Source organism: Gopherus flavomarginatus, chromosome 4 (genome assembly GCF_025201925.1).
Source record: "Gopherus flavomarginatus isolate rGopFla2 chromosome 4, rGopFla2.mat.asm, whole genome shotgun sequence".
Classification (NCBI taxonomy): Eukaryota; Metazoa; Chordata; order Testudines; family Testudinidae; genus Gopherus; species Gopherus flavomarginatus.
In genome coordinates, this window is record NC_066620.1 from 135,702,376 (window position 1) to 135,774,464 (window position 72,089).

The following is a 72,089-nucleotide window of genomic DNA, read 5'->3' on the forward strand; positions in this document are numbered from 1 at the left end:
CTGCGATTGGCCGAACCTGCCGAGGTGGCAGGTGAACAAACAGGCCCAGCCCGCCAGGGTGCTTACCTTGCCGAGCTGTGTGCAGCCGACCCCTGCTATATTGATGATGATGATAATAATATATTGAGATTGTGACAAAGTTCTTCTTCTACCTTGGTGGGTCCTGCGCTTAGTGGCAGATTTGCTCACTTCAGTGATCTTCCCTGCAATCTGGATCAACTCCTCCTGTGTCTGATCAGGAGTTGGGAGGTTTGGAGGGAACCCAGGCCAGCCCTCTACTCTGGGTTCCAGCCCAGGGCCCTGTGGTTTGCAGCTGTCTATAGTGCCTCCTGTAACAGCTGCATGACAGCTACAACTCCCTGGGCTACTTCCCTGTGGCCTCCTCCAAACACCTTCTTTATCCTCACCACAGGACCTTCCTCCTGGTGTCTGATAACGCTTGTACTCCTTAGCCCTCCAGCAGCACACCCTCTCACTCTCAGCTCCTTACACACACTTCTTCTCCTCTGGCTCTTCCTCGCCTGACTAGAGTGAGCGCCTTTTTAAACCCAGGTGCCCTGATTAGCCTGCCTTGATTGGCTGCAGGTGTTCAAATTACTCTAGTGCAGCCCCTGCTCTGGTCACTCAGGGAACAGAAAACTACTCATCCGGTGACCAGTGTATTTGCCCTCTACTAGACTCCTGTACCCCACTGGTTTGGGTCTGTCACAAGATATATACACCTATTTTTTATTATTTCATAGAGCTGGAAGAGACCCCAAAAGGTCATCAAGTCCAGCCCCTTGCCTTCACTAGCAGGACCAAGTACTGACTTTTGCCCAGATCCCTAAGTGGCTCCCTCAAGGATTGAGCTCATAACCCTGGGTTTAGCAGGCTAATGCTCAAACCGCTGAGCTATCCCTCCACCATTCACCTGTTTCTAGGGTACTCAATTTCCTGGGTATTTAGGACCTTCTAGAGCAGTGGTTCTCAAAGCCAGTCCACTGCTTGTTCAGGGAAAGCCCCTGGTGGGCCGGGCCAATTTGTTTACCTGCTGCAGCTGCAGATTTGGCTGAATGCAGTTCCCACTGGCCACGGTTCGCTGTTCCAGGCCAATGGGGGCTGTGGGAAGCTGTGTGGCCAGTGGGAACCTCAATCAGCCGAACCTGTGGACGTAGCGGTAAACAAAGCAGCCTGGCCCACCAAGGGCTTTCCCTGAACAAGCGGCGGACCGGCTTTGAGAATCACTGAGCTAGAGTTCCTCACAGCCTTCAGTTAGAACCGTGTTATTGCTGTATATTGCTACTTAGCAATTCACCGATCTTGCAAGTTGTAAAATATTGAACCTCACCCCTCCCTTCTTTCCACATTGAGAATTAGCCAATCATTCTTTATATTTTCCCCATCTCCTAATCATTTTAAGAGCCATCACTAGACCTTATCACAGCACAGTTGTATTTCCCTCATTGTCTCATGTGCTTTGTATTATAAAATTCTTTTGCCATTCTAAATAAATCATACCAATGTATTGTCCTTGCGCCATGATTATGTTTTCACTTTTGGTTAATCGTACTCAGTACTGAGCTGAGTGTTTCATGGCTAACAAGAATTAGATAGTTTTATAGACATTAAAAAAAATATTTTCCACTTTAATGCCTCTGAATGCCAAGTCTTAGGCCCCAATCCCAGAATGAGCACTGTGCCAGCGGACCTCTCCCATCTGCATGGTGGCTCACTGACTTCAAACTAGTTATCTGCGCCTGAAAGGCTTTATAGCCTAATGAGAACTCATGGGGTCACTCTTTCCTTTTCTCTAGTTCAGCATTGCCAGCAGTAGAGGATGAATTGATTTCTGTCCAAGAGTCTAGCCATAAGCTACAAGTCTCTACAATTCAGTAGTGATGGAAAATACTTTTTAAGGCTTTATTTAGATTGATCTTAGATGTAGTTTGATCTTGTGTCAAGCATTATGGAGTTAGGTGCCTAAATCTAACATTTAGGCATATCTGAGACCCATAAAATCACTGTTCAACTGCTAGCTAACTGTAGGTCTCTGAAGCACCTTGGGATCTAAATTTTTGCCATCAGGGTCTGTAAGCACCTATGTTTTAGTGGCTGCATATGGCACAGCTGCCTCAGTCCTGCTTCTACCCAGCAACTCAGTGCCTGCCTTATTGCTTAGCCCCAGCAGCCCCTCCAACTACCTTGCCTACAGGGCATGATCTAGTGGGTGTGCTCAGAGCAAGCTTAACTCCATACACAGGAGAAGGTGGCTTTAACCCAGTAGCTTGGTTAATTACCTCAGATGTGAGAGACCATGGGTTTCCCTGCTCCCAGGTTGCAATGCCTTTTTTCTTTGGTGGTGTTAACCCAAGAGCAGCTGGCAAAACCATTGGAAATCAGAGATTTTTCCTCTAGAATATTTAAAATTGAATTTCAAATTAAGCCTTCTGTAAGGACTTTAACTGAGAATGCATAGTAAACAAGCCTCCCACTTCTTAAGTGGGAGTTGTAGGTACTTAGCATTTTGCTAGGAAGCACCAAATACCTCACACGATTGGGTCCCTATGAAGCAAGAGGAAGGAAAAATGTCTGTCTGTTACCTGCACTTTGTTTCTTACACTGTTAATACTTTCCCCCTTTTTTTTTTAAAGCCCGCTGTATTCTGGTCACACTAGGCTCTCTTTAATGCCTGCTAACTAGCTTCAGTTTCACCAAAACCAAATGCAACAGCTGCTGACTTCAGGCTAATGAGGCTGCGAGGTATAATGTGCATTGTCTTTTTATGTAATGTGGTTTATTAAACATCTTCTAAAGCTTACCAGTGTCCCCAGGACATAACTCTCCCGCACAAAGCAATGCCTTGCCAAGTAATGAACTATGATTTATGGTGGTAATGGTTATCCTACTTTAAAAAAAATATTACAGCAATTGCTCTGTAGAATAAAAGAGTATAACATGCACCATTTGGCACATTTATGACAACAGTGTTCTGGTTTTCTTAACTCCACAGTTTGCTGTTGGCAATATTTCAAATTCTTGAGACAGATGTTTAAATGACAGTGAAATACTTTTAAAAACATCATATAGTGTTGAGTGTAAGGAACATTATTTCTTTAACATTCAGGTAAGAAAGGGCGCCACATGGCCTATTCTGTTTTAGATCTAGTAGTGGATGATGGAAGTAGCAAACATGGAATTAACTTTGTGAAGGATCTCCATGCTGTTATTCAGTTTTGGCTGAGCGAACTCAATTCTAGAATTAGCTCATAAGAGCATCTATTTTGTGAGATCCGCATTTGTTTTGAATGTAGTTCCCACCATGTTAATACAGGATTAAGTGGTCTCATGCTAACATTATGATTGTCTCATTGTGGTCCCAGTGGTTACAGTTTCAGGCCAGAAATGATAAGCATTTGGAAAAAAATGTAATATTAAAACCCTGGTCATGTCTCCAAAAGGCAGATATTGTAAAAATGCTTTTATCATAACTTGTGACATTCTAAAGAAAAGAAAGAAAGTGTTATAGGCTAAAAACCAAGAGAGTAATTTAGTCAAGAAAATACTGTACTCAACCCTAGCATTGTTATATGTTACATTTGAATTATAGAAAGAAAAACTCTCACAAAAGGCAGAAGTCAGTATTATTCATGACATGATAGTTGTCAGTATGCAATATGTTTGTGGCTAAGGGTGGGAATGTAGTCTGAAAATCAGTTGCGTGTGCAGACAGTGTAAGACATCGAACACAAGTGAAGCATTAATAAAGCAATGAATATTTATATTTAATTTACATTTTGACAATTCGCACATAAATAACGATGTAAACCAGTACGTAAACATAAGATAGTTTGTTGTTCTAGTAAAGTAAAAAGCTTGTTAACTTTGGTCAGAGTCTTTCTTAAAAGAGAAAAAAAAACACTGTTGATTGTTGCTACATTCACATGTAAAAGTTTAAGGGAAGTGGAAAAAAAACAGTAAAGAGGAGTAACAATTCTTAAAGCTGATGCATATAAATCTTTGTAAAATTTGTAACAAATACAAAGAAAGCACTACAGGCAAATAAAAGGAGAAGTGTGTGCCCAGTGACAGTAGTGATACTTTGGTTTATCCTACAGTTAAGTACTATTTTTGAGAACCATTGCTACATTAAAAGATGTCTGCCTCACGATTTACAGGAACAGAAATGTAATGAACGTACAACTGTAATCCTTCAAAAGCTATATTTAGAGACTTCCTTGGATTTTCTTAGGTTTGGGGTTTATTTATTTATTAGTAGAAGGCATTAGAATGACTTTTTTTAAAAAATCCCTAAACCCTGGCTTTATGAAGTGGTCTATTTAAATCTATAATTTATAAGAATAGTAGATAGAATGTATACAGTGGTATAGGGTGTAATAATGCTATTTATTTTTCTGCAAGTTGCATGTGACCATATCACTCTTATGGGGCAGTGAAAAATGAGACGTTAGGGTCATCCTAAATAACCCAAATTACTTTAAATAGTTCATTCCACTCTTCACCATTGTGTATTATATTTATACTATACATGGTTTATTTTCAGGGTTTTTTTTTTTTCCCAGTTAAGTTTTTCTTGTTGTCTGGTTATTCAAAAAACCAACAATCCAACAAAGATATGAGGCGATCCAAGACCCAGTCCTGCAAACACTATGAAGTGTATAATCCCACTGAATTCCGTGAGACTGCACATCAGTAAAGTTACTAATGTAAGTGTTTGGCAAGATCAGACCCCAAATGAACAACTGTGCACGTGTACTAGCAAGTGATAAATGCCTTAACGCAGCATTCTGATGTTGGGGTCATCAGATCATATGCAAAGCTGGATAACATTTGATCTTCACACTTAGATGAAAAATAGGTTTTATTACATGGTTTGGCTCACAACTTAAGTGGTATAAATATATATCTATATACATATATGGTATAGTGACATAAATATATCTATAAATATACATGTGTTCTTTGCTTCACCTCCAATGCCAACATGATATCTTTGGGCTTAGCAAAACAAAAAGATAAGAGAATGTGCATTCTATCTTTTCTGTGAACATTTGGTTTCTTCTCTAAAGTAGCAAAGCATTAGATAAAACAGCATTTTCTGCACCACTGGACACACGCAATGAGGTAATTGTTGTTCAACAACTTTGCCAATGCCCTTTTCATCTTCAATTAAATTAACCACAAAATGTACAAACACAAATACTGAAGAAACTCTGAATCGTACAGGAAACAAAACAAAAAAAAAAGGTGCCAGGAAAGGGACTTCATTATCTCCTTCTGCCCAAGGAAAGTGGGAGGGAAATAAAAAACAAAAAAACCTTATTTCTCAAGGAATCTGACCATCTTTTGATCCCCAGAAGACTCTGGCAATAAAATCTCAGCCAAATGCTCCTTGTAGGCAGCACATTTGGGATATCTATATGTTTGACTTTTAAACTGCTTTTGCAAAAAGTTTAATAGTCATTTTTTAAAACAGCCACTTTTTCACATTCATGCATTGCTTTGGGTTACAAAGTCACAGAATGTAACATGTCTGCTATTGTTTTATAGAAGCCTGTCTGTTGTATTATTTATGTGAGGCTGGGTATTTGTTATTCCACATCTGTTTTGGGTAGTGCTGCAGGTAGAAGAATCTCTCTCCAACTCACAGATAGGCAGGTATGGTATTCTTTCCCCTGTTTACTGCTAGTCACATTTTGGGGTGGGGGGAGAAGGAGGGGATGATTTTGCACATCTGGCCATGGCTACACTGGCGCTTTACAGCGCTGCAACTTTCACGCTCAGGGGTGTGAAAAAAACACACCCCTGAGCGCTGCAAGATACAGCGCTGTAAAGCCTCAGTGTAAACAGTGCCGCAGCGCTGGGAGCACAGCTCCCAGCACTGCAAGCTACACCCGTAGAGGAAGTGGAGTACGTGCAGTGCTGGGAGAGCTCTCTCCCAGCGCTGGCGCTGTGACCACACTCGAAACTTCAAAGCGCTGCCGTGGCAGCGCTTTGAAGTGCAAGTGTAGCCATACCCCTACCTGCTCCATGAAAGTACACAGCACTTTTCAAACCATGCAACATGTCAAATACCCACCTTTGGCAATAAAAAAACCTCATTTTCAAAAACACTGGTACATAGACACATTTACTGAAGTAATGTTTTCCCCTCTAATCTTAGGTTTTTAAAACAGATGTGCAGAGAAAAAAAAATTATCTACAAAGAATGGCCACAAGACAAAAATATAAAGATTTATATTCAAAATTACAACGAATTTTCTGGTCATTGTAAACGTTTGCTAATTATTGCTTTTAGAATGGCAAATTGCATAATAAATTATTAAGTACTGTCATTGAAAAGGTAATTATGGATTGATAATCGTCTTTTAGTAAGTGGGAGGCAATACATAGTCCTTGCCTCTTTTCATGCCCTGAGAATACAGTTTAACTTTGGAGTTCCTTCTTTCAACTGGAGGATGAGGGAAACTACTGTAAGCCAAGATTGCTTTGCAGCATAGAAACTATGTACAAGCAATTGCTACAGGCACCCTGACTCACCAAGTCATAAATAAAAATCACTTTTTGGCGGGGAGGGGATGGGGGGGCAGGGAGTCTTAAGAGTCCATTGGTTCAACTGTTTCTTTCTTGACCTTTATAGGTAACAGAGGTAGTGGATGACCATGAGGCAACTTCATAATTGACATGTCTGAAGATTCGTAAAGGTTACATCCTGAGGAGATAAGTCCATTTCCCATGTTCCTCTGCAAAGATACTTTAAGACTTGCTCCTTCTATCTCTCTTCTGAGCATGGCCAGTATTTCTTTTTCGACAACAGATGCCATATCGATATTGTCCTCCACATCTTCCAACCTGTCAGCACTGTCACTGATGTCGAACTTCTCAATCTCTTCATTGATACGATTCAGGTCCTCCACTGAGAGGCCAGAGGCAGGGGCTACAGGGCAATTGCCTTTCAGATGGACTTTGAGGCTGCAGAGGTGAATATAGCTCTTGTGGCAGTGGACACACTTGTGTGGCCGTTCCCTAGTATGGAGACGCTTGTGCAGCTTCAGGTGCACAAACTGGGTGAATTTAGCAGGGCACAGCTTGCACTGATAAGGCTTTTCTCCAGAGTGGAGTCGCAGATGGGTCTTTAGATTGCTAGTGCTGCTGAATCGTTTATGGCAAACCTAATTTTGGAGGCAACAGGAAAGAAACCAACAGTGAGTGAGTGGGAGGGTTGTTTTTGTTTGTTTGTAATTGCAGATAAATAGGAAAGCCTGGTGTGTTGAAAAAGCCGCTTCCCACCACTGCATCTTTAGAGACTTTCACATTTAAAATAAACACCCCCAAATTAACTTTTTAATCTTGTTGAGTAGCATTTGGCCGACAGCTTGTCTGGCAGATGCTGTAGCAGGCAAAAAGTGAAGCTGATGATCTCGCCGTGCATGGAACACTACATACCTGACACTCATGAGGCTTTTCTCCTGTGTGTACCAGATAGTGCTTCTGGAGATGAGCCAGCTGGGTGAACCCTTTATTGCAAGTCTGACATTTGAATGGTCTCTCTCCACTATGTACTCTGAGGTGGACCTAATGAGAAACAAAACATTTACTGTAGTTTCCAGTAACTACAAACATAGTACTTCATAAAAAAAAAACCCGCAAACATTTGCAGAGTTACTAGCGGCATCCCACAGGCAGAACACATTGCATGGAAATCATCAAGTTATTTTTTTTAGGACACTTCAATGTTAAAAAAATAAATATATTTAAACAAAAATGAAAACCATCACGTTTACTACCATGATGATAAGTATAGCATGAAACCTAGATGAATTGGTTGTCTCTTAAAAGGAGGAAAGCAGGGGTGCTAGGTAAGTTACAGGTAAAAAAAATATAAGCTTTCCAACCATTATGAAAATGTAATATATTTTGTTAAAGATGGGAATGTTTTCATTATACACCTCTACCCCCATATAACGCAACCCAATATAACATGAATTTGGATATAATATAATATAATGTGGTAAAGCAGCGCTCCAGGGGGGGCGGGGCAGGAGCGTGGCTGCGCACTCTGGTGGATCAAAGCAAGTTCGATATAACGCAGTTTCACCTAAACACGGTAAGATTTTTTGGCTCCCAAGGACAGCGTTATATTGGGGTAGAAGTGTAATTAGGCTGTTGCCTTAATGCCTACCTTCAGATTGGAGAGCTGGCCAAAGGTCTTGGAGCAAACATTGCATTCATACTTGATCTTCCCATTCTGCTTCTTCAGTGGATATGGAAGGGTTTTGTAACCAGTCACATTCCTCTTACTTTTAATGAGATTCATGGCTTCTTCACTGGTGGCAGCCAATACTGCTGAGGTAGGCTTAGGTTGCATTATGTGTTCTGAAGTGGCTGCTGTGCCAGCTGTGGGGGACCCACTAGTGGGGCTGCATGGTTTGTCTTTCATGCTGACAGCAGCGCTTGTGATGGAAAAGGCACTGTTAGGTGCTGGTATGAGGAAATCTCTTGGATGATCGGGTTGTGGCAATGAACTTGGTAGAGGAGCTGGGTTCAGCATGTGATGGGAAAGGCTTCCTCCATTGAGTAGGTTGCTATAGAGAGGATACATCCTTGGGAACAGATTGAAATTGTTGATGCCATTGATATTGTTCAAAGCGCTCAGATTATTACAGCTCATACTGTACGGCGATAACAGGAATTTTTGAAAGTGGGAATTATAAGAGGACAAAAATGGTGAGAGATGGCTAGGGGGTGCATATCCAGGATAAGACCCCAATCCTTCTAAACCATAGGGTCCATTCAAATATGGGTGAGATTCTCTATGTTCTTGAGAAGTAGGTGCCAGAGGTGAAACTGTAACTCCCGGACTGCTGTGAGGGCTTGAGCTTTTTAAGCTTTGGTTTGGGCTGCTCCTTGCTGAAGGACTTGGTGTGGTAGAAGACTGGATGGGTGAGTGAGTAATGTAGCTAGGTCTTTCCATCCCATAAACTAGGGAAGTTTTCAAATAATTTTCTGGAATGTGAGGTCGGATTGGATAGACAACACGAGGAAAGACAGACCTTTCCGGGCTATAGTTTTTTCTCAAGTCATCGATGTGTTTTTCTGGAGTAATTGGTGAAATGTTAGTCTGGAATAAGTCCTTTCCTTTTGAATGGTTGGATTCAGTTTTCAGAATTTCTTTCACACTATGCTCTCTCTTTGGGATACTTTTCTGATAAAGCTCATTTTTATCAGTGCTTTGCTGCTTTGGATTAACGTGGCTTTGTGCTGAAAGACAAAGACAAGGCAATGATTATTTAACAAGTCATTATGGAACAACACTCCTCATTTTTAAGTAACAATCTACCTCTACAAGCTTAATCAGAAGGTCAGAAGAACAGATGAATCTTGTCAGTACAATCTTTTAACTCATCCAAAAAGTTAGCTTCTGTGCAAAGGAGGACTACTTTGGGATGTAAAGAGTTAACAAAAAGCAGGACAGATATACACTGTTAATATAAGGCATATCCACAAGTATACACATAGCTAGAGCAATCTGATGATGATTTGTTCTGAACGTGGCAGTTGTCAATGTCCAAACTGATTTATCCTCCCTCCGCATGAATTTTAGTAGATTCACTATAAATTCGTACAATAGATTTCTAATAACTGGGATGAACAAGCATTTGTTATTACAGATTTAACAGAAAGCCTTTGGAGAGCTTGAGCTCTCAGAAACGCTTCCCCTTGGAATAGCAAGACATGGCAAATCAACCTTCGGCAAACCACAACAGCCACTTCACCAGCCAGTTCAATTACTTACAGTACCAAAAAATATGGGACTGGCTAGGATGAAAGAAGGTACTCTACATCAGTAAACAGACCATTAGTCATTCAATATACTGCCTAGTAACATCTACAACACAGCAGGCTATTTACTGCAGATTTTCTATGGCATTCAGTGTGTGCAAAACTCCTTGACTTCCAGCTGTACTTTATAAAGACTACACCAAAGTAGAGCAAAGGAAAGCAAGATTCATGGCTCCAGCCTAAGTCAATTTTTTTTCCTCTTGAAATCTATATTTTGAAACAAAATACTTGCTAGTGTCCATTTAAATCTGTTCGGAACAGCCATTTTAGGTTATCTAGTCTCAGAATCATTTTATACCTTTCCAGACATATGATATATAAAAATTACCATAAAAGATATCTTTAGCTAAAACCAAATTCTTTCTACTAATCTCCTAAAGTTAGTAGTTAAATAACCATACAGTGATTGTTGTAAGAAGTTTTATTACAGGATAAACCATAAGAGAAGCTTTATACAATCATGACTAAAGCTACTAGGTACCATGGTAATACAAATAATAATGAGAATATATTCACAACTGTTTGTGTCTATGTTTTTGCATATCTAATAGTAAACTGCTATCAATTGACACTAGGAAGCAGTGCTATTTGATAGTATTGCAAAGTTTCTACTTATTAACTTTTTTCTTCACTGATCTAGTCAGTTAAAAAAAACTTTACTTATTTTTGGTGGATCAGCTAAAACCAATAGGCAATATACTAAGAGTCAGTAAGCACTGCCCCTTGTCATAGGTTTGTTGTCTGAACACTGAGCATCATTCAGTGAACCTGTAATTTGCAGTATTGCACTTTCAGGCAAAAAATGATCCTTTACTTAAAAATACTGGGGTTAAAAAAGGACCTTTCAAAGTCTTATTGCACTTAGAACAATTAACTCTCAAAGCTGAATCTTCCTCAAGAGGCTAGCATCAGGCATATATGTGGTTTTCAATGTGGGTTTCAATGACAAGTCAAAAATATGAGCAGCTTTTATACCTTAAAAATTTATTGAAAGTATAGAGATGTCCATATGCTTAAGCATCAAATGCTTTAAATTGGAATACTATCTAGAAAACACAAACAGAAGTGCAGAGAGTACTTTACGATCAACCTACTTCCCAATTGCCTTTCTAGATACCAGTATAATTATTCAAGGTCTCAACTTCCTTAATAACAAATAATAATATAATAAACAAGGAACTCTCAACACTTCACTCTTTAAAGGTGTACCTTGCAGTTGTGAGAGTTAGTGGATCTTTGATGAGACCCTTAAAAAAAAAAAAAAAAAAAGGGAGGCCTTATCTATTATGTGAGGACTTTTAACAGCCCAGGCCACGTTTCATAACAGCATGAATTTTCCTTTTTCTCCTTGGCCAACAAATGCCTCAGGCAACTAAGAGCCTGGTTTATCCCTGTAAAATATCAGTCATCCAATTAAAAGAGGAGAAAGAAAATAAATGATCTAGAGACAGCTTTATTTATTTTTAAAGTCACAAAATCCGTTTTACTTGAACTGTTGTCTGTCTTGGTGAGCTAGTAATCATTATATAACCTCCCCCGGGCCCCACCAGAATGTTGTCTTCATATCAATGTATTAGTTTGCTGGTTTCAAGAGCTCCCATGTCTCCCTAGTGGAGTTCTAGGAGATGTTATCTCTGTCTTATTATCAGTTGCTCCTTGCTGAGCCAGCAGCACAGAGCAAACATTCAGAGTGACACTATCAGAAAAGATACTGATCAGGGGTTATTGAAAGCTGGTAAAGGAGAAGGGCTTGTGAAGGCACTAGACAAAAAATAAATATCAGCTTATCAGGCCCATATCAGTAAGGCCTGTCAAGCAGGAAGTTAAAATTGTCACTTCTATTTTTTAAAGAAAAAAGGTAGAGGAAGAAGAAGAAGAGACAGCCCTGCTGGAAAAATGACATAGGAACCCAGACTGTCTCAGCTGAAGGAATGAATCTTCCTGTGTGATGAGATTAAACAATTAGGGTGTGTAAGGTACATTTGTTATGTGTAGGAGTGAGCTACAAGAAGGACTATTCAGGGAATGTAATTTTCTTTGCACAATAGTCCAACATTGTCACTTGACAGATTGAATTTAATTGCCATTTCCCTTCAGGGATCTCAATAATACTTTCCCTCCTACTATTTTCAGTGTGTAGACAGAAGCCTCAACTATTTAAGGAGTATTTTTAAGTATAATCATGCCAGACCTCTTGAATTTGCATGTTGTCTTTCTCTCAAATTCTTATTTGCCTTTTCTCCTTGTATATGCTAATCTCACCTGAACATACCTCTGCAGTGGGAGATATCAGACAGATAACACACATAAATAAGTATATGAGTAGAGTGTAAAACGAGTGTAATGTAGGGAACTACATAAAAATGGCCATACAGAATCACACTAATGGTCCATCTAACCCATTCAGACAGTGGCCAGTGCCAGGTGATTCAGAGGGAATTAACAAAACTGGTAATTGTCAAGTGATCCACTCCCTGTCACCCATTCCCAGCTTCTGGCAAACTGAGGCTAGGGACACTTCAGAGCATGGCTTTGCATCTCTGCCCTTCCTGGCTACTAGCCATTGATGGACCTATCCTCCATGAATTTATCTAGTTCTTTTTTGAACCCTGTTAAAGTCTTCTCCTTCACAACAAGTTCCATGGGTTGACTGTGTGTTGTGTGAAAATATACTTCCTTTTGTTTGTTTTAAAGCTGCTGCCTATTAATTTCATTTGGTGACCCCTAGTTCTTGTGTTATGAGAAGGAGTAAATAACACTTCCTTATGTACTTTCTCCACACCAGTCACGATTTTATAGACCTCTATCATATCTCCCCTTAGTCATCTCTCTTCCAAGCTGAAAAGTCCCAGTCTTACTAATCTCGTCATATGGCAGCTATTCCATACCCCTAATCATTTTTGTTGTCCTTTTCTGTACCTTTTCCAATTCCAGTGTGTATATATATATATATATATATAAATTTTTTTTTTTTTTGAGATGGGGTGACCACATCTGCATGCACTATTCAAGAGTGGGTGTACCATGGATTTATATAGAGGCAATATGATATTTTCTGTCTTATTATCTAACCCTTTCTTGATGATTCCCAACATTCTGTTAGAGTTTTTTTGACCATCGCTGCACATTGAGTGGATGTTTTCAGAGAACTGTCCACAATGACTCCAAGATCTCACTCTTGAGGGGTTTTAATTAGCTGTTACCACATCATTTTATATGTATAGTTGGGATTATGTTTTCCAATGTGCATTACTTTGCATTTATCAACACTGAATTTCATCTGCTATTTTGTTGTCCCATCACCCAGTTTTGTGAGATTGTAGTTAAATCCAAAGCAGACTGTGAAGAGTAACAATCTTGAGAAGTTTTGTATCATCTGCAAATTTTGCCACCTCACTTTTTACTCCTTTTTCCAGATCATTTGTGAATATGTTGAACAGTACTGGTCCCAGTACAGACCCCTGAGAGACACCACTATTTACCGCTCTCCATTCTGAAAACTGAACATTTATTCCTACTCTTTGTTTCCTATCTTTTAACCAGTTACTGATCCAAGTGGACCTTCACTCTTATCCCATGACAGCCTACTTTACTTAAGAATTCTAATAGATTGATGAGGCATGAATTCCCTTCACAAAAACCATGTTGACTCTTCCGCAACAAATCACGTTCATCTATGTGTCAGATAATTCTGTTCTATACTACAGTTTCAAGCAATTTTCCTGATACTGATGTTAGGCTTAATTGCCGAGATCACCGAGATCACCTCTGGAATCTTTTTTTAAAATTGTCATCATGTTAGGTATCCTCTAGTCATCTGGTACAGAAGCTGATTTAAATGATAGTTATATTCCACAGTTAGTAGCTCTACAATTTCAAATTTGAGTTCCTTCAGAACTCTTGGGTAAATACCAGCTGGTCCTGGTAATTTATTACTATTTAACTTATCAGTTTGTTCCAAAATCTTCTCTAATGACACCTCAATCTGGGACAGTTCCAGAGATTTGTCACCTAAAAAAAGAAAAAAAGCTAAGGTTTGGGAATCTCCCTCACATCCTCTGCTGTGAAGACCGATGCAAAGAATTCATTTAGTTTCTCTGCAATAGCCTTATTGTCCTTCAGTGGTCCTATAGCATCTCTATTGTCTGGGGGCCACACTGGTTGTTTACCAGTTTTCCTGCTTCTGATTTACTCCAAACAAAATTTTTGCTGTTACTTTTTGAGTCTTTAGCTAGCTGTTCTTCAAATTCTTTTTTGGCCTTCCTAATTATATTTTTACATGTCACTTGCCAGAGTTCATGTGCTCCTTTTTATTTTCCCAATAGGATTTAACTTCCACTTTTTAAAGATGCTTTTTTGCCTGTAATTGCTTCTTTTACTTTATTGTTTAGCCATGGTGGCGGTTTCTTGGTCCTCTTACTAGGTTTTTTAATTTGAGGTATACATTTAAATCGAGTCTCTATTAAGATATCTTTAAAAAGTTTCCATTCAGCTTGCAGGGATTTCACTTTTGGCGCTGTACCTCTTAATTTCTGTTTAACTAACTTCCTCTTTCTTGTGTAGTTGCCCTTCTGAAATTAAATGGTACTGTGCTGAGCTGCTTTGGTGTGTTTCCTCTCCCCCCCCCCAATGTTAAATTTTATTCTGTTATGGTCACTATTACCAAGCAGTTCAGCTATATTCACCTCTTGGGCCAGATCCTGTGCATTACTTAGGACTAAATCAAGAATTGCCTCTCCTCTTGTAGGTTCCAGGACTAACTGCTCCAAGAAGCAGTAATTTAACATGTCAATAAACTTGATCTCTGCATCCTGTCCTGAGGCGATGTGTACCCAGTCAATAGGGGGATAGTTGAAATCCTCCATTATTATTGATTTATAGCCTCTCTAATCTCCCTGAGTATTTCACAGTTGCTATCACCAGCCTGGTCAGGTGGTTGGTTGTATTCCCCTACAGAAAGGGCTCCTATGTCATGCTGGGCAAGCTGGATTGAAAGTTCATTTGGAGGTTTGTAATTTTTATTCTTGAAAGTACCCGTAAATTGAATTATTCTTTACCAGGGGGGTTTTTTCCTTTAAGCATTGGTGATAACACCTATTGTACACATACATTATCACACATCTATCCAGAGCTCTGTCTGAGACAAAATAGCTGATAGGATTGTGACAAACAGGAACCCTAGGACTGCATCATTAAGTTACTGAACTGATAAAAAGATTCTCCTCTCACAGGGGCCTGAGCTAGCTCCCACTGAAGTCAGTGGAAAGACTCCAACCGACTTCAATGGATATTGGATCAGGCCTTAGAATAGTATGAGACAGAGGCAAAACTCTCGTTCCTCAAAAGTTTTAATACAATGTTTAAGAAAGGCTATGTCTAAAGCCCCTCAGTCCCCTCCAGTTTGTGTGTTTGGGAGCCTATTTTCACAACTAGCTGAATAGCTGTCAGGTTTTTTTTGTTCTCATTTATGCCTCTCCTAGCTGTAGCTTCAGATAGATTTAATAAAAACAAAAGATCTGTTTTTTCTAAAAACTTGAAAAACCGTTGTAGGCGGGTAGAGTCATTTCAAGAGTAAAAAGCTACTCAACACTTCGAGTGGTGAAGTTTAATTATGCCGATTCACATTTTCGATCTAAATTAAGAACCTCCTTTGCTAGTAGAAAGAGAACCTAGAAGTTCTGAAGTAGGCAAAACAAAGAACGTTTCTACTCAAACCGAGAATGGAGACCAACATTTACAAGTATATAATTTGATCATCTGTTTTCTAAATGGGTCCAAGACTGTGTGACTTGATTTTTTAAAAAATGTTTTGCATAAGGAAGGTCTTTGAACAAAGCCTTAACTTAATTCTCAACATTTTAAAGTGGCACTATAAAGTCAAATTTAGCCCAAAATTTAGGTCTCTCACAAAACCTAAAACCTATATAAAATCTTACCATGACCTTTTTAAGATTCCATTTTGTTAACTATTTCCTGCCAACCCAAACATTGTAGCATTGTCCTAGTATGTTAAAACCAGAAAGTGAAACTGACCATAAACAAATGGGAAAATAACTAGCCCATTTTAACTGTTTTAGGCAAAGAGAAGTACAAAATGTAAGAGCCAGGATAAAGAATGAAAATGAGATTAGATTTTTAAAAAACGTTTTGTTCCAAAGTTAATATAGCACAGGTATGGATTTCTTTTTAACTCAGCCAGTGTCCTTTTAACATTCCTTTCTCTGTTATAAAGGTAAATTATATCCCCAAACCTTTCAGACAGGTGTATCAAAATAGGGTGCCACCTTCCTGTGTTTGTCTGATGGGACAAACCTGTCAGGACAGCAGGCTGTTGTATCATCTTATGATGCAATGAAGGACATTGAATCAGGACATGACTGTGATACACTGTGATTCTATTTTGGGAGAAGTCATCAACAACAGCAGCAGCAAGACCCACAAACAACCTCAACAACTCTAACATTGAGATGCTCCACAGAATCTATGCCAGTTATATTAAAGCACGACAGGCTTTAGACTATTAGTGACTGTCAGGATTCATTTGGAATCATTATTTAGTAAGTACAGTAGGTTTGATGAAATAGTGGAAATTCATTTTCTTGGTCCACAGAAAGTAGAAAATCATGTGTTACTACACCTAAAACATGTATTGCACAATGGGTAATAAAGGCACTATTTGAAGGTGATTTTCTTTGTTATTACTCATATCTTGATTCAAAACGATGTCAATAAACTAGGAAAAAAGGAAGACGGAAATATGTAAATGGTAAGATTATACTTCCTCCCCCTAAGACAAATCAGGGCCCTAATCCTACGAACACCTCCTATCTTCTTGCAAACACTTATGCATATGATCAACTTTACTACAATGAGTAGACCCATTGTGCATAAATGTTTGCAGAACGGGGCCCTCAGGCTTGATTCAGGAAAGCACTAAAGCACATAGTCAAGCATGTGCTTAAATGCTATCCTGAATACCTATGCTTTCCTAAATTGGAGCCTAAATGAACTAACTTGAGAGGTTATATTTAAAATTAAAAATTTGTCCTCATGGAGGCAAATGGGTGTGTCTATGTTTGTGTGTTCTATGTGGTGGTTCTGATAACTTCCTTCAATTAAGTTAAACTAGAGGAAATTCTTTGATTATTTTATCACTGGAGATGCTGAAAGTCTAAAATCTAGAGCTTGTGCAGGGTCCAAACAGTCCAGGACAAGGCCTTCTAGATTTTTTCCTAGCTTGGAGACTGACACTGAAGTGTCTCTGGAAGGCTGGAGAAATTGGTGGGTCTCTGCTAATTTTAACTTGCAAGAGCTGGCAGCTGAGGAAGGGGAAGAGGAAAGCTAAAGCACCTGTTAGAATTAGGTGAGTTTCAAGATACTACTATACCAGCACTATTTCTAATATTAAATCTGGAGAAATATCAGTGCTGGAACTAGGGGTGCTGCCACACCCTCTGGTTTGAAGTAGTAACAACAACCCAAATACATGGTTTCTGCCTTCAGCACCCCCACTACAAAAATCGTTCCAGCAACCACTGTATCATTTGCAATGCTACATTATACCTTCAATGAACAGACCACAAACATCTATGGTCCAATGGAATTTTTTTAAGAGTTTGTGAGAAAAGTTGTTGAAGCTTCCAATGACAGCTCTATACCTATTGTGCAGGTTTTATTGCCTAAGTGTAGGCCTCCATGCCCAAACATACTTGTCACAGGGATGGGGGAAGAGTGTGGAGGAAGGGAAGGAGAAGAGTGTGGACAAGATTTGATTCAACAGGGGAGGGCGAGTGCTAACAGTGGAAGGAAGCCAATTAAAAAAACTAAAAGACTTGTGCTCATTTCTCTGTATTGCGAAACTGTAGATGTGCAAAGCAAGGAAAATATCTAATTTAAATATAATTAATAAAAATGATAGAGAGTTTATAAGAATGTCAAAAATTGGAAGTCTCTATGTCCATCCACAAGCCAATATAGGATTGTTCTCTGTAGTCTATTTTCAAGTACACAGAACTGTTAGGCAACAGTACGCTTCCTGACTCAGCCAGTGCCTTCCAATCCAGGTCTGAAACCTACTTTTACAGAATAGTTTCATAAAGATGCAGATGCTGAATGCTTCCAGACACACACACACACAGAGTGATCTGGTCAATAGTCAACAGAGTATCTGTCGGCACTTTACAAATATCTTGCTGTATCAGTGGGGAGTACATGTAACATAAAAAGCCAGCAGAGATGGAAAAAAATGGATGCAGAGATAAATTCTGAAATGTGACTAATTACATGTTTGCAAACTACGTGTACATGTGAACCAATGAACCTCTAATGTTGTTGACATGTCCCACTCATGTCACATGGATAGGCCTGCACAGTTCAGCATAACAGGAGGCCAAATTGCATGGTAACTAATTAAATGACATTTGAGATAAGGCTATAGCGAGCAAATTAATGTGGTTTGAGTAAGGAATATAGGAACTTCAGATCCTTAGTACCTAAATAAACATTTCTAGTGTTTCAAAAGAGTAAATATGTTTTGTAATCACTAAGGGGTTAGGAAGAAATTAATGAAAGTACAAAGGACGAGAAATGTGTATTGGAAATTTCTGACCAGTCTGTGCTGTATACAAAGATGGGGACTGCATTTTTATCTTGATCTCCCCTAAACTGACATTTTATAACTCATTCTCCATCACCAGATAGCAGTGATTCCCATTTCATATAAAAATAATTGCATTCCAATTTTTGTTTCTAACTCCTACATAGACATAGGCATATTATGTAGGTTAACAGAAAATTAAATCTACTAAGGGTCTGATTAAAGCCATTTGGCGTCTTTCTGATGCTTTCAGTTAACTCTGGATGAGACCCTAATAGTGTACCAAATCTAGGGGTAAAAGACTAAAGTTGGAGATGGTCAGAAACCATGTCAGAACACACAGCTTTTAACATAAAATAAAATTGAATGCATCTTCACACCATTAGCAATTTTGACACACAAGGGAAGAAATTTAAAAAAAAAAATCTTTCTAGCATTAAATGTTAAGAATTACACTATAACCGATTCAAGACAGAATTGAGTTTTGTTGTTATCAGAAATGAAGTCAGACACAAAGGTTAGAAAAAACTATCAGTTCAACATAGAGTTTGGAAGATATGCACATAGCCTGATCCAGTTCCTTGCACAATGAGGACAGTCCATTTGGAACTCAAATATACATCCCTTTGTATACATTTTCACAGCAGAATTTTTTTTAAATAGACCCATGAAACCTGGAATCTCTAAAGTCTCAGCATGCAGCAATGTCAATTATTATTTGCAGGGAGGGGGGAAGAAGAAGAATTGTCTATGTAGGATTTCAGATAATTCTCAGTTTATAAACCAATAACTTTAAAATGTTTAATAATCTATTTGTATTGAAACAGCACAAGAAACTGTTTTTAAATTCCTTCTTTCAAACCACCTACTGTGACACAACAGATGATTCAGCTATATAATTAAACAACATATTATTAGATCACATAGGCAGAAGAGACATTACTAACATTCTTTGTTTATACTGTAATCCACTTACTGAGATTCATCATCAGCTCTCTGGAGGAAGGATAGTGCAGTCTCTCTGCAAAGTCCGGACAATACCACACAAGTAGCTCTTGGTTGGCAGGGATGGGCTTGATAGTGTAGAAATAGATGTTCATTCCATTCTGACAAGCTGCCAAATTCTGTTCCTGAACAGAATGGGCTGGGTTCACATAGCGCATCCAATTGCTCTTGTCCTCATTAAATCCATCAATGAAGTGGTGAAGTTCACCACTGGAATAGATCTAGATGAGAGCAGAATATTATGAATATATATCTATAGTGTATACACATACACAGAGTACATATGGTAAATAAGAGGGTTTTTTTAAAAAAACAAGAACAAAAAAACACACACCATGATCAACCAAACAAACAACCAAATAAAGAGAGAAATGGGTGTTCCCTTTCCAAGTAAGACATTCTCGGCATTAAGAGTAATAAAGCTCACTCTAGATTAGGTACGCTCTCCCAGTTACCTTTTCCATTTATGTTTAGTCAATGTGTTGCTCTATTAATATGCACACATGAAAGCCACAAAACATGAAGAGTTGTCTGAAGTAAGTCTACCTTAGAGGTCTTTTTCTGCTGCTATGATCCAACAAGTGTGTGATACTGTTGACTTCAGGTTTGACTGGGTGCTTGCATTAATGCTTTGAGTCACCTGTGTATAAGACTGACTAGCTAGGCTACGTCAAACACAGTCTCTTTCTCCGTTTTTTTCTATGGCCTCTGTACTTGCAGTTTCCTACCACCTCCGCCCAAAGGTTTAAACTATGCAAACATCCTCCTCCCCACCCTTCCCCCCTGCAACAGTCCTAAAGTAACACTTGCTCACACTTGGAATGTAGCCCTTTTCTGGAAAAGCTGGGTGGGGCTAAGGTGAACTTCACCTGCCATAACTGAAGACCTGGCAAGAGGCCAGCATTTGACAGTCTATGAAAGTCACTTTTCCTCGCAATAGACATGTTTAGACATGTACTTTTAAAAAAAATTACATATAAAACTGCTTGGTAACGTGCACAAGGAAAAAACTCAATTCAATGAGTGAAGATGTCATTTGTCAAAGTTATGAGAGAATATGAAAATTAACTGAAAAATCTAATGAACTCAACAAATATGTCCTTTAGAATTAAGATCGCTTATTTGTGGAAATAATTATTTCAGTCACTACTTGATGAAAATAAGCCATTTAAGAACTCCTGAGTTTCACAATAAGTTATCGGGTAAAAGTTAGTCTTAGACTGTGAGCTATTTGGATTTTTGATTGGAATCTCTGAGGCAGGAACTTTCTCTTTCTAAAGAACAGACCTAATATATTTGATCTCTTCAGTGAAATACACCTCTCTGTCTCTATGTTCATACTACTTTCTTTTTCATTTGAACAGAACTGCAAGAGTGAACTGAGGAAAAAAAAAGAAAAAAAAGGAAAAAAAAGACAGGCTGGCCCTTTAATGCAGGCAGTAAACACCAGAATCACTTTCTTTTAAGAGTAACTTCCTGTAAAATGAGAAGGGGGAAATACATGTGGCTTCATCAAAGAAGCTAGTGAGAGATTTTGCGGTGTGTTTGTTATGAGAAAATGGAACAGAGCCGGGTGAATTCTGCTATCAAGAGGAGTTTTCAAGTTTCTTTGTTTACTCCGATTTGCAAACTTCCAGGAACTTGGGGTTCCATTGCTGTGCACTTCTACTAGAGACGGAAGCTGCTTTCTAAAGCTACACTGAAGGTCTTCCAGTTACCCTTCCATAGATAGTACAATTTACTGTACTTCTTTTAAAAAAAGAAATATCAGTATTGTGAGGTCACATACACACCCCCACAAAACCTTATTCTGCCATCTCACCAGATTTCCATATATTATCAAGAAGATTAAAAATGTGCTGACTCATAGTACAGTTACAAGAAATGATGTCACTCTGAGGTTTGCACAGCCCTCACGTCCCCCTTCTCCTATCTGTGTGTGTAATTTGCATGGAACATTTATGTTCACACAGAGCAGATGTTCCTGTTCCTGCCAGCAAAATCAGGATGCCTTTTATAGTATGTGGGAAGTTATCTCTCACAGCTTCCTTTGCATGTGCAAGACTAGTTCAGTCCCTGAGGAAGGAATTCATTTGAGTTACGGCAGTGTGTCTGTACTGAATCAAGAGATTATAATAGTAAGTGTAATGACCCTTAGAAGACTCCTATATTATTTCCAAGAAGCTTTACATTAAAGCAAAGTAACATCACAAAAATGAGGTCATCTTTCTTACAGCAATATGACTAAAATCCTGGAAAATAGTTAGACCTTTCTGAATATTTGCTGAATTATTCCTCATGGGTAATGTTACACAAGTTATTATTCCTTTCTCCTGATGTTGGACTTAGCCCCACAAAGGCATCTAAGTCCAACACTTAGATCCTCAAATCACCCAGTCAGCTACCATGTAAACCTATAGGCACCCAAATTCCTCATGTGCCTGACTTTCTGCTGGCAATGTCTCATGGCACCTAAGTTCCTGCTGCTGTAAAATTGCTTAAAGCCTGATACTGCTGAGCTGCTTGGCACCCTACCTCATGGCTAAGTCAAAAAACTAGGCACTTCCCCATATGTGGGGCCACATAGGCATTTTCAGACCAGCAGCCAGCAGTGACCAGATGGGGAACTTTTGTGGCTAGCTGGAGTGCGGGTGTCCTAGAATGCCCAATAGTTTGATGGTTAGAGTACTTACCTGGGATGTGGGAGACCTGTTTTCAAATTCTCATGCTGCCCAGTTTGAGTAGAGACTTGACTCCAGGTATCCCATATTCCAGTGTGTACCCTGACCACCAGACTGTTGGCTCTTCTGGAGTAAGGGGTGCTCAATCTCTCTCCTCTTGAAGCTGTTCCACTTGGTATAAAATAATTAAATGTTCAGTTCAGAAAGAGAGCAAATTTACTCCATAGGCCAGTGTTCAAGTCCCTGCTTCAAACCAGGCACAGCAGGTATCTGCAAACAGGCCCATGGCCCAAGTGAGTGCTCTAACCATTGGACTATTGGCTATAATGGGATAGGGTAGTTACTGTCTCTATTTCTATTTTTTTCGTGAGAAAGGTCTTACCTGGCTTAGGTGTCCAACTCCAGAAGAAGCCTGAGTGGAGATAGCCACCTAAAACACCTTCCCTCTCCTCGGCATTTCCTATGGGCTAGTTTAGGCAACTCTTCATTCAACTTATTTGCATCTGTGAAACCACTGTTTTAGCATCTAACTCTTCCCATGGATTGCACAAGGAGCCTGGCCACCTTACTCAGGGTTGAGAGGATTCTACTCAGCAGCAGGGCATCTAAAAGTTAGCTGCTGCAACACTTAGCATTGCTACACCTAAGTCCCTTCCGGGACCTAGACTCTGGAAAGTAAGTACAAGATCTTGGTCTCACAAGTGTAAAAACACTCCTGAACCTTGTGTAAACGTTAATGTTAATTATTATCCATGTGCCAATGAGTAAAATTGTGTGGGAGAAAGCATAAGAAAACCCAAATAGGAAAAATTAAGTTAAGTAATTACCCTAAGAGGTCTCAAAAAGAGCTATGGAAAAGCTCACTAAGGCTATGTCTACATGTAGAGTATGTACCATGCATGCCCCCCAGTACAGGTATAAACAGCAATGTAGTTGACAAGGCACGGCTTAGGCGAGTAAAGACACCCCAGAACATTAGGATATGTACCATGCATGCCTCCCTACACGCTCAAGTCGTGCCTCCCATGTCTACACTGTCTTCTCCTGGATAGAGTCGTACACTGTCGCATGTAGCTACACCACCACAGTGTGGAGGTAGCCCACTTTCTACTGAAGTGTGTAGCTACACATACTATATACAACACTGCCAGTGTAGACAAGGCCTACAAGTAAAATTATACTTTTATGCACACACAGTGTAGCAGTAGTCTTTCTATATAAAGAATGAATGCAAGTGCCAGGACAATTAGAGCAAACCTGAGGCCTACTATGAAGCCATTTAATTAAGCTCCCAGTGGCAAGGCTCAGATACAGAGTAAAAAACTCTTCCCACTCACTCACATTTACATCAAAACCTGTGACAGACCGGCTTAGAGATCTGAGGGCAACAAGTTCAGTTCCATGGAAGGGGATGGAGCAGAATGGATGATGTATACTTTACCAATTCTGTATTTGTGGAGGAAGTTGGGGAGATTAGTTCACTGAGGTTTCCCAATTAACAGGAGAAGGAAGGAAGGAAGGGATGAATGAAAGGGCTGGCGGGAGATAAATGGAGGGGGGAAGGGAAGGAGACTATACTTACTGCCCCAGGGTGCCTAAGTTATCAATACAGAGTGCTCAGTTAGCACACACAGACTCCTACTCCATACCAAGCTGCACTACCTTATGAGAAGTAAACATCACATTAACATTTTTGCCTGCCATTAGTGGGGTACATGGACATGATGAGGCAGCCAGTTTGGCAACATTTTCTCAACTGGTCCTAGAAATGTCTGTTAATTTAAAATACACATATTGAAGAGATAAACATTGTTTTACAATAGTTGAATTTGAAACATGCTTAAAAAGTTATGCTGGAATTATTAAAATCTGAATAAAAATTATATAAATTATATAATACGTCCCACTAGCTCAAGTATGTATTAGCTAGAAATCAAGAATACATGACATTTTTAGTCTTAAAGAATGACATTACTATTTCTTTGTGTAGAAATGCAAATCAACCTACCCTGGCAGTAAGCTGCAGAGCTATTTCTTTATATGATCAAGCACTGATGTGTTGCAGAAGACAGAGCCAAGAGCTGTTGTGTATTTCCCTCACTCTCCACCCACACTGTCCTCCTTTCCAAGGGGGCCAGAGGTTTACTCAGCTTAGTTCACCACTGTTCACTCAGAATTCTGTTCATATATGGCAGAGTAAAGAAGTTGCCCCCTGCACTCACACAGGTCTGAAACAGGAAGTGACCCAGCTTTTCAGCTGTACTCATTTAGTGATCTGATTACTGCATCAACATGGAGCTGTTTTTTTTCTGCTTACCCGCCAAAAGTATTTTCTGTTTGCATTCTTGGGAACTGTATCGTTGGTATAGATCTCTCCTACCAGGGGTCCAAAACGTGTTCCTTTTGGGATATACTCTTTACTTACAACTCCAGTAACCTGCAAGCAGAAGAGCAAATGATCAGCCTATCTTCAAAAGAAAACAAAAAAGTCACTCCTGTTCTTACTAAAACCCTAACCCCAATATTTTTTTGATGAGAGGCCAGCAAAGCAGAAATAAACTAACAGCCACATTGACATCTGATATGAAAAACTCTGTCAACTTACAGTTTCTTGCTGAAAAATATGGAGGCCAGTAGTGAATAGAGCTTCAGGTGCATAAATAATAAAAAACTGCTTTATGGAAATGTGTTTGTATTTGTAAGCAGAAACAGAAAGAATCACTGAAAGCAATTTCTTCTCTTAAAACAAGAGGGTCAGGTGTTTCAGAGTTAAGAAAAGATCAACAAGTTAAAGAACTCCAACCTACTGATACAAATAGCATTTCCAACCACTTACAGATGCAGCTTTTCTTATCAAAGGTGAATGTCAAAATTCTAGTCTCAGAAACTAGTAATATTCAATAGTAAGCATTTCACTGTGCTGAAGCCACTTCTCTTGTAGTTTTCTAGTAAAATAGCAGTCTCTTATTTCTAGATAAAAATTAACCCCTCTTTTATTGCTCTGGTACCTTGCTGAATGGTTTGGAGGGGGCGGGGAAAGAGCCATCCAAAACCTACAACTCTTCCGTTACCATACAGTGAAAATCAACAATCAATATGAACTGACTTTGGGAAAGTATACTCACAGATTACTGTCTTTAAAAGAGACAGCGGTTCCTGTAATATGTGTTACGTGGGTCTGGTCAAGGAAGTGTAGGTTTTTGGTGAAAATGCTCTGCTGTACCAAGTTTAAGATACATATACTAGCTGTTCAGCTTCCTCCTTGACAGTAATTATACTAAAAAAGTCACTGACCACAAATCAGGAAGCAATTCATCATTATTCAGAAGAACGTGCCTTTGAGTAACCCCTTACAACACACTGCTGAGTTCTTGGTTTTGTCCTTCCCTGTTCTCCACCAGTGCTCTGAATTTTTGTGCATTTAAACAATGTGTTATAAGCAGAATAATTTTGTAAACCAAAAATCAGGACTTTACAAGACTGCTTAAAAATCAGGGAAGAGAAATAAACAAGCTGTTGGTTTGGTAACCTTACTGAACTTTCATAGTAAAGCCAATTAAACATATTCCTCTCATATACCTTACTAGATAATAATTCTCATTATGCCAGCTGAACTCATGAAACCATAGAACTACAGCAGAGCCTTGCTGATGGGCATCCAATTATTAGTGCCAATTTTTGCTTCCTGAATTCTGCAAATTCACAAACAAACACACACACAGTTAACCAAATAAATTAAGGATTATCACAATTATGTACTTTGTTCATATGGGTAAGCATTTAGGTTTACTTGAAGCACTTCATACTGCTCTAACAAATATTCTGCATTGTACATAGTATTTTGTAAAAGTAACTATGCCTTGTAACATGAAACCCAACCACAGTTTCTGCTGTTAAATCTTTGCTGAAAAGTGTGTGTGTGTGTGTGTGTGTGTGTGTGTGTGTGTGTGTGTGTGTGTGTGTGTGTGTGTGTGTGTGTGTGTGTGTGTGTGTGTGTGTGTGTGTGTGTGAGAGAGAGAGAGTGCTCGCACGCAAGCATTACTGGTTTGTGTATTAAGTGAAATGAGAATTAGTTAGGTTCTCTTGTACATTTTCTATGGATAAATATTCCAAAGACAGCTCATTTGACTTCTTGACTGGAAATGCAGACAAATAATTAACTCTTAGCAAAGTTTTATGTGAAATGGTAAACAGAAATGAACAAGAAATACTGACGAATCAAGCATATAGTCCATTGGGAAGAGGACTGGTGATTATGTGGTAGATGATAATGCTGTCTTGCAAGTGTTTTGCATGAGTTTTAGAGTGCGCGTGCACACACACAGAGATTTGTGCATCTGGACTGGAGAGAGAGAGAAAAAGGGACTTCCAGAAATTTTCCTACACCTACCACAAGTTGAAACATGTTCAGTGGCCCAGTTTTATTTTTATCCTTGTACATTTCTCGTAGAGAGCTGAAAAAAGCAGATGTTCTTTCTCATCTTCCCCATCTACCTTCATTTACATCCATCTGCCCTTTCTAGAAAAGTTCATAGCAGTGTAACTGTAAAGTATATTTTAGCTCTTTCACAGTTTTAAAATGTCTTGGTCTTAATTAAAATATCTAATGAAATTCTCAGAATGTCTAGAAATCACTACTGCTTGAACTAGTCAACTTGAAACATTTACTATATTGGCTTCTCTGACACAGCAGATCCTTTTTTTATATGTACTATACCCAACATTTGATTCTTTCCCAATATATAAAGCATTACTATGGTTTATCATCCAGTAATTAATGGAAGACATTTTAGCATCATATTTTAGAAGTGTGTATGCACACGTGCGTGTCTGAACACACTTCTTTGTTTTAACTATTTTTTGTCACCTTTGGTTTCTGATCAAAGTGTATAGTATAAATTATGTCTCTAAAGGCTCAACTGTTATGAACAAGTAGCATTAAACTCAAAATCACAAGCCAGCAGAGGAACATTGATGACACTAAGACAACTCTGGGTTCTGTATCTCATGCCAGACAGGAGGCTGGTCCTGTGCCATAATCAGGATCAAAGAGACTCTTGCCATGCCATAGTGTAGTGGCATTTAGTTACTGTACTTTGTTGTTTGTTGGTAATCAAGGTTGCCAAGGACTGTAAACAAATCAGAAAAAATGCTACAGATCAAAAGCAGAAAGGAAGTTGGGCCTAAGTTGCCAAAATCAGACACAGAACAAACATTTCAAACTTCTGTCCACAAGGTGTCCTTGAGCACACGCCTTGTGAACTGTGAGGATACTGTCTGAAGCTACCACATCATGTGGATGAACATGAGTCTGATAATGAGCTCTCCTTGCACAAGTAAGCTACAACTAAAAATGTTAAGGATTTTAAAAAATCTTTGGATCAAAAATTTAGAACTTTGCGACAAAACAAAAATCTGTCTTCAAAATGTTTTTTGAAATGTTTCTCTCCTTGAAAGCTATAGGCACTTCAAATCTCTTAATACTGCCACACACACTTATCTTTAATTCCATTATCAGAAAAACAATATTTCTACAATAAAAACCAGTTTCTCATGTTAGACTTGTGATTTGAAATATTTCCTATGTGATACATATAAGCCATGCTCCTTCAGTGAGTTAAAGTGAGTTAAGACACTTTCACCCTACTTAATGTGTGATATGATGAACACAATGCTTACGTGCTAAGCTAACCAGGTGCCAGCAATTAGAAGAGCAGACAGCTGCCACCTTGCAAACAACAAGCTGCAGAATCTTCAGTGGTCCTGTCCAATATTGCCTGCAAGGAAAGCACTGCTGTGTTTTGATTGGTGCATTATATGTAGATATTAAAGAATTGCTTTTTATTCTCTGCTTGAACTCAAGTTTGTTCAAAAAGGCGATTTAAATGACAGTGTTCACCTAACCCAGGAAGGAAACACCATTGGAACTGACCAGGGTCCTAATGAATTACTGCTGGGGCAAGCTGCTGTATGCCTTCTATAAACACATCCGTGAGAAGTTGAAAAGCTTCAACACTTTCATGCTTCATCTACCCCCACAGAAGCCATTCCACTAGATACTTTATGGGCAGTACCGACCTCTCTGCCATTTCAGCATATCCATCTTTGTCAATGGACTGGGTCACAGAGCACATCCTGACAAGTCATAGCTCCCAGACAAAAAACAGTATTCCTTAGATTCTCATTTTGATATTTTAAAAAGAAATTGAGGAGCATTTACACTCCTTTGTTTGGGCTGGGGACAGTGAGGTAACCAATAACATTAGTTGTGAGAAAAGGGGATGCTCTTAAATAAATCTAAGAAATTGTATGCTTTTTTCACCCGTGATTCAATCTATTACAGCATATTTTCATAATAATTATAAATGTAAATCTGGAATGGTGGTTCACTTAGCATTTTGTTTTGAAACATACAAACACTTTTATTAAATTGACTGGAAGAAAACTGCAGCTGAACCAAGACCTGCAGCTTGCGATTTATTTTTTAAAAGTGGTAAAGTGAGAGGCAATGCTTTGCGATTATATCGTCCTTAATTATCTAAGATAGAAATAAAAACACAGCTTCAGTGAATTATCTGTAAAAGAGCAAGTGCATGAGGTTAGCGAGGTGTACATTTAAAGCAGTTTATAATAGACTTGGTCAAAACAGCTCGGAATCCAATACTAATCCCCTTTGAAGAGTAGCCTTATTATAGAAAGTATTGCAGTAAGGATCTTATGCCACAGGTAATGGATTCTGTGAACTCCTCATAATTTATCCTTTTCCAGATTCAGTAAAAACAACAGGATAAATTGTGTGTTGATGGTCCCAAACGTCTAACTGATATTTTATACTAAGAAGTGTGTGTGGGGGGGAGGTGTTAATAAGATTGAGGTAGAAGGAAATTTCCTGAAAAACTGTTTTAAAAATTGTTATCTTAAAAAAAGATTAGTTACATGTAATATTGGAAAGTACACCTCTACCCCGATATAACGCAACCCAATATAACATGAATTCAGATATAATGCAGTAAAGCAGCGCTTCAGGGGGCGCAGGCTGCGCACTCCAGCAGATCAAAGCAAGTTCGATATAACGCGGTTTCACCTATAACGCAGTAAGATTTTTTGGCTCCCGAGGACAGCGTTATATCAGGGTAGGGGTGTATATCAGTTTATTTTTCCACACATTTTTCATTAATTGCTAAAGTGGAGAAAAGAGCTAGCTGCCTCATAAAAATATACAGCTGTCTTCATGTAAATCTAACAACTCCAAATGTTAAGAGCAGAAGCATTTTATTTTAAAAAGATACTGATGTATATTGTGAGTTCATAGCGAAAAATATGTCCTTAAAAAAAAAAAAGAAAACCATGTAAAAAAAAAATCCCTGGGCAAGGTCCAAGAATAAACAAAAGTATGATGTGTCATGGAATCTCTTGCCATTTCAGTAAAGTCTTTAAGGAGGAATTACTGAATTAGCAGAGCTACGAGATGCATGAAAAGGAAAAATAACCCACAAAAAACAACCCCCGCACCCCCAAATAAACTAACCAACCAAACAAAAAAAAACCCCACTCAAGTCTGCACATACAACACTGTAGTAGTATTCCTAGTCCTTTAAGAAATGGGTTAAAAAATACAGATCTAACCATGAGAGCTTTAATATTTCATAAACCATGTACTGTATGTTTTTGTCAATAAAATTTGCTCAGTGCTCACATCTTTCCTCAAGATAAAGGTGCAATCATTTCCCAAAGTTAACAGTGAAGACAACTCAATTGCAAAATCCATAGGTCCATGTTCACATGCACACACACACAGAGCCCAATTCTTACCTCCACCGTTTGCAAATCCAGAATAATTAATAGAGTCATTAGAGTTACCCAGGGTGCCTCATCAGTGTAAGATCAGATTCAAGGTCCCTTTCTCCTCCCTTCTCCCTCCCCCATAAGGGTCCGATCCTTCAAACACTTATGCACAAAAAAACAGGTTACTAAAATTGAAGGCAGAAGAGCAAAACAAAACCTTAAAATCAGTCAGAAAAAGAAATGTTTAGAGCCAATGAATTAAGATACTGTGATGAAAGTGACAGATACGATCTGCAACTATTTCACTATGTTGACAAGTGACTAGTGGATCACAAGCCTATAAATGAAGTACTATAGCTTTAATAGATGGGGATAATCAGATTGGCTCTTTCATTCAGAGCTGTGGAATAAAATCTGAGGAATCAAAAGTTCCTCTGGTTTCTTACTCTATTTGTTGCTCAGCACAAGCCAAGTACAATGGGCAACTTTGGTAAACAAAAAAAGGATGTTCTGTATTCAGACCCCCTCTAGTAAAAGGATCCCAATTGGACATATTTTATAAGAAAGAATTGGGAAAACTTTTCAACAAATTTAAAAAAATTACAAATCAGAACGATCCCAAACTGCATATTCATGTCAACAACCCAGAATGAATATCGAAATATGTTAATCACAGAGTTACAGCTTCATGTCCCAAACCACAAAAATATTTAATTAAAAAAACCCACAAACAAGGAGCAATTTTTGTTTTTTGCTTTTCTGGTTTTTTAAGCTTCCTTCTCCCCCCCCCCCCCCCACCTTGATGTTTAGCCTTAACCTGTTGCCAAACCACTATGCATTCTAGCCTGCCCTGTAGGGCCGAATTCTGCTGCATTGGTTTATTTCAGTTGAGGATTTGGCCCTATTTCTATAAACAGGATTAAACAAGCGAATGCATCTTCATGGTACTTATTTTGGGAGGACATGTTTGATAGTTAGACAATAATGAATTTACATCCCTTTTTAGCTCTGTGGTCAGTATATTTAGCCATAGTAGTGACACAGGTAATAGCTGCTCCACCACAAATCGCAGGACAAGTTGAAATTAAGGGTTGTCCCTAGGATTATTACCCTGTTGAACATCACACCTAGCTATAATAGCTAGTGTATATGGAGTAAACACATGACCAATTGCTCATCCAGGCTCATTTTTTTCCAGCCCTTCTGAAACAACAACCACCACCACCAACAACGAATGTACCCACTCCAGAGATAAGGATACTTGCATGTCTAGCTACAAGTAAAGGTATTGCCCCAGGTAAACGATAGTTAATTCAAGGCATGCAGACACAGAATAGTATTATGTGAATCTTGCAATAGTTTTACCATCACTTCATTAATAGGTAGGCCAGAGTTTTGAGAATTTAGGAAGTTGCAAATAAAGCAAGTTCATTAGAAGAATAAAGTATCAGAGGGGCAGCCATGTTAGTCTAGATCCGTAAAAAGCGACAAAGAGTCCCGTGGCTGTTAGTCTATAAGGTGCCACAGAACTCTGTCATTTTTTAAAAGAATAAAGCAATTTCATAAAATAAGAGAACAATGATTAAACACATTTCCAGGAATTATATATTTTTTTCTTTTCAAAGTTGTACTACTGTACAACTAAGGCACTTTAATTTCTAGGCCAGAGGCAATGGATGGACTGGCCAACAGCAGTCTAGAAACTGGCACACAGGATGACCCACACTTTAAACATGCTTATGCAGTTGCCTGAAGATTTAACTGTTTGCTAATTGGTACAGAACCAATTTTAGGGATGCGTGACTTAGCCATGGAAGTGATGGATTATTTGTTTACAGTTCCTTAAAGAATTATAAGGATTTGTCTAAAATGCCAGTGGCATTTTTTTAAGGTGGTTGGAGTGTGGAAGCGTAATGAACTGGTCACTTTCCAAAGCACTGTGATTTTGCTGTCAGGCTCCAACCTTCCCCAGCAGACGGCTGCTTACCTCTTTGCAGTTTGATGTATATTTGAAAGTCAAGTTCCTTGGCAAGGACGCCTCTGCCTGAGTTATGGTGCTTCCATCATCGCTGGGATCCCAGGGGTGATCATTTACAATGTATGTGCACTTCTCTTCAAAATCAGCCTCTGTCCACAGAGTCATGTCAGCATCCTCCATGTCCATTTTCATTGCCCACTCTGTCCCTTTCACCAGCGTTTGGGAACTCACAATGTCCGAGCTACACTGTGCGGCAGCCTGGAAAAGAAGAAAAAAATATTTTAATCCTCATTGTCCTTCAGTTTCTGTGGTTTCCTTTGAGACAGTGTGACTAATACAGCAGTCTGTGGCACTTTAAAAGCGTATGCAGTACAGTTGGTACAGTTGAGTAATAGCCAAAAAAAAAAAAAAAAAGGGCAGCATAAAACTATGTTGCCTTTACTGAAGCAATGTCTTAAAATGCCAGCCTTGGTAATAATAATAATAATAATAATTAATAATAATAAGGGAACCAAAAGAATGAGGGGAAATCCCTAAGATCGGCATCTGCATTACCTTTCTCAGATCCTTTTCTTAACACCTCAAAGCAGAAATTCTGCAAGGCCAATACTGTACCCTAGAATATCTGGGGTCATGGCCGCGAGACCACTCAGTGCCTGTGGAAAAGCTGCCTCAGAAAAAGTGTCACAAACAAGCAGAGGAAGAGGAAGGAGCTGCTGTCTGCGTCTGAGCGAAGCTAAAAATGGAAAGCGCATGTTGGAAGAGCGGAACCCAGCCTAGCCTTTTCCAAATGGAGAAGCCTGAACTTTCCCACCGGCTTCCAACACACAAACAACTCTCAAAACAACCTGGCTCCCTTCTGACGTCCTCTTATCCTTTGGCATGGAAGGCTGAAAAAGCCGACATCCTGCCAACAGTGTTGCAGCAACAGCTTTTCACAACTCACTGGAACACATTCACTTGGACCAATAAATAAATAAAATTTTAAAAAATCCTTATGTTTCTTTGTCTTGATGACATCTCACAGAATTATATGCTTAAGGCACTAGATAGAGTTCTTGTGAGAAAATTCCATCAAATCCTCGACTGCCTATTTCTATTTAGGACAGACAATATCAAATTGACAGATGATGTTGTAATACCTATCTTTCTGCAAGATAAGTAGAACTAAAGAATGCAGTCGCTGTTTAAACTGGTAGTTGTAAATGGTTTTCAAATCCAGGATCAAAAACTCAAACTTTCCCTTTAAAAATATTCAACCATTATGGAATTTCCTCCCTTCACTCCTCTACCTCCTTCCCCCAACCCAAAATTTAAAAAAATAGATTACAAGATAAAAAGAAACATTTTGAGGGGAAAGGACAGAGAACTTATCCCTGTCAATCTCTGACTCCTAGTTAAAATAAAACATCCAGTAACCACACCAAGACTTTTTCTGGATAATGTAGATTCATTTAAAAAAAAAAAGTTCTTTACAAAGTTTACCCCATTTATGCTGCATCACAACATTTAATTTTGACAAATTTTTACAATAATGCCTCCCACTTCCTTTACAGAGAGCAAGAAACTGGTTCTTTAAGTTTTGGTCTAATTTATAGCCAAATCAAATAATCAGCTAAATATTTACTGACTGAATATCAAGATGAAAATAAAGACTAATATCGAAACTCCAGTGAACTGACAGTTACATCTAGAAGTGAAAGGGTTAATATCTAGGTCTTCCAAATCAATGCAGAAAAGATTAACAAGAAATGTTTGCTATTTATTCTAAGTGTTTAGATTAATATATTGATTGACACAGCACTAAAAGGTCAATAATAGATCCCAGGGGGGAAAAAGGAATCAAGTTCCTTACCAAGGTAAAGTCCACAAATGTTTCCAAAGACAAGCTCCACGTTTAAGATAAGTCTCGCTCATATCTACCGAGTAAACATTTCTCTTCCTTCCATTGGGTATGTTAGAGGAAGACTCACTCACACCTAGAGAGTTAACTCCTTTTGCTGGTGCCTCTCTCTCTTTTTCTATCAGACAGGTGCTGCTGCACTTACTGCACTGGAGGGCTGAGTGTTACAATACTTTCAGTCTCTGTGTTAACTAGGCAGCCTGTTCCTTTCCCCTCCCTGTTTCAGATTTCCTATCCACTCATTTGATTTACTCACAGGGCTGCCAAAAGCAGGGGTGGGGCTATACCTGTAACTCATACGGAGATTAGCCAAGGGGAATTTTTTTTCTTTCTGACAACATTTCACAGAGTTTTTCCTCTTACTGCATATGGATATTAGCATTCCCTTGGAGCCAGCCTTACTTCCACATGAAGCACACATATGACTTTAGTATTATTATGGCTCATCTAGTTTCTACTAGAAATTTACCCCACTATTTTGAACTGTGAGGTCTGAAGGACACAGCTAATTTTCCCATCTAGATTAATTAAAGAGGTGCCATTAAACTACCAATTAAAAACGTCCTTTCCAGGTTAGAGAATATAAAAATATTGTTTAAAGCTTCCAACAAATAAATCTAAACAACTGTGGTATTTTACTTGATACCATTCAGGAGTCTCATGATTTAAATAATTTCTTACAAAACATGAGGGCTACAAGTTAATTCTATGTTTAAATCTCTTTATACTGATATTTAGTAAGGAAGTTAGGAAAAATACATAAATTTTAAAAAAGATAGTTGCTTCCTCCATTCTAAGTAATAAATTGGGAAGCTTATTAAATAGCTACAAAACAAAACATAGTAAAAAAAATTCATGCACCAAATTTTAAGTATAATATGTAAAAAAAAATAATTCAGCCCTAAGCTTGTATTAGACAGTATTCAAGTGGAGTGTGCTGCTAGTGGAAGGAGGATTGGTATAGTAATTAGTGAGCCCTGAGCCCTTGTCAATTTTTTCCTTCTCTCCAAGTCAGTGTGTGACTGAAGGAAGGACATCCTGTGATGATGGCATACAATGTCCTGTTTGTTTATTATTAAGAGCATTCCTGCTTCTCATTACAAAACAACCAGATGCCTTACTTCCTTCAAGTGGTCCTGTCTCTTCAGTGAGGAATCCTCTAGATTGAAGAAACAATGATGCACAATTACATTTATAGTCAGCCACCCTATTACAAACACCAGTTGGCTCACTGAAGGGCAAGTCTCCTACTTTTCCTTCTTGCCTCATATCTGCAGACATGTTTATAATTTCTTTCCTCTTACTAAGGATGCAGCATGTTTTACTTCCCCCGCCCCCCACAAACACATATTTATGTGTTTAGGCCTATGCGGATGTTTCATATTTCTTTTCAGAAAAATACTATTTTGTGAAATCTCATGTGTGTACACACCTCCCTCTAACCGTCAGCCCACCCCCCAGTTCTGCTGATAAAAAGAAGAGTGGAAAGGATTATTTGCCTCTCTAGGTTTTGCAATGCTGAGAATAGTATATCTGTGTAAAGACCTTCCACATGTTCTAATGCAGAAGAACTCATGCCACTGGTAGGGCATGTAAGTAGGGCAACTGCTGTGAGCGAATGTCCTGGCTTAACTGCTACCAGTGTGTAATTCCACAAGAGAGGTGGCAAGGGCACTGGTGCTGATGGGTATAAATGTAATTGGATATATAGGGTATAACCAAGGCACATCCAAAATGAGGTCTAGGAAAGCTCTGAAATACGAAGAGGAGAAATCCAGCCTACTTGATTGGGTTAATTAACTGATGCTGAGTCACACCACATAGAGCAGAAAAACAATGTAGTCATACTGAAGTCGTTCTTTGCACACGCACACACACGCACACAAAATAGTCTCACTCTGAGATGCAGATGTTTCAGTGTTTTCACTTCCTTATCGGCATAAACACCCCCTGTGTGTTTTAAGGTAACCCACACACAATTCAAGGGCTGATCAACTTAAAGTAAAAGAAAACTAGGGACAGGAAAGTCTGCCTCAAGGAAATGAGGCTACTTTTTCAGTGAGGAAGAGGAAGGAGAGAGATTGAATCAAACCAAATATTTATTTGGATGACAGGAGGATGCCACCAATCCAAATCAGTTTTAATCCACCTTCAGAGATGATGGAGCAGGCTGGAATTTATGGAGCATACGCACTTCAAATAGTTTTGTGGCACTGAGCAAAGCAACCCTGAAATTAGCTCCAGGTGTTTTAGCAGAACTAAGAAAGGCCTGAGAGCAGAACTACAGTAGTTTAGGAGATGGGATTTCACTTTCATGTAGGTCTTGTTCTAATGATTGGGAATAAAACTAAATACGCTTCTCATGTTAAGGAAAATAGAGATGGACATAAAGACGAACAGTAAAGATTTTGTATTAAAGTAACAAGCATGAGGAAACTTTACCATAAAAAAAAATAGACATTGACCTTCTGACCTTCCCCCTACAGAGACACATAAAAAGACATCTTACTCGACTGGCAGTTTGCTGCTTTTGTATAGAAATCGTTCATAGCAGTAGCTGCTGCTATTGTCTGGAATTTGCAATCTCAAAATGTTCATTTCAAAAAGAACATTTTTAGTCATATTTTCATTTTTTCCCCTCTCGCTCGTAGAAAACCTCAATTACCTTATTAATCAGCATTTCTCAGGCAGATCTCTCTTGCAGCAGCTCTCAGCCTGGCAACAAATCATGAATGGCCCTAACAGCTCTGATCTCAGAAATCCCCATCCATTTCCTTTGATGCTATCACCACTTCAGCTCAACAACAAACTGATGCTACTCAGCTTCAGCTGCTGTGTTATTTTCTCTCTGTCTGTGAGATTGTGTAAGTAAAGAGGAAAGAAGGAGGGAGGGAGGGAGAGAGACGCTGGCTCCAGTGGAATAAATTTCTTCAGAAAGTTGAAGGGGAGATAAAAATGCACACAAGAGATTAAAGCACAGTCATTTTCACATCTTCCCCTTCCTTACCAAAACAAGGTCAGAGGCAGATTGACCACATCAATAGTAATAACCAGACCCAACCCCATTTCCCACTTCCTGTATGTAGACATCTTCACACTGGTAAACATTTGGGGACCAACTGTGGTTATCACTCTGAAGAAAATAACTGGGGTCTTTGGACCACTACACATTTCTTGCAAGTTGCTTTAGAAGTAAGGCCCAAAGAAGGATTTCTTCCATATTCAAGTTGCTGTTCCTCTTAGTTTTCCCACTCAGTTTTCCCTGCATTTTTGAAAACCCGATCAGAAGCTGATACAAAGGAAAGAGAAGTGGTCACCATGCAGTGAAATTTGCAGTTGTTAAAATTAAAACCTGGTACTCTCACTGCATACTATCCTGACCTTGCAGAAGCACACTTATAGGCTTAAAATATGATCTAAAAGAGGCTCTTTCTACATCCTAGACTACTTTAGTGTGATGCTGCCTACAAAGGATAGAAATTTAATTTAACTTAAATCTACATGGAGTGTTTTTGCCAGGAAGTTTAGGGTGGTGTGTATTGTAGCTGGGAGGCTTTTGAATTAATATATACAGCTTTCAGGGATGGCCTTTAATTACAGAGCACCTTGGTCATTACCTTGAAAGGCTTCCAAATTCCTTCTCTTTTATTTCTGACTCTTCAGTGCAACAGCAAGAGAAGCACTATTGGGTTTGCTCTCAGTTATAGCTTGGTGCAAGATTGAATCTCTTTATTTCAGTGTTCTTCCACCTGTTTTAAAAAATCCCCCTTTAAAAAAATTCAAATTAAAATATTTTATTACTTCTTGTTCTCACTTGGGCTTTATTAAAACCAAATATTGTGCAGATTACTTAGGATCAAGTCAAAACAATCCTTATCAACCACTTATGGGAAAAGGTTCCTCTCTTGAAGCAGAAAGAAGCCAGAATCAATGCCTCAGAGACCTTCAGTGGGGGAAAGAGATCAGCCTGAATGGGGCTACTTTTGTACATCTTTTTCCTAGTGGAGGGCAAGTATTAGCTGTGAAAGGCATCCCCTTTGTGTCTGTCTGGTGTGGGTGTACTGGAAGGGCAATAAGATGGACTAGAAGAGGCTATCCCTCTGTAGTTTTCCCTTCTGCAGACTAGGGTGAGGGTGTTGGGGAAGAAATCTCAGGGGAGACCATGCCATATGACTTCTCTTTTAGTGTTAGGGTAGGGAGAAGGAAATAGAGTTCTGGGTGGTGAGGGAGAGAACGAGGAGAAAAGGATTGAATAAAAGGACCAACGTCCATATCCCATAAGGGATGGAAGATGTATCACAGGGGAGGTATCATACATGTGCGTAGGGTGAGCAAATAGCAAGAGTAAAAAATCAGGATGGGTGGGGGGTAATAGGTGCCTATATAAGAAAAAGTCCCCAAAATCAGGACTGTCCTTATAAAATTGGGACATCTTATCACCCTACATGTGGGAGCTTCTCAGAGGGAGCACATATACTGGGGGATGCCTGTCTTGGGAGAGTAGGCATATGCTAAACCCAGCAAGGCTTTTTTCCTAACTTTAAGCTTATGATTTTTTTCAGAATCCATTCCACACAGCCCCTAGTAAGTAACAGTGACTTAATCCACAGTGTGGCAGAGCCTAGTTTTCCTTCTTGTTCAATTTTGCTTTTATTTAAACTACTGCAGGGGTTCTCAAACTGGGGGTTGGAACCCTGAGGGGGTCGTAAGGTTATTACATGGAGGAGTCACAAGCTGTCAGCCTCCAACCCAAACTGCACTTTGCCTCCAGCATTTATAATGGTGTTGAATATATAAAAAAGTGTTTTTAATTTATTGGGGGGGTCACACTCAGAGGCTTGCTGTGTGAGGGGTCACTATACAAAAGTTTGAGAACCACCAAACTAGTGCTTAGGCAGCCAGATACTGTGGGGACAGACACATTGGAGAAAAAGAGACAGATCCATTCTTCTTGCAGTGAATGGAGCTATGCTAGTTTATACCAGCTGTGGATCTGGTCCCCAGAGTGAGATTCAAAACAGGTTAACAACACAAAAAATACACACCGTAAAGGAGCTTAAAGTAGAAATAAACTCATTTATGGCTGAAGGGATCTGAAGTTGCAACTATATGCTTAACATTGAATGGCAACAAGGGCTCTAAAAAAGATGGACTTGCCCTTGCTATTCACTATAAAGCATATAGTTGCCTCTTCATATTCAACAGTGGTAAAGTGAGTCTTCATTCTTGTGTACTTGATGTGTGCAGGGTGGAGTGGGAAGAAGAATTCATCTGCTATTAAACACAACAAATAGTTGACACCTTATCCTTCTTTAAATGTTGTAATGTTTACTTTGCAAAACCCAGGAAAGCTTTTAGAATAGAGAGAGCAGAGAGACTCTTAAGCCATGTGTCCTTTGCTTATCTGCTCTTTATCAACAGGCTATTGTTTCCTGATGGGACTCTTCGAAGTAGGTGGAACAAGGGGGTTAATGTTCAATAGGTATCTCTCAGTTCCCCTAAAGGAATACTGCTGCTGACAGAACAGCAACACTAGGCTCTCAGCTATTTCCTGCAGAATGCAACAAATCAAAGAGAAAAATCAAGGGCTGAAGCTATTAAAAAAACAAAAACAAAAAACACAACTATTTTTAAAGAAAGACATTGTCCTTAGGAGAGATAATCCCACAATAGAGAGTCCATTAGAGGTATTAAGGCACTGGCTTGCGGCCTGATCTACAAGAAGGGCTCTGTCCTGACAATAGACAATTAAAGCCGATAAATCTGCACTACTTGTTGCTGTTCTAATTCCTCGTAATTGTATGCTACTTGTCCCAGCCTCCTGCGCACAGGGATGAAGCATGCTTCTTTAATCTCCAGAGTACCCGACCTAGTTCCTATGTGGTCTTTTCAGGACCTGTTTTCTTCCCATCTGGACCTCTTTTCTCCTCCACTTCCCCTCCTCTAAACACTGAGGAGGGTTAGTGTAGAGGGCAAGGAAAACATCAGAACACAGCACCCAGATCAATAATTCTGAAGCTCCAGACAATGCACTAATCTGCAATAACAGCTAATCATGCTCAATTTGGCACATCCATGATTAAACTCTACTTTTCATTAGGCTCAACAAGCAGACGCACACTGACAATTAAAATCACTATATCAATCTTAGCTGCCAAACTTGTGGGTATTTATGCGGGCTTCAGAGATGCAATTTGTAGCTATTATCTTGCTTATTTTGTTGTCATTACCAGGATGACTGCCTTGCCTATATTATTTTCCTCATAGATGGTACAACTCCTGTCTAAGTTTCTTAAAAAAAAAAAAAAAAAGTCTTGTTGGACTAGATGCTGGAATGACTGAATAAAATCTATGTCCTGCATTCTGCAGGAGGTTGGACTATGTGATCTGAACGGTCCTTTCACGGTGTTGCCAACTCTCACAATTTAATCATGAATCGTATGATATTTGACATTTTGCTTAAAGCCCCATGTCATGTTATTACATGAGACTCTTAGATATTCTTTTAAGTATGAGTCTAGCCCTCCTGTGGCAGAGAAAAGTTTGAAAATGTGAATGCTAATGACTCAAAGAGCAATGTTGAAAAACCCCACATCAAAACAAAAAAAACCCTAACCCTCATGAGTTTTCAGCCAATCTCATGAGTTTTTAGGCCCTGACATGGTTTTTGAACACTCGAAGTTGGCAATATTATTTCTGTCTTTAGAACATTCAAAGTTAACATCCCTTAAAATCATTCTGTTAATGATCTTTCACTCACCCACACAGGGCTGGTTTCTGCCTCACAACAATTTCATCTGTTAAAATATCTAGCAGATCCTTTCTTACCTCTTCACAAACTGCCCTAAAGGTCTCACTCAAGAGTTTTCCACATTCTATATGTAAAATATAAAACACTGAATTCCAGAACTCTTAGAGGCCGACCTCACTCATTCAGGGGTCTCTGTCTGTTTAACTTTAGCTTATCATCCTTGTATTAATGCAAGTAAGTGTTAAAACTGGAGTCCAGGTTACCCTTTACAAAACAAAACAAAACCTAGAGTGTAGATTGTATCAGCTGAATGCAGGAAACAGCTACTCCAGTAATATTAATTAATTCCTAAAATATTTGGAGACAACTTGAAATAAGTTAGTAGAGTCCCTCTCCTGACAGCCCTTCTTTAGACAATTTCTACTTTTAAGATGCTGATGCTTTCCCTTTTGCTTGTAATCTTATACCTAGTTCAAAACATAGCAGAGGCCCCCACAAAATAATTTATGTCATCCTAAACAAACGAAGCCTTTGAGATTTTAGTTTAGGATATTGCACATGTCCACTCAGTTTTTCATTTTAGCATATGTAGCTGTAACAACCAACAAAACACTCCACCAAAAAGCAGGACAGTAGCAGATTGCAATACAGAAAGCTCTCAATCTTTTGTTGCCCTGTACAATAACAATTTGGCATTGCAAAGAAAGATGACAGACTTTTCTTAGAGAGGACTAAATCAGTCCTTATACTAGGGGCCTGCCAACTGCTAGAATGAAAACAAAATATTATAGATAATTCACTTTTCATGATAAAGCATAACAGGCAAGCATGCAGCACCCAGCAGGGGCACAACTGATATAACTGTGTCAAACACAAGCCATTTGGCAACCAGAGAGGGAAGGGATCAAGCTGAAAGATGGACTCAGGAAATAGATTTATCTGATGCAACACATTAACTAGTATAAATACTAAGGAAAAAGTAAACATTTGCCCACCAGTATCTCCAGCAAGCAAAGAAAAGCCTCTGAGTTCCAAACCTACTCCAGTCACCCAACCACCAACTGTCATAGCTGCAACAGTAGCATTTTCTTCTCCTGTATTATAATACCATTTAATTCATGTCACTAAAAGAGTGTATTGAAAGCATATATTATGATTAAACAAAAACAAGAGAGTGTGACTCCTCTGCTGTTCTAATCTCCCTTCACCCAATAATGCCGCTGGCAGCAAGGTAACATACCCTAAGAAGAACATATAATTGTTATATAATAGTCTACTTACAGTTTTGCTCACTGGGACAGCCTTGTCAGATACAGTGCTTTTACCCATGAAGGCCCCAGGGGAAAAAGTAGTCCTACAATACTACTCAAGCATACTTCAGAACTCCTCTAACAGTGTAATACAGGACATTCAAACTAATCAATACAATATCAAGCACTACAGACTTTTTAGAATTTACTTTTCATTATAACTCATTCTAAACTATTACAATTATTTAATGAAGTGTCTCTTTGCTACAGTAACGGTGATAAGGAAAAATGGTTAAAGTCAATATGTAATGCCAATATAGATCAATAGCTACATATAAATCAAACTAACCCGAGCAACTCAGTAATATCAAGAGTTAATATCACAGCACATCATTTAGCAGGCCTTTCTAACATGAAACTAATCATGAAACTAAGAAACTAACATTAAAATAGGTAGTCATAAAGCTACTCAATATTAGTTAACACACAAACTCAAATACAGCACATTCCCTTGTTTAGCAGTACCCCCATGTATCTACCTGGAACAGGTTCCCAGTCTCCAGTTCATACATCCCAGGATTTTAGTCCTTATGGAATGTCTGTCACTCACTCACATGCACACCCACATACACACCACATCCACGCTCTCACTCTCGCACAAGCATTCTCATCTAGCCCTCCCTGAAACAGCTCCTAGGACTTCAGAATTTCCTCCTGCTAGCAGATTTCCCCTCCCCTTCACATCTACTCCACCCCATGCAGTAATTAGGCTTAGCAAGAGCAATTAACAAAACAAACTCCTCTCATCCCGGTGGCCTGATAATTTTGATTGTCATAATGTTTTAAGATATGCAAGATGGTTTAAAATGAAGGTAAATTAAAACATTGCACAATACCCTTTTGGCACCTAATTGCCCCCATTGTTTTATATGAACAATAGGTCTTATTTCACACTTTAAAATATCTACTCTGAATGTAGAGCTTAAAAATGCCTTTGTTGGCTCAACTGTCTCATACTATTGTTTTCACTGATATATTAGTGTACAGTTGCCTTGCCTATTATGCACACTAATACACATATGCTACATATTTTTTCTGTATTGAACTATCCGGTGACCCAAAGAATATAATGTGAGATGTAAAATACGGGTTGCAGTTTGAGTAGCTGTCCTTTTCCCTATCTGTTGACCTATGGCACAGCACTGACAGCTAATGCCTCAAAAATTGTTGTGCTGGGTTTGCTCCTGCTTTCCATTCACTTTCCACCAACACTTTAGTTGAATGAGTTGACTGTCAGGAATGTAACAAAACATCAAATAGGGACTGATCTAATGCCCAGTGAAACTGATGAAAACCCCTCCTTTGATTTCCTTGCGTTCTGGATCAGGCTCATAGAGAATATTTGCCCAGAACAAATCTTGAATTGGTAAATGTGTATTTGAATTAAAACAAAATTCTAGAAGTGACGCTAATGCAATCAGGGAACAGAAACAACATATCAGTGTGTCCAGCCAAAACTAACTAAGACAGTTCAGATTTTTAATACAGTACGTGCAACAAACTGTTCACAAATACCAGCAGACCAAATGAATTATTGTTAAAGTTATTTAGCTAAATTTTTGACTAAACGTGTGAAATCTGTAATCTGCAAAAGTAAAATTCATGAGCAGAAAGAAAGACTAGAACTGAATAAGTGGTCTGTTATGTGACATTTTCTCAACTCCAAATTTTATATAAACTGAATGAATATTCTAGATCCCACTTATATAGCTACTTCATTCAGTTTATATCTTTTAAGATGCAATCTCACCAATTATTTAAACTACAGCAACAACTGAGATAAAAAAGAACAAAGCTAAAGTCCTTTTATAAAGGATTTATTACTACACTCATTGCTGCAAATGTACAGCTGCTAATATGATAGGTATATTTCTCTAGTTCACTGATTTAATTTCCATTGGAAGTCAACGTTATTTGCAAAAGGGTATTTTTCTGAGCAGAAAGACATCAACAAATGTAAAAGCAGCAAAGAGTCCTGTGGCACCTTATAGACTAACAGATGTATTGAAGCATGAGCTTTTGTGGGTGAATACCCACTTCGTCGGATGCAACAAAATGTGATTTCAAAAGGTTTCAAAATAAAGCACATTGCAAAAACACAGGGGAAGAACGTTTCAACTTCCAGAAGTTAATTTTTCTCCTTCATCCGCCTTCTTGCCTTGACTCAATGTTATATAAAGACATTGAATGAGCCATCAGATTTGTAAAACAATAGCCTAATATAAAAAGCCATGTTATATAATAAGATTACACAAAAAAACTACATTAAAAGAACATTATTAAGGTCGCTAAGCACTGAAAAGTTAGGAAATGCCAGATATATAGCTGCATGTATAACTTTAATTCTTTGCATATATGTATATGATAGTGCATGATTAAATCAGCAGCTTTTCAAAATTTTGTTTTCTCCTTGCTACTCAATGTATGGCCTTATTTAACTGCACACTATTCAAACCATGCTATGAAGATAGAATTATAAATTTCCTTCTGAGCTTTTTTATGACACTTGTCACTATAGTGGTTGAGTGCATCAAAAACATCAATGAATTTATTTTCGGAACATCCCAGTAAAATGAGGGAATATTATTCATTATTAATTGAGCAAGGATGCAGAAATAAACGTAAAAAGTATCCACTAACTTTGGGTGTTCAAGCTGAGATCCCTAAAACCTGATATTTTAGAGTACTTAGCAATATGTAACACTTCGTATGTTCAAAGCACAGCTCCCACTCACTCCATGAGCAGCTGTGAGTGCTCAGCACTTCAGCAAACCAGACACCATTCCCAGTTTCCCCTTCCTCACCTACAAGCTCCTTGTCCCCTGTCTTCTTGCCCGGCCACTCCCAAGTCCCCTCGACCTTCCCCGCAGCTCCTCATTTAATAAATTTCTCTACTGCATGCTGGCCTCCACCTGTCCTCCCCACTCACATTCTGCATCTCTCCAGACTCCCAATCCAAATCTTCTTCCCCAGGGCTCTTCATCCAATCCCAGTGATCCCTCCCTTTCAGCTCATTGCCTCAGTCTCTTTGTTCGGACAGTCCCAGTTCCCCCCATCCTGGCTTTCTCAGATTTGTCTTCCCTCTCCCTCACCTCCTTTACCCTGCTCCATTGGCTCTCAGTCTCCTCACCCAGCCAGTCCATGTTTCCCCTGGCACCTCATGCAATCTCAGTCTTTCCCTGCTCCCCTTCTTGCCCCACTACTGCCCCTGCCCCCCAGCTCCTAGTTTCAGTCTCCTTGCCCAGCCAGTTAGAGTTCTCCTCCTGGCTTCCAGTCCCAGTTTCTGTCCCCAGCGGTTGGTCCCAGTCTCCATGTCCACCCAAACTCAGTCTCTTCCCAACTCCCAGGTCCCTCTCCCCGAGCCTGCCAGTCTCCAGTCCCAATTTCCATCTCTCCAACCCCCTGGCTCCTTGTCCCAATGTATTCTCCCCTCCACATCTGGCTCTTTTCCTCTCTTCATAAAATGATTAGGGGTTTGGAGAGGGTCCCATATGAGGAAAAATTAAAGAGGCTAGACCTCTTCAGCTTGGAAAAGAGGAGACTAAGGGGGGATATGATAGAGGTATATAAAATCATGAGTGATGTGGAGAAAGTGGATAAGGAAAAGTTACTTATTCCCATAATACAAGAACTAGGGGTCACCAAATGAAATTAATAGGTAGCAGGTTTAAAACAAATAAAAGGAAGTTCTTCTTCACACAGCACACAGTCAACTTGTGGAATTCCTTACCTGAGGAGGTTGTGAAGGCTGGGACTATAACAATGTTTAAAAGGGAACTGGATAAATTCATGGTGGCTAAGTCCATAAATGGCTATTAGCCAAGAAGGGTAAAGAATGGTGTCCCTAGCCTCTGTTCAGAGGATGGAGATGGATGGCAGGAGAGAGATCACTTGATCATTGCCTGTTAGGTTTACACCCTCTGGGGCACCTGGCATTGGCCACTGTCAGTAGACAGATACTGGGGTCAATGGACCTTTGGTCTGACCCGGTACCGCCATTATGATGTTCATTTGAATCAGGCAGCTTCCTCCTTCTCTACTCGGCCTGGGCCTAGTGAGAGTCACTGACAGGACAGAAGTCTCCCTGCTCTCTGTTCAGGTGCCCGGACCAGACCCAACATGGTCCATAGCAGCACAGAGGTGCAATTGCAGGGAAAGTCCTAGTCAGCACTGGGCGGGCTGGAGCATACCTGGTGCAGATAGAATCTTTGAGGAATTTAGCTGCTAAAATCGAAGAAGTTGCTACTGGGCATGAGTGAACTGCAATTTTTCAAAGGCTTATAACTTGGCCAAATTTGGGTGGATTTTCAAGGGGATGTCAAAAGGCACATCCCTGACACAACAGCCACCTCCCTGTCAAGTACCTGCTCCAAAGCATGGATACAATGTGCTTTTCTTTAGCTCTGAGAAATGACTGAACTAGTTTGGCTGACATATTCCCCCCAAAAGCCTGTCAGCTTGAGGCAGACTCCCAGCACGGAAACTTTCAGACAAAATGGTTAAAAATTAACAAAGTTATAAAACAGCTGAAAGCAGCGTCTTACAATGGGAAGTGCTGGGAAATCTTAATAATAGGTGGTTCTACCAGTCCTGTCTACAACATAGCATGTTATAGATTATTTCCCCACCACCACACACAATTCTCTTTGTTATGTGAATGATAATATGAGCAGAATATATAGATCACATAAGAACTTGGATATATACAAATCTAGTTTCCTCAGGCTGCTAGCCTTCTTTCTATAGTTCTACTTAAACACACTAGAATTAGATTAGAATTCATTTAAAGTACTGCATAGTTCCATACACAGATATAGTAGATGAAGCTCTCCGCCCCAAGGAGTTTGCAATTTAGCCTTACAATCCTGTAATGACTATTGTGGACTCATGCACAGCCCCATTGCTCAGCATGGGTATAAGAACCAACTTGCATGAATCAAATAGCAGAATTGAGGCCTTAGTAATTCAATCTTCTGTTAATAGTCATAAAGTGTACTCATGCACTAATTCCTGCTTTGTTTAACCAAAAATGTTTAAATATTAATTTTAAAAAGTTTTTTCTGTGCATGCCAGAGGATTCCCAAAATACACCTAAAACCAGTAATATTTAGAAAAATCAGTGTCCCTGAACTGATCACAGAGGAAGGAAGTGCAGTCAAAGTGTTAGTAAAGTAAGATAATACATTTCTTGAAATGAATGAAAATCCAGTAGCGCACATCTGTTTTGGTAAACCAGTGTTCTAAAATACCCAATTTTGCCATTAAAATGATCAATTAAAAAGAGTTTCAAAAGTTTAGTCTGAGATAGTTTATCCTGAATATTCCTCCTACAAAATTCTCAGCATTATTTTCCCACAAATCAAAGGACTGGGAGTAAGGAAAGCTAGCATCCAGTGCTCATTTCTTCCTTCCCTCTTAGCCTACTGCCACAAGATGGCCACTTCCTATCCACAATCCATTTCAGTCAAATCTGTACACAAAACAGGACACATTTTCTGGGGAAGCTCAAGTCTTTACATGCAGAGCATCACTAAGAATTAGTGTGGGAAACGTATGAAATATTAAAACCATCCTATTTTTTTTTTTAAATCCTAAATTTGCCCCACAACATCTCTGTTCTCATTTATTTTGGGTTAACATAACCTTTTTGACTCTTGAAATAGATGCATAAATATAAGCAGAGCCACAAAATGCAAAACAAAAACAATAAGGATCTGCGACTGCCTCCCAAGAGGACAGTTCTGACCCAAAATGTGGTATTTTAGATTAAATATGCTTCTCCTACTTTAGAAATTGGAGACAGGGAGGGCAAAGGAGAAAACAAGGCAATAAGTCCCCAGCAGAATAAAGATCAAACTTTAGGTAGTTTTCCCAAATCTGAATTTCTTTGGTTTTCTTTGTATGAAGACCCCACCTCCAGCCTGGTCTTCCTTTCTTACCTGTACAACTTCAAACAGGTCCACACCTCTTTATTCAAGTAATAATTTACTCTTTAAATAATCCAGAGCTAAATATTTTCTATATTGCCCATCACTGTAGTAACTGTGTCCTATCCTTCCTATTATGGGATCCAGCAGATCAGACAGTGTTTGCTGGTTCTTGCCTTTACACCCCTCATGTGGGTGTCACACACTTTGACCTTCTCTAGTTAGGTCCATGCTCATCCACCTCCTCAGCAGGGTTACGCACAGAGCGCCACTGCTCTGTACCATCCATTAGCTGCCAGTTCCTTTCTGATCCCAATTCAAGGCCATCAACGGATCACAAACCAGCAATAACAGAGGATGGCTCTCCATCCTTGGTTAGCCAAGAAACTGCTGTCTTCTTGGACCAGACAGGTAGCAAAACCAAGGGCAAAGCATGTGAGATCTGAAAATTCAGCACTCTCAGTTAAGTAGGTTAACTTGTGAAATGGGCTATCAAGCCTTGTCTAGACTAGGATTTGGAAGGTGTTGGCTCACACGTTAACAACCTACTGTAGACAAGGCAGTATGCCTTTTGCATGTGTTAAACCAGTCAGAGTGTTAACACCTGTTAGTTAACACCTTCCAAATCTGATCTAGATGAGGCCATAGAGGAGAACTACACTCAGCCAAGGCTAATTGCTTTTACAGCATGCTGCAATATTCATCATTTGCTAAATCCTTCCCATAATAGTCAAAATAATGACTTGAGGGTGGAGGAGGGGGAAAAGAACAAGCAGAGAGCTTTCTGGAATTTGGAAAGGGTGGAATGCAGAATCCACTATGGACTATCATCACACAGGCCTAATTTACAGGTTTAGCACCTAGAATGCGGATGTGAAGAATGGCACTGTATGACCACAGATATACAGATAGGTACATACCTAACAGACGCAATGAATTCTAGGACACTTGTGATTGGGAAGACCTTCCAATGCAAGATATAAAGGGAGCTAGTTTTATGCCAGTCTGCCACATTACTAGATCTTATGATGGAACGGTTAAAAGCCAATGAGATCTGCTTGATATGGATTGACAGAAAGAGGGAGAGGCAAGGCAAGTGGAGAGAGCTGGAGAAAGGAAACTTTGTGGATCTCTTTCTGTCTCCATCAAGATACAAAGCGAAGGAAGAATTAAAACAAACTTCAAACGCTTGTTTAAAACTAACAAACTACTTTGGTGGTTCAGCTGAAGGTTGAGTTTCACCAGTTATTATCAATGCAGTAGACACAGAGGAAAGTATTTAAAACTGGCAAAACAACTAACTGGCACGTAGAGCTTGTCTAAATACAAAATTATATTGGTACCCTTAAACCAGTACAACTTCCCTAGGGTGGATGCAGTTATTCCAGGGTAAAGGTTCTTCTTCCACAAGGGAAAGTGAATTAACTGTACCAATATAAAGCACTTTTCTACTGATATATCTGTATACACACTAGGGGCTGAACTGATTTAACCAGTTTTGTAAAAATCATACCCCTTATCAAGATAGTTAAATCGATACAAAAATGTGTGTGTAGATCAGTCCTAAGCGAAGACATGCTTTCATGCTTATCGTCTGAATTTCTCCCATGTTATGTTTGTTTCTGACAGTAAAATTCACTACTTTTCCAGCCACAAGTATAGACAACTGGCTCCTTCTGGAAAAGATAGCAGCAGCAGTGGTTATCAATCAAACCATGGATGTCCTGACAACATGTGCACTAATGCGGCCTTGTTAGCATTTTCTCTTAAATGTCTGTATTTGCTATCTTTGGGGTGTGCTTAGACACTAGTGGGTCAGATCCTCAGCTGGCGTAAAAGGGCACAGCTCCATTGGCTTCAAATGACATTAGCTGAGGCTCCAGCCCTTTGGGCTGTAAGAGAATACAGATTGGGTTCTGGAGCTAGGTTTCCCAGTGGTGTATGCAGTAAAGTAATAATGAGGTTGGTAAACCAGTTCAAGTCCAATCACTGTAAAAGGATCTAAAGGCAACTGAATATCAAACTCCGAGTATATGCTGGTTGCTGAATACAATCCTCTCCCCCCGTCCCTCCAAAAAGTAATTTTTCAGATGAAGTTACATAAAAACTCTGTACTCCCCCCCAGTTTACGGTACAGAATATTCTGCAAATCACTGTCTAGTAACTTTTTACAAAAGCATAATAGCTTCAAGGGGCACATTTATTAAAAATGCTTCAGCAACAATAGTATTTAAGTCCATGCTTCCAATTATATTCTTTTCTTCAATTAGTCTTAAAGAAACTAACACCTCTATTAATCATTTCAATTAACTGCAAGCACCACAAGACACCAACATCAGCAGTCCATATGTTCTGTTCCAATCATCCAAATATTAAAGCCTTTTTAATTGATTTATCTAAAGAACATTCAGACTCAAGGTGGCAGCCAGCCACGAAATCCCAAAAGAAGATGACAAAAAAGGTGGGGGCGCTAAACCAGTTTCCCAATTTGTTTTTTTCTCTTCCTCCAGGGTTCACTAAGTTAATCCAATCACAGCCCATAAAGACCCTTTTAAATAAAATAAATAAATAAATAGATAAAGAGAACACACATGTCAGCTCTCGCGGTGCTTACCCTGTGGAGAAGCCCCTTCTGCTACAGTAGACAGCCACCCTGTTAAGAGACTGCTGCATACAAGAGTGCATTTTTATTCAGCAGAAATATTTAGCTTGGCTGTCTGCCAGGGAGTGCTGGAAGAATAGACTGAATTAGGGGATTTACCTTCCACGTGTTTGGCACGTGTCATTGGGCTCTGAAGAGCTTGTCTCGCTCTCTCCCCCCCCCCCCCCCCCCCCATCAAAGCTTTGCTACAGAGAATAAAGTATGACCTATAAGAACAGTTGATGGGCTGCATTACTAAGTGTTGGCACAGTGACTTTCTTCTGCTGAAGAAGAAAAGTTTTGCCTAATTTCAGATGATCATTTTTCCCCCAATCCAGGTACATACCAGTAGTTTGAAGTTAATTTTTTGAACAGGTATATTTTTCTTTTTGGTTTTTAAAACACACAGGGTAAGTTTTCTGTAGGCAGACTTAACTTGGAGAGAATGGAGATTTATTTTTAAATCCCTAATCACAGAACATTTTAGGAACTTACTGAATAAAACGGGCTTTGTAGATATAAGCAAAATAGATCATTTTGCCATTTGATTTCTATATGTTGACATGTGGACTTTCATTATTTTAGAAAACACTTCCTAGCGTAAATAGTTCAGTCCTGCCAATATCTATTAAGACTAAAAATCAGAACAAAATCTAACAAAGACTAACAATCAGAGTTTAAGATGAAGTACCATGCAGCTCAACCGCACTCCTAATTTGAGAAGAGGGGTGTCTATGTGATAATTTAAACGCTGGTGCCATAACATATGTAGAAAAAGAAAATAAGAGTTTCCTTGTGAATTAAAGCTGGAAATTCTTTCAACTGCATTTAATTAAATATATTGTATGTGTGTCTGGCACACACACTGGTTGTGTTTACATCAGAGAATTTTACCAAACATTTCTCATTGGTGCTAATATCAATTCATTTAAATTGGTATTGGTGCTGGGGAGGAACCTAGTGGAGACAGATCTCTGGCAGCTTCTGGTGGTTTTATCTTTGTATTAGTTAAGCTTAGCCTTTGTCTGCACACTTTTTTTTATTAAACTAAATTGGTTTAGAAGCTATATGACAATTGGTGCAACCCCTTTGTGCGAACACTCTTATTTAGATCAAGTCAGTTTCTGAACTTCATCTAAACTGAGTTAGTTTAATTCACAGAGTTCTCATGGAGACAAGACCTTACTCTAACTCTAAGCAAATCTGGTTGACATGGTGGTAAAAAACCCTGAGCCCTCCAATCCCTACATTATTAGTAGCAATGGGTTTAGCTAAACCATTTCTGGAAACAGTTGAGCTGCAAGAGTAGAAATGACCAAAAAACATGCCTTGCTCCCAACTATAATTCCACTTAGTTCATCCATAAGCTTGTGGCATCTGAGTGAGTGTGACATTACAGGAAGACCCAGTGTACCTTATTTAAGTAAGGCTCAACCATTGTTTCTGAAATGGTGCTGAACATAGTTTGATCCTGTAAACACGTATACATGAAACTACTTTCTGTTCTGATTCAGGTGTGCCTGTTGTCACCTATGGATAAAATTCCCTAGTGCAGGCAAGGGCTCAGATACTCAGGCTACAGTACAGTTTTCCAGACCTTTTATAGCAGCTAAAATGAGACCTGGTTTCATTTATAGTGTAAAAGGGCTTTACCAGGGGCTACTGAAAATTAACATAGCAGTTAACTCAAGTTAGGTTTCAGTTTCGGGAAACTCATACAAAGTCAGTACCAAATCTAGCAAGATATTTAAGTCCAGATCCTCCGGTGGGGTAAATCAGCATCGTTCCGTTGATTTTATTGAAGCTACTCCAGTTAACATGAGCTGAGGATATGAGGCCAGATTTTTAGAAGTATTTATTAGACACTTAGCCTTTAAAAGTTTAGCCCTTGATCCACAATGTTTAAATTCTTAAATAAATAATGTAATCTACATTCAGGTTAAAGTATTGCAAGGTGTGTCTTTGGATGGAAAGTGAGAATCAAAGTTTCCACCTCTCCAATGACAAGCCCAACCAGGATTTTGTTATCTCCTCCTCCATGTTCCTCACACACGTAACTAGATTCAGACAATACTACATTTAAAAAAAAACTACATGGGCCAGCTCCTCGACTGGTGTAAATTGGTATAGCTCTGTTGTTTTCAGGGTCTGAGAATCTGGACTGTATATTTTTAATTCTATATAAAGGCTATTTGAGAAGTTTTCCCATCTTTCCATAAAAGATGGTAACCATTGTGGTAATACAAGTAACTGTTCTTTCCTTTATTTACACTTAGTATTTAGAGAATTTGTTTATCACTATGCAAAACTTTCAAATACATTAAGTAACTCTGCTGTTGACACGCAAGTTTGGCAATATACTGTAGTGAGATTAAATAGTTACTGAATCTCTGCTTTACATTTTCAGTTTAGCATCTTTGCAGTTAACTGAATTTTTGAATGACTGACCAATCAGTACTCTAGCACTGCCCTCAGGTAGTTACAGGTAACCCACTAATAGCTGCTTTTAAATTATGAGAAAATAGAGTTAACTGTTCTTGAGTACTAATCTAGACTTAGGTAGGCACACTCTGGAAAGAATAAAATTTCAGTTGAAATGAAGCCTGAATCAGTGTACTGTACAGTGAATATTACATACTTGAAATTTACTAAAAAGCACACAAAATAGCAAGAAAGCTGTTGGTATTTTTCACTGTAAACATGTAAGCGATCCCTGCCCCACTCCCCCCAACTCCATATAGGATTAATTTCCTGACAAAATATTGATGAACACAGAAGGTCCATTTCTTCATCTTTGGCCTTGCTTCTGTACTCACAGAAATATGGTAGTGCCCAAATCTGGAACTGGAAATTGCCTATTTGGTTTGTTTCTGAAACAGTGTTGCCAAGTTTACATAGATACTGTGACTACTATTCCAGAAAGCTAATCCAAAGAGCAAAGGGAGTACTAACATGCTGATGTGTGGGTCCGATGGCAAATGATGATTGCTTGGAGCATTTGTCATCATTGTAACACACTTGTTATTTTTAAACTGTTTGCTTGCACTTTTACAGAAAAAAAATGGAGTTTTTAGTAGTAGAAATAAACCTTTTCTGTATCTTGTCCAACTCAGTTTTCAGTTAAAAGTCACAAACAAAATCCAGACACCCTTATTTTGTTGTAGTTTGGTATACCATTCTGCAATGCCAGGGGATAAAATGAACCTTTATGTGTCAGTGAATCACAATGCCTTAAGTTCTCTTTCACAAACCTGCCTTCTTCATTAAAATCTTATTTTCTTGGTAATCTCCTTTGATCACTAAAGTTATAAGAAGCCCCCTTCTCTCCTTTTGATACTATCAGTGTAGCTTTTGACCAGAGAGCGTGATGAATTAAATGTATGACAGATATGACAGGTGAGGAGTGCTTGGAGGGGGCTTAAACAGCAGGGATAAGACAAAGTCCCTATTTAAGAATAAAACCCCCACCCGATGGCTAGCCCGTTAATGACCAACCACAGAATCACTATTTGTCCTGTTGGCTGAGGAGCAAGCTGATACCATAGAAAAAGCTTTGTTAGCCAGGGGGCTGTTCTTCAATCAGGCCACACAACCAACTAATTGAAAAGGCCATTTTTTCCCTGAGTATTTGAAATACAAGCTAGGACTTTCGTAGGTATACAGGGTCTTTCCTATAATATTGTATTAATTTAGCCGCTACAAATTTACAGCTGGACTAAGTGGTATTACAGCATATAAACCTGAAAATCTATCTGCAGGGATCCAGCTAAGCCCTAGAAAGAGGCAAGTCCAGCAGTACAAATCCAAGGAATTTTGGAAGTCAATCCATTAGGATTACTAGGGCAGGCCTTTGATTTTGGAAGTCATAGGCTCAAAATATGGAAGCAATTGACTCTCAATCTTCCTTTATTTTAACCTCTTATCCAAGGATTTTATTGACTCAGTTTTTATTTTATATATAAAAATAAATGAATTATTGGGTGAGAAACCCAGTAAAATATTTGATTTTCATGAGTAATTAAAAAGATTCATTTCAAAAATTGTTTCAACATCTAATACGACCTTATGATATATAATTGGATGACAAACATTAAAGAAACTGACAACCTAATCACCTTTCCGCTGTTAGCTAACAGCCTCTTCCCCCCACCCCCTTAAAAGGGGTCAGTACTTGTTAATTTAGGTATGTACAGCATACTGTGTTGAACCTAAATTGAGAGTCCCAGGTTCCAAAGGTTCTAAACACCCAGCAGCCTCCTTGAGGTGAAGAAATCTCTGAACTCCCTGCAAACATAGATTATATTCTCAGTGGGCATTCTCAGATTTTATCCTTCCAATCTGTGGATAGTGCAAGGCTGGCGGTTTCCCAGCAGAGGTAGGTGCTAAACTGGCATTTACAGTCAAGCCCAACTGTTTTGAAAAAAATAGCACTAGGCTGTAGAGGTACAAATGAGAGTTCTAGTGCAGCTTTTCTTCAGGTTTAATGAGAAAGTGTAAAATCACTCACATAAGTAACAATGGGTCTTTACTTTTGCATTTAATAGGCACCCTACTGTACATATTTTAAAATATAACAGGAGGGAGCAGAATCTTGTGTTTAAATCATAGGCCCTGGAGTCAGCAGATCTGGGATCTATGCTCAGCTCTGTCACAAGATTCCAGTGTGGTTTTTATTGTGTCAACTAACCTTCCCATGCCTCAGTTTCCTCACATATAAAATGGGAATAATCTTACCTAACTCAAAAAAGTGTTGTGGGAGCAGTGTGGTCTAGTGGTTTAAAACCAGATGTAGGAATCCTAATTTTTAATCTGAGTACCAGCATTGATTTTTTCTGTGACTTTTGAGGAAATTACTTAATCTCACTATGATCCAGTGTATCCATCTACAAAATAGGAGTATTTATACTTCCTTGCCTCAGAGGGTGATTGCAAAGATTAATCAGGTAATATTTAAATACTTCTAATATGAAAAGTGCTTTGCAAGTGTGACATATTAGTGTTTATAAAGCACTAGGATGTCCTTTAGAGAGAAAGCACTACAGAAAGCCTAAGTAGTATAATCACTGTATATAAAAAAGGCTGTGCCACTTACCTGTGTGCTAGAATACTGGGAGGCATACAAAGAAAAGAGCAGTATTTGTGCTGAAAGCAAAATATACATTAAAAAAATATTTAAGAGTCTTAACTAGAAAATGGAAAAAGCTTGTTTAACTAATTTATCTTTCCCTGGATTTTAATTCTGCAGATCCACATCTGAAGAGGGATTGCTAGAGAGGCTTTTCAATATCCCCTTTATATATAATATTACAGTCTTATTACATATGTTGCCTACTAGACGTGTTCTGACTTTTATAGACTTCACTCCATTTCTTAATTTAAACTCATTTGTCTCATGGAATCTCTGAGCCACTGGGTTAGAGTTTTAGCCAAAGAGGTGAGGCAGCTTGTATCCGATATGGAGTCATAAAATCCTTCAGTGCTACATCTCCAGAAAGCTCCTGCTGGCCCATAAATAGGCCTGGATTATGTCTGTCTGCAGCTCAGCACCCAGAGAGGACATTTTACAGAAGTGCTGAGTGGACATCCAGGAAAACTGCTTTCAGGACCTTATCTGAAGGACAATACTTAACTTTCACCACTGGGCCTGGCCTCCGAGAGGAAACAGTCACACTTAATTATTGTGTCTTTTTAGACAATTACTGTTTAATCAGACCTCCAGCTGATATTAACTGGTGGAAAAAGACTATTTTTTAGTCAGGACAGTGATTCTCTCTCACTCCTTTCATCTCTGAGTAATATATTTCCTTTTTGTCTCAGTACCACAAACCAGTCCACACCAGGTGCTCAGTACTAGGTAAAATTAAAAATGTGGGCATCATATCCTTTGAGAGATGCTTTGAACTCAAATTAATATACCTAAACCAACTTTTTAAAATTAAAGAAATCCTATGTTGCCACTGTGTATTTTCTTCTTTTACCAAAAGGGGAATTTTAGTCCATTTAAAGGTTCTTTTTAGTTCAACTCCACAGGCTACGCTTTGACTTAACATGTTATAATTTCCTTTTAACCACAAGAATAAAGAAAATGTACAGAATCAACACCATAACCTTGTCAGGCCCTCTTACTTCCCCTCATAAATAATATGCCAAGGATATATGAAGTCTAAGATTTTGTAAGCTTTTATCTGAAAAAGTTTAGTTAATGGAATACTTTTATTGGAAACAAGAAAATATTTGAGAGTGTCTATTGATCTGTTCACATATACAATACATAAACATGCCAAAAAGTGTTGCTCACAGGGACAGAGTAGTCTGTGAACAGCAGAATTTGCTGTAGATTTCAAACCTTGTGCTTCAGAATCTAAACTTTTCCAATTCTGTTGTTTAGAATCCAAGTTCATATTGTAACAAGTTAGGTTTTTAGCCTTCCGGGTTGTGGAATGCAACCCAAGAGCAAACCAATGCAGCGATATCCACCTTCAGCCCTGTTTGGACAGGGGTCTTCAACATATTGAAAAGCAAAAATGTGGGAGCAGTGTTAAGTAAACAGAAATCAACATAAAAAGTAAGGGAGTACTGTTTCTAGATTCATTTTCATATTTATTTATTTTTATTTGAATTTTACTTTTTTTCTTGCAACAAGAGAGCTGGGTCTGGTTTGCCACACAGTGCATAGATGTGATTTTCATTATATACACAAGTATCAGAAACACCACAAGTAATTTCCAATCTTGATGTCAGTTTTACACTCTACATTTTAACTATCTGTATTTTCTGCTGACAGCACAATGTAGCGTGTGATTAATCTCCTTTACACATTCTGGACAGCTACAGGGGTTATGGCAACCTCTTCAAGGCTGTCTATGGCCTTGCATGGCTGCTCAGAATCTCTAGCATTAGGCACTATATGCTGCCATTGACACACTCTGGCCTGGCATGCTGCCCAGGCTGGCGTTGCAAGGGTGCAGGATATGCTGCTTCTACTCCTCCCTACCTCTGTGCAACGCTGCCTCTATTCAGAGCTCTACAGCCAGACTTTGATCCTGTGGATTCTGCAGGACCCACTGCCATAATAACAAGAGCTGGTAAAATGTACTTTATTGTGGGTGCTGGGCAGGATTGGGAGGGAAAAAAAAACAAAAAAAACCCCCACCAGACTGCAGTAATTTGTGGGGGTGGGGAGGGGAGAAATGCAAATTTAGCTACACCTGCTGTTTAAATTGACCTTATTATTGATAGAAATAAATTTTAAAAAGAGGCTCAAACTAAGTGATCAAGAACCTAGTGCTGTGAGCAGTTTTTCTGTTAAATGTTTTTCAAAACGCAATAATAATCCTGACATATAAATAACTTGAATGGTATATTTCAAAGTTCTAAAAATGGTGCTTAAGCAGTTTTAAAAATTCCAGTTTAAAACAAAAAACAAAAGACAAAAAAAAAAAACTTACTTTTTATAATCAATTAAAAAAACCTGCACCTTTTAAAGCAAAATTGTGGTGCAATTTGTTTTAGCATTCTGTGTGATATACACATGATAGTTTGTCATAAATAGAATTTCAGCAACGTAAAGCAAGTTTCTCTTTTTATAAATAAAGGTTTTAATACTTAAATTTAAGCAAGGTATGGGAGAGATTTGATGTCTATTACAACAGGAGTTGAAGTTTTTTTTACATGGTTTAAGCAGATTGGTTTTATTCTTTTAATGCTAAAAATTGTGTCTGAATTCCATTTATACATATATACATACACATATACACATACACTTTTTTTTTTTTTTTTTTTTTTTTAAGTAGCATGGGGAAATCTGTCTCTCTTGGAGGATTTGCAGGTTCTAAGGTTTTTGCAGGGGGGGGGCCAAGATAAAAATGCAAGAAACAATGTGGGTCCTGAGCAGGATTTAAAAAGTCCTTCTCAGGGCTCTATGCCCTTGTATCATCACGAAAGCCACTAGGTACTGCAGTGGAGGCCAGAACTGGCCCCAGAGTTTCAAAGGGACAAACTAAAGAAAAGAAATCTACTCTAGATTTAAAAGAGAAAAACAAAACATGAAGTTGGGAGAAACCAAATCAATTTAGGATCAGCCTTTTTGGCAGAAGGAGAACCAAAAAATCACTAGACCACAGGCCCCTACTGTTAAAAAAACCTTTATTTTGAAAAGCATTCAAATAACTGGATCTGAACTATTAGAGTGCCTTTGAGACATAGTGATATTAAATAGTTTATTCCCTAGAGTTCTCTCTCCATCGGAGGTGTTGAGTCAACTTGCAGTGACCTCTGACTGACCGACACAGCATTTGTAAGTGCTGTGCAGCGGTCACAGTCAGGAAGCACTCTTCTGAAACACTGCCCTTTCAAAACACCACTATGAAAAGCAACAGCTGAGGTGCCCCAGGAGTTAGTCGTCCATCCTTGTCCACTGCGGAGGAGATCTCCTTCACCCTTTTGGGGTTTCATCTATCTTCATTTGCTTTTCCTTGTTGCCATTTCCTCTGACTTTTCAAACTCAGGACAGTGGTAGCTATAATTCATTCTCTTGCTTCTTTGCAGTTGCACTGCAAGGAGCTGCAGCTTTCCATCACTACTATGTTACTATTTAGATAACATTTTATTTTGATCAATGATTTTCTGCTCAGATGGCAGAATCCAGAGCATACTGTTACTGAGTAAGAGCAGGAAAGGATTCCCCAGCCCCATCATTATTATTACTTTTTAAAGTAGTAAGAAAAAACATTAATGCGATTTTGAAATGTAGGTTCTGAAATAACTTGCTAATACAGAAGTTTTGAATAGGAATGGAAACACTATCAAATTATGATTAAAAACTACATAAACTCCTAAGCAAGAGGCAACAAATGTCTTTATTGTGCTCCATTTTGTGTGTATAAAAAAAGAGTGGGGAGGGGAAAGCAACATAATGTATTATATTCCCACCACTGACAATCACACACACTTCAGTTTTCAGTTTTAACAGGCCCTTTATTCAGTGAGGTAATTCCAATAATTCAAGTCATCAACTTGCAAAACTGAATAACTTTTACTCAGTTTTGATGTCAAATTGACCCTGCTGGTTCCCATCACCAGGGCTGGATTAACCCATCACTTGGCCCTAGGCAAACATTCACTTCTGGCCCCTGCCTTCTAAGATGGACAACAACAAACAGCCGCAGAGTACACTCCCTGCAGCCAGGCTGGCCGTGCTGTGGAGTTACTCTCTTTCCTTTATTCACCCACCTTCCCACACTTGTAAGAAACATCACAGTAGTCTAGACTTTTTTTCATCCTTCTGGAAGTATCATTAACATGCTTCTCAGAGAAGAATAAAAATTAGAGGTTCCTAACCTTATTGGCAAAGAAAACCTCAGCTGACTATGAAGTACATACACTGAATATTCTCAATATCAAGACCATCTTCAAGCAATTTCTCACACTTATACTACATTCATTTTATGTAAAACAGATGCACGTCTTTGGGGTAGGCTTTGTCTTTTATTCTTCTATTGTGAAAGTCCTTTCTAATTAAAACAGGAAATACAAATTTCCTTGTCTAGTTCTAAGGATAAAGATCACTTAGCCAGCTGTCTGCAGATTCAGATGGAACTCCTTTAGCAATTCATAATGAATGTTTGCTGAACTCAAGGGTCCAGATCCATTGAGCTACATATGCTGCAAAGGAGCTGTACTGAGTTACAGCAGATGAGGATCTGGCCCAAGTTTCTCAATCACTTCTTGAATCCAAATATCAGACCCTATTAATTGTCCCTATTTAATAGTTAAGTATCAGAGGGGTAGCCCGTGTTAGTCTGGATCTTATTTAATAGTTGTATTGTGGCTGAGGCTAGAAGGCCCAATCAGGGATCAGGACCCCATTATCCTCAGCAGTGTGCTCAGCATGAGGTGGGATGAAGAAAAATTAAACGCAAAAACAAACAAGCAATGAAAGCTGGGGAAGAGTGTGGGTCATAGTGCTGACTATAGAATGAATAGAAAAATCAGTTAAAATTCAAGCTGTAATTGAATGTAATTCACAATAGTTCAGACCCATCCTTCTAATTAAAAAAAAAAAAAACCAAAGAAGGAAGCAAACATTTCCTTTACTGACTGTGGAACTGACAGCAAGTATTCTGGATGTTTTAAGCCTACTTCCTTCTCATCAACTTCTCTCGTGTTATGTTGTGTGAGTCAAATGTGATAAAAATGGGCTATTCTTCAGTTCTGACACATTAAACCCCAAGCAAGTTTATAATCACAATTGATCAGCCATGGGGGAGCCTGAAGCAGATACGGTGTCTATTGAGTGGACTTGAAGAAACTAATTTTCACAATTGTCAGTGGACTTGAAGAAACTAATTTTCACAATTGTCAGGACTAGATTAATATCCTTGCTAATTGCACGTTAGGAATGGCCAATTAGTTCTAGCTAAACAGCTTTCATTTGGAAAGGGGAGAAGCAGCCTGTTGTCATCATCAAGACTCACTGTTCAACTGAACAGAGCTGTGTTCAAAACTGCACGTCCCTCAGACATTTTGTTGGAATCCCTGCTGTATGGCGCAGCAATAAAGTCATTCTCCTACCTATGAGTCTGCTTTAATGATGATGGAGATTGCAGAAGCGACAATGCTTGAATAAGAAAAATAAACTGCTACATGAAGACTATGTGGACAAAAACTAGTTTTCCAACAATAAGCAGTTTCAGCTTTTTCTAAAAGAAACCCCACCAATTTCCAGATCAGCAAAAGGGATTTTCACTGTTTTTCTAACTAAAATCTTCTTTTTGTACTACAAAGGATACTCACTCACCTATAATACAGTACCTCCACCCCAGCAAGAATAAGCCAATAACTTCGCTGAATTTGCAAAATGGGATTAAGTAAAGTTCTGACCTTGGAGTAACAACTTTGAATTCCAGCAGCAGAAATGTCAATACCACCTATGGAACATTTAAAAACAAAAGTCAGGGGCCAAGGGTTATTCCCATGATTCATCAGTAAACATGACAGGAAGGCTAGTTAATAAACACCAACTAACCCCTTCAATTACAGCAATAAATTGTTCAATTGGTTAAATGTCCACAAGTTCTGCTCCATACACCACTGTGAGCTGTTTAATTAGCAAACTGTTGCATCACTCAACAAACAGATATTGATGAGCACTGGGGGACACAAGGTCCTTTAAGAATTAGTAGTGCTGATGTGCCATTCTGCTTGCTTTTTGCAGGACATATTCACAGAATTGAATGAATAACTATAGATTAGAGATGTCAGAAACTGGTGTTTAAGAGTCTCTGTAAGAGCTAATCATTCATTAATGCTTGTGTTTCAAAATGGTGTTAAAATAATGAGAGCTAAGTATTATCAAAAACCTCCTTCTACAGCAATTTTCCATGTTTGGTTAAGACATGCTGCAAATTAAGCTCCCCAACTGTAATGAAACTAGATTTACACACAAACTGTCTCTCAGATTCCAATTTATACTGCTCAGTCGACATATATGGAATCGTATGTTCCACAAAACAAAATCTTTAATTTAAAATCAATGAGCCCAATCCTAGGAATCATTTTTGGTGAGGGTACTCAGGATCTTCAAGGATTGAGATGTATGTTCAGAGAGGAATAATCAATTATCATTTACTACTAAGGGACAGATTTATTAGTTGGTCACTCAAGGCCTTTTTCCAAAGCCCGTTGAAGTCAAATGACTTCAGTGGGCTTTGGATCAGGGACATATTATGTTACAAACACCATGTGATTAATTACTGACTGTTAAAAATTGTTAGCTGCTGTACAGATATTGCTGTTGTCAAACAGATTAATTTAATATAAAGTTCTAGAACAATTTCAGTTAACTTCCCTCCTCCTCCACCCCAACAAAACAGAAAAAGGAGATGAATAATATGTATTATGCTATAAACTGAAAGGATATGCTGTTCCTCCACTCAGGTTTTCTTTATAAAAAATTTTTTTTTTTTTTTACCAGACATAAGTTCTGTAGCATTAAAAAAATGGGTGCAGAAGTTGATATGTTACAGAAGTTTGAATGCTTGTGGCAAACAGCAAATACACTCAAAACTGTTTATACAGAACTAAGGAAACTGATTACTCTCTCTGGGTCAAAAAGCTCCTTTGAAAGAGGGCTTTCCAAATAGATATACACTTAAGCCTAGATTTTTAAAAACATGTTTAGTCACCCAAGGATACAGATAGCTGCCTAAGAGGATGTTCAAAGATGCCTACGTAAAAGGATAAATGGACACAAATCAGATATTAGGAATGGCAATATACAAAAACCTGTAGGAGAACACTTCAGTCTCCCTGGACACACAATAGCAGATTTAAAGGTACTCATCCTGCAGCAAAAAAACTTCAGGACTAGACTTCGAAGAGAAACTGCTGAGCTTCAGTTCATCTGCAAATTTGACACCATCAGCTCAGGATTAAACAAAGACTGAATGGCTAGCCAACTACAAAAGCAGTTTCTTCTCCCTTGGTGTTCACACCTCAACTGCTTAGAAGAGGGCCTCATCCTCCCTGATTGAGCTAACCTCATTATCTCCAGCCTGATTCTTGCTTGCATATATATACACCTGCCTCTGGAAATTTCCACTACATGCATCCGACGAAGTGGGTATTCACCCATGAAAGCTCATGCTCCAATACGTCTGTTAATCTATAAAGTGCCACAGGACTCTTTGCTGCTTTTAAAGATGCTTAGGGACCAGGTCCTCAAAAGGTAGTTAGGTGCTTAACTCCCATTGAAATCAATGGCATCCAAGGCACTTTTGAAAGAGGAACTTAGCTGTCTAAATCCCTGATGGTGGAAAAAAAGTGTTTAGGTATTTTTGGAAATCCCACTATTAGGTCTTGTAATGGTGAACAGAGCAACACCTAAATGCCTTCAAAAATCTGGGCCTTACGCCCCATCTAAATCCAATTCATATCAATGGAAGTCTTTCCACTGACTCATGGGCACTGGATGAGGCTCATATATGTATTTATGGTGTTAAGCCCAATAAAGAAAATATTGTAAAGGGATGCTCTATTATAGATCAATATCATCAGCCATCTCATATTTATTCTTGTTCTTTTACACCCAGCAAGGTACTTCAGCACATGCAATCTCATTCGGGGTGAGGTGCGGTGGAGAGCCCAAGCCCAGTAGTGATGTTCTCTTGCTGTGATGGCTCAAATGGGCTTTTATTCTGGAGATATTTTACAAGCAGTACATAACCTTTGTACTTCAGATTGTCTTTAGGACCTACACTCTGATCTGAGAAGGTTAAAGATTTCAGATAAACTTTCCACCCAGGGAAAGCATTATAAATATTTAGCAGGTACACTGCACCTGATAAAATTGCCATAAAACAATGTTAGTAAAGACTCTTATATTCAAAAAGTATTTTTCCATAAGAATCTTAGACATTTTTCTTTTTCATCAAAGTAAGATGGCCTAACACAGAACAGCATTCAAGATAGCTGTGCTTAATAAGATGCACTTCCAAGCAAAATAGCAAAAAGTAGGATCAGGATTCGGGATAGATTTTTGTTTAATAAACAAATAGAAGTAGTAAATATTTAGTCCGAAGACCTTCTCTTATTTCAGTTTCTTGCTCTCAGACTTGCTTTAGATAGTCAGGGCCACCCAGAGGATTCAGGGGGCCTGGGCTCTTCAGCGGCAGGGGGCCACCGCTTTGGCAGTAATTCGGAAGCTGGGGGTCCTTCCACTCTGAGACCCACCACGGAAGTGCCCTGAAGACCCGCAGCGGGCCCCTCGGCCACCGAATTACCACTGAAGACCCGGAGTGGAAAAAGCTCCGGGGGCCCTGGAGCAAGTGAAGGACCCCGCTCCAGGGACCCCGAAAAACTCTCGTGGGGCCCTTGCAAAGCCCGGGGCCTGGGGCAAATGGCCCCTCTTGCCCACCCCTCTGGGTGGCCCTGTAGATAGTTTGATTACACGCCTTACCCTTTCTATGCAAATTCACTTAAACTAAATCTGACACATCACAGTTGCCAGTGTGACTATATTTCCTGAATGCAGTGTATCTTCCTCCTAAATTAATCAAAAATCACTTGGCATTTACAAAACAAAAAATCAGTCGTGTTTTAGGACTAGCAAAATTCTTGTTTGATCCATTTCAAATACACACATTTGCTTTTATTTCATTCTCTATTTTACATCAATTCAATGCTTCTAATCATAATATTAAATCTGGGATCGGCAACCTTTGGCACACGGCCCATCAGGGTAAGCACCCTGGCGGTCCGGGCCGGTTTGTTTACCTGCTGCATCTGCAGGTTCAGCCAATTGCGGCTCCCACTGTCCACGATTCACGCTCCACGCCAAAGGGGGATGAGGGAAGCGGCACGGGCCGAGGGATTTGCTGGCTGCCGCTTTCCGCAGCCCCCATTGGCCCAGAGCGGCAAACAGCGGCCAGTGGGAGCCGTGATCAGCCGAACCTGCGGATGCGGCAGGTAAACAAACCGGCCCGGCTCACAAGGGTGCTTACCATAGGTTGCCGATGCTTGTATTAAATAATAGTCATATATGAATAGTCTGTCAAGATAACATGGTATTACCATAATTTTAGGGCCCAAATTTAGGTTGCGCTTTCTAAAAGTGATTATTAAAAAAAGTAGTAGGTACACAATTTTCCCAATACATTTCCTTTTAAATTCAGTGTAAAGTTGTTTAGACATTCACTGTGAAAACTGTAGCTTCAACAACATGACAACTAGAGAGTAAAACTATTAACAATAGTGAAACTGACCAGTGTAGTTTCATTGTGCAACCTGAGTGAAATGAAGTATACTGTCAACAAACAGCATAAATTGTGAAAAAGTAAGATTTTTTTTTTATTCTCATAGGACTTGATCATTTCTCACTAACAGTCAGGAGTAACTCCATTGAATTAAATATAGTTATATCAGTAGTCTAAATGAGAAAAAACTATAGCATACTAACAGACAAAGAATATTTATCTTGATAGTAAAAATGGCTTTAACTTGTCAAATTCCAATTACATTTAAAATTTTTCTTCTTCTTAACAGTTGCTTCTGTTGTCAGTTGTGGTGACTACATAGTTATAATTTTATTACTTTATTCAGAGCTAAGCAATCTCATTTGTTTGTAGGGCAAATATTTGCAGATGTCATCAAAAGAAAAAAAGAGCTATATTGCCTAAAGTCAGGAAGTCATAAGCAAAGAGGGCTCGTTTGCAGGCTAGCTGATCTCTATCCCATACCACTACCCAAGGTCACAAACCTGGAATACCAAGTGGCTATAATTAAAAAAGACTAAAATATACTTGTTCTAGCCTAGACATGATTTAAAACTAACATATTCTGATATTCTACATTGAATTTCAGCCATCTACATGTAGAAAGAAAGTTTGGAAACAGTAAGTAAGAACCACAATTACTTATTTCATGTGTGTAAAATTGTAAAAAGAAGTTTAAATACAAGATAGCCCAGAACTGTAACAATTAGATCCAGAGCCAAAGTTTCCTGAAAGTTTGAGGGTTGTTCAGACTGGAGTTTCAGTGCAGACCCACCCTTAATCTAAACCTCTTAGACTGAGCAAGCTGGAAATGAAATGCTATTGCTGTTCAAAAATGTGAAGACGACTTCTTGTGGGAAGTTTCTCTTGCGGCAGAGTTCTAAAGTTTTGCCATCATATATAGTAAGTTCAAGAAACATGATTGTTATCTAAGGATCAGCACAAAGCCCCTCTTTGTTTTCACAGCAGAGTACAGCTTTAAGTTCCACAGACCTTCCACTTACCTGAACACACTCTCTCATATTTTATATATATATATATATATATATATATATATATATATGAGCTTCATCACTAAATTGCCTCTTCAATCACCGTGCAGAATATCTCCACACAGTCACTTCCTGTGCAAAGCATGTTTTTGCTTTTTTCTTTCCCCTTTTCTTGAAGTGTGAAAGCAAAGTTATGCCAGCTATCCAAATCAGTCTTCTATTGCATTGGGCACCTGTTTGGACACCAGTCAGTTAACAAGCAAAATAACAGCTGAGTGAGGTCAGCTACCCTGTGAACTTCAGGACATATAGGAGACCCTGGCACACCCATCCCTCCAGTCTTTATTTGAAAATAGCAATTCTAGACACATGATGCCTTCCTTTCCTGTTTGAAGAGACAGTGACAGCCCTCCTGCTGTCTTCTCTTACTCGCTTAAGGAGGGAAGCCTGAGTCTCACAGCCTTGCTAAGCTCTGTCTGGGATGCAGGCGGAGAGGGGCTCATCCCACAGGAGCAGTGTTTGTTTAAGCAGCTCAGGTTCAGTAGGGACAGCTAACCATTAACGAAACCCCATAGAGATCAAATTACACTCACCATGGGTGCGTATTAACATATATTTATACTCATGTGCAGTTTAGGGCAACCACTTTTGTTACTCAGAATGGCAGCACCTAAACAAATTGGCACAATACAACAGAAAAATCACAAGTGCCTAAAAGTGAAAATCACAAACAATACTACAAACAACACACACTATACTAAGCTTGGACACCAGCTTCTTGTTTGTGCATGTGGTAGTTAGTTAAACTTAAATTCTGAAGAAGAGCTCTGTGTAAGATCAAAGGCTTGTCTCTTTCACCAACAGAAGTTGGTCCAATAAAAGATATTACATCACCCATCTTGTTTTTGTTACCTATATTGAAAAAAATGGATCACAATTACATAGACAAACATTAAAAATTCAACCCAGAGGTATGCATATTTTAACAAAGACCCTACAAGCAGTCAGTCTAAAGGAGTCGTTCTCCCCTCCTCAGATAAATTTGCTGAAGAGCATATTGACATTCAGGAAAGTCTAATTTTCATAGGCTGAAGTAGTAGCAGTCAATTTATAAACTGTAAGCATACCACATTTCTAGAAGTTCTACATTTTTACAACTTTTTGTAGTCTTATAAAAATTACTCAGAACTGAAACATGTTCGCAACAAGAAACAAAACTATTTGATGCTGCCATTAATTTTGTTTCAATGCAAAAATATGAATAAGTCTTTAGTTGTAAGTGATTTGTAGTCATATCACAAAAATTACTTTACCAAGTCCAAACTTGCAGACAACCATGGACTCAATGCTAGCAAAAAGGCTTTGCAATGAAACAAAATTGTTCTAACAACCCTCGTTGGGCTCACTAATCTGTCTCAAGGTGCTTATAGTCTACAACAGGGGTTGGCAACCCTGGCGGGCCGGGCCAGTTTGTTCACCTGCCGCGTCCGCAAATTCGGCCAACTGCAGCTCTCACGGGATGCGGTTCACTGTTCCAGGCCAATGGGGCTGCAGGAAGTGGCACGGGACGAGGGATGCACTGGCCACGGCTTCCCACAGCTCCCATTGGCTTGGAGCAGTGAACTGCAGCCAGTAGGAGCTGCGATCAGCTGAACCTGCAGATGCAGCAGGTAAACAAACTGGCCCAGCCCGCCAGGTTGCTTACCCTGATGAGCCGCATGCCAGAGGTTGCCAACTCCTGGTCTACAAAGAGAAGATAAAGAGTGAAAGAATGGAAATGTTATTGTGTCCATTTTAGAGAGAGAGAGAGAGAGAGAGAGAGAGAGAGAGAGAACAGAGGCATAGGCACCTTCCCCCAATCCTACAATTCTGGATTTAGCAAAACAATTTTTAAACTTCATTGAGACTTTTTGTGGGTGCTGGCGTTCACTTGCGCAGAGACAGGTTCAGTATTGGAACATAGGTGACTTGCCAAAAGTCATTCAGTAAGTCTAAAACAGAGCCAGGAATTGAGACCATATAACCTCCAGTCTCTTTACCACAAGCCTATGCTTCCTTTTACACCATTTTTACATTCATGTAACCCCTTCATGTCAGTGGAGTAACTGTACTAATTTATTTCACTGTAAGATCAAAATCAGGCCCTTAGCTTATGCATCTTTCTAGCACGGAAATTTCTTCATTTTAGGGCCCTGATTCAGCAAAGCACTTAAGCATGTGCTTAACTTAGAGCAGTGGTTCTCAAAGCCAGTCCACTGCTTGTTCAGGGAAAGCCCCTGGCAGGCCGGTCCAGTTTGTTTACCTGCTGCGTCCGCAGGTTCGGCCGATCACGGCTCCAACTGTCCGCGGTTTGCCGCTCCAGGCCAATGGGGGCTGCAGGAAGGGCGGCGGGCATGTCCCTCGGCCCGTGCCGCTTCCTGCGGCTCCCACTGGCCTGGAACGGCGAACTGTGGCCAACAGATGCCGTGATTGGCCAAACTTGTGGATGCGGCAGGTAACCAAACAAGCTCGGCCTGCCAGGGGCTTTCCCTGAACAAGCGGCGGACTGGCTTTGAGAACCACTGACTTAGAGCACATACTTAAGTCCATCCCTGCTCAGCAAAGTACTTAATTATGTGCTTAATTCTTATTTAATTGAATGAGACATGAACATGTGCTTAAAGTTAGGCCCTTTGCTTAAGTGGGTTCTAAATTGGGGCCTAGGACCAAGGGGAAAAAAATTAGAGCTATACGATATCCAATGCAGTTTCCCCACAGATTTTAGTTTAAGACACAAAAAGGGAAAATGGAATACTATTTTAATTTGTAATTTGCAATGATTTTTTGGGAATAGGACCAATAAAATAAAGATATCAATAATATTAACAAAAATAAGTCTCTTCTCCCAACACACTCATCCCTAGTTAGCTGTGTAATACCAGTGTTCAGGGCCAAAGATTCATTCTCTGTTATGTGAAGTGGTATTTTCCAGGCCTTGGGGAAGTCTTCGGCTTTCTCAAGACAGGTACTTGAAAAATTAAATTTGACAATGTAAAAGAAAATATTTGATAAGTAAACTAAATTATAATTTAATTGTAGATCATCTTAAGACAAAAATTAATAGAGAAGTGGAGAGACTTTCAGGAAAGAGAATATACAGTAAAAAATTAGCATGCAGTGAGCATACCATACTTCAGGACTTTGGCAGTGTTCTTGCTATGGCTGGTGCAAAGGGGATCCAATGAGAACAAGCTCCTTGTGCCATGGCATAGCCATTATCAGGAGATATCAGTCTACTAAATCTCCTATTGTGCAATGAGTTCCTAGTGGGTTGACCCCTGTGCCCAAACAGAGCTCATTGCAGGATCAAGGCCTAAGAAACCCTCAGAGAGACTCCAAGATTTCCCAGCATGGCAGAAAGACTGTATTATATAGTAGAGAAGGGAAAATAATACAATACTTTAAGAACTATAAATACATTTGCCAATTTCTTTACTTTCTGTGGCATTTGTCTGCCCTACCCTTCTGACCCTCATGTGTTCAATAAAACATGTTTCCCCAGTGATAAGACCTTACCCTGACCAAACATATTCTCTTTACTGCAGGGTTCACTGTTCAAATTAAAGCTACCTTGCCTATTTTCAAGGATATCCATATCAACTGGATGGCCACTGCCATAAAGCTGGAAAGTTAGGAGTCAGGGACTATAGCTGCAGGTGAAATGTAGCATTTCTGCTTTTTTGCCAACAATGCACCTGTAGAATTATATTGACAAGAGCCTTGTTTAAAACACAAGAACTAAAGTTATTCATGTTTCTATCAAACACTTGAGCATCCTTTCACTATACTACATGCCTTGGATGCATTGGACTGGATGGCTTCCACTTTCACACAAATGGCATTTCCAGTAATTAAAGTTCTAAAAGTCATTTCAACAAATAATTACCACACATTTATAGATTGGCATTTCCTAAATATCAACTTCTACCATTCTTACCCTTGTCAAAAAGTGCTGGTTTTCTATAAATAGAGTAAATTGGTACTCAGGAGAATGATTTCATGTACCTTTTGATTTTTTACTTAATTGGAATCCTATTTAGTCACAACTCCCATCCTGCAAAGGCTAACACATGTGCTTCATTTTATGAGCTATGAGTAGTTCCATTGAAGCTGATGGAATTACTTACAGTACATAAAGTTAAAACACAAGTGCAAGTCCTGGTAGAATCAGGGCCCCAAATCTGAACAGCTACTAGCCATATCCTTTTGATGAAGCTAGCCAATAACTGTGGATATAAAATGTTCACAAACTACTTTGAAGATGAAAAATGTAATGTAATATAGGTGCATAAGTGTGGATGTTGGACAAGGAGAGTGGAAGGAGAGAAGAGGGAGAGAAGGGTAGAAAAACTGATTGTATTGACAGGCCTGATGTTTGCCATGGAAACTACAACTCACAATTAGCAGCTGTAGGATTGTGAACCTTTGTATATTTGAGGAAGCACCTGACATTCAGTAGGCAAGCTCAATCCAATATTAAGGAAGCAACTCCTCAACTTCAAGCTCAGTTTAATCTCTGAAATTAAGATAAACAATTCCCCACATGCATGAAGTATTTCCAGTGGTGGACAGCTCTGACATATACACACTTGCAACAACTTGCATATGAAAAAACCTGAGAAGCATAACAAGTGTTCCTTAAACTGGTAAATTATTTCTCCATTTTGCATAATTGTAATATTTCCCATCCTCCCCCCATCAATACATTAAATAAGTAAATAAAACAGTTTAGAATTAAACTTTCCCTAGTATACTTTAAGAATGGTGGATTTATCTAACCAGATTAATACTTTAAATGTCTTTAAAGCAGAACAATCTAGCAATATTCCCAAATACATCCTAATTTTGTTCATACTCTAGTTGTCCTAACATTTTCAGCATTATGCATTTTAGTAAACATAGACATCTCAGTCAGACAGACTGTTATATGGAAGCATGTAGTTTTAGGGGAGGGAAAAAATCAGTTTTTTTCAGTATTTAAACTTCCCTACTTACCCAGTGTTCCCTACTTACCCAAACTCCATAATGTATTTCTGATCTACTAGAAAGTAAAGAAAATTCTCAAGCTCACATGTACTGATTTGGTACTGCTTGATTTTGAACATTAGGAGTATAAAAGGTTTCACTACAATAATGGATTACAGAAATCAGTCAGGATACAGCAGAAAGTGGTTAGTCTGGATTACCCCCTTTAATAAATAGATAATTCACTCTCCTCCCTCCTCCTTCCCACTTGCCTTTTATCATTAGTGGAAAAGAACATTGCCCACTGTCAGATGTATACTCACTTTTCCTCTCAAGAAGCTTCTAATAGTATTTGATCCTAGAGCATTCAGGAGAGTGCTGCACTTGAGCAATGCTTTCCCTCTTCACAGCAGAGAGGCCACTCACTGCTCTGCCACTCTAAAATGTGGATCTCAAAGCCTTCTGTGTCAATAGTAATCGCTGGCGGGGTCACATGACATGGCCTTTGTCTCTTTCCTTCAAGTGTGGCAGTGGTCATAGCCAATGATTAAGACAGGGGATCGCAAAGGGATGAAAAATGTTTAATCTGTATTCCAGCTGTCAAAGGGTTAAGAAAGGTCACCCCACTCTTTCCTTCTATCATAATCAGAGCTGGGTACCTGCCACTACCTGAACTGTTGGTCCTGTTGAATTATAGAATATTCTCTAACAAAAAGAAACTGGATCACTGGCCTGGGGGAACCATAACATTTATTCCAATGGTAATGAAAGACAGAGTGCTTTGATCACTTTAGCGACTATCCATCTTTAACTGCTGAAAGCAAGCCCACTTCAACAGCAGGAGCAACAGAAGCACCATCCAGAAGCCTGCTTCCTCCATCCAGGCCTAGATGTCAGGCTAA

General features: G+C 39.1%; 1 protein-coding gene across 2 annotated transcripts; it reads right to left on the reverse strand.

Moving 5' to 3' along the window:
- Window positions 1–4,848: 4,848 nt before the first annotated feature.
- On the reverse strand, window positions 4,849–33,814 carry PRDM1 (PR/SET domain 1). Of its 2 annotated transcripts, none has more exons than XM_050951368.1 (7): window positions 33,744–33,814; window positions 31,898–32,146; window positions 24,443–24,562; window positions 19,416–19,665; window positions 8,183–9,261; window positions 7,447–7,575; window positions 4,849–7,172 (listed from the first exon to the last, which is right to left on the reverse strand). In XM_050951368.1, the coding sequence occupies exons 2-7, from the start codon at window positions 32,078–32,080 to the stop codon at window positions 6,597–6,599; spliced, it is 2,337 nt and encodes a 778-aa protein (XP_050807325.1). In that variant the 5' UTR covers window positions 32,081–32,146; window positions 33,744–33,814; the 3' UTR covers window positions 4,849–6,596. The 2 variants fall into 2 exon arrangements, with proteins under 2 accessions (XP_050807325.1, XP_050807326.1); XM_050951369.1 differs by lacking the exon at window positions 33,744–33,814 and adding an exon at window positions 32,444–32,530.
- Between the last annotated feature and the right edge of the window lie 38,275 nt (window positions 33,815–72,089).

Excerpts from the sequence above, each read along its gene's own strand:
- PRDM1 (XM_050951368.1), bottom strand. The coding sequence starts at position 32,080 with ATGAAAATGGACATGGAGGATGCTGACATGACTCTGTGGACAGAGGCT. Across the intron at positions 9,262-19,415 it reads AGAGCTGATGATGAATCTCA|CACAAAGCCACGTTAATCCA; the intron begins GTAAGTGGATTA and ends TTTGTCTTTCAG. Across the intron at positions 7,576-8,182 it reads GCCAGCTCTCCAATCTGAAG|GTCCACCTCAGAGTACATAG; the intron begins GTAGGCATTAAG and ends GTTTCTCATTAG.